Source organism: Leucoraja erinacea, chromosome 27 (genome assembly GCF_028641065.1).
Source record: "Leucoraja erinacea ecotype New England chromosome 27, Leri_hhj_1, whole genome shotgun sequence".
NCBI classification, from domain to species: domain Eukaryota; kingdom Metazoa; phylum Chordata; class Chondrichthyes; order Rajiformes; family Rajidae; genus Leucoraja; species Leucoraja erinaceus.
The window spans coordinates 15449240-15521328 of NC_073403.1; the positions used below are offsets into that span (position 1 = coordinate 15449240).

Consider the following 72089-nt stretch of genomic DNA (forward strand, 5'->3'; position numbering starts at 1 on the left):
GGACAATATTACGTAGATGCCAAGCCAATTAACCTACAAACCTGTACATCTTTGGAGTGTGGAAGGAAACTGAAGATCTCGGAGAAAACCCACGCAAGTCACAGGAAGAATGTACAAACTCCGTACAGACAAGCACCCATAGTCAGGATCAAACCTGGGTCTCCGGCGCTGTAAGGCAATAGCTCTACCGCTATGCCACCGTGCCGCCCTTGTGCAGATATGCATTGAAGACAAATCTGCTCAGCCTAGTTTCAAATAAGTTATTCTCCTGTGGACTGCACCTCTCATTTGAGATGGAGTTCATTTTATTTGCCGACAAATCTTTCAAATACAAACAGGTCATCGTTTAATCTTCTAAATTGCTGGCAATCAATACTTTTAGTTCTTGAGATGTATCAGAATCTGTCTTCCTATCATTCATAATAGTTTTGCAAATTGATATCTGTAAAGTTGACAAGGTAATGAACTTGCATAATATTTTATTGTAAAAAAAGTCAACACATTACATGATAAACATCAAACAGTACCTTTGTCATCAGTTTTGGCTATCGAGATTATTGCATGAAGAAACTGTACATTATATTATTCGTGGATAATTGATACATTGACAGCATTTTAAATGAAATAACAATACAATTATTACAGTTCAAAGATTTGGTCCAACAAATGTTTTACACCAAGGAATCACCAACCCTCCAGTGGAATTTCAGTAGTTAATTGTGAACTTTGTGAATACTTAACAACCTGATTGTTCTAAATAAATGTCACTTTTTTCCTTTGCAAAAGAAACAAGCTATAATTGTATCATGAGCAGAAGGGATATTTCCTTCTAATCAATCTGCTCTAGACAAGGATCTAATAATCTTTCCATTGCCGGCCTTTTTAATCTCCAAACTAGTCCTTTTTGCTGCATTGAGGTGGTGTATATATTGTAAGACTTGATCAATTTGAGGTGTCGCCTCTTGACTGCTCTGGGCCACTTACGGCTGCAATCAGCAGCCTGGAGACCAGGAACTGGCCCCGACTGTTCTTATCTTCTTGAGACACACACACACACAAAATCTATTCTCCTTGCTATTGGAACCCGAACAGTTAAGTATCATATTTTTGTTTCTTTAAATGTCTAACTGGCTTAACAAAATGGAGGGGGGCATTTGCTTTGACTGTGGTAAAATGCCTGTGCGACAACAGAATTGAAATAAGAGTCTGAAGCTACACTAACTGACAGAAAACTCCTGTTTGCAATTTCATCCTTAATACATTTAAAATAAATAGGACAGTGACTTTGAGAAAAACATCAGGCTGATGTCTTCACCAAATTAAACGTGGCATTAATAAACAACAGTTTTTTTGGCGTTTTTTTTTTAACTTAAGCAATATCCCTCAACTTGTTTTACAGATATCACACGTGCTTTGCTTAAAACATATGGATCTTAAGACACTCCTTCGTCTCTGTCAATAACACTACAATTTTGTCATAGGACATGAAAGTATACCGGCAATGAAACTCTGGGGTTGACTGGTCAATGAAGCAACTGCATGCCAGGGTTGCCTCAGGGCGCCATGGATGCTGTGCCTGCTCCCTTCATGCCCCTCCCTCATGGTCACAGTACACAAGTTCTCCAGAGAGCCTGCTTGTTGTGTCTGCTCGGTGGCAAGCAAGTGAATGCGATCTGTTGGAAAACACCTTCCTGCACTGGCACTGACCAACCAGCAGATTACATTCAAGCACTTGCCCAAAACCTCAAACAAAAGGCATCCTTATCAGTTCAGTGCAGTTACCACAATTGGACAATGGTTTCTGCCGAAGAACATGTTTAAATAATTCCCCGATAATTCTATTCAACCATTGAAAATATAATACAATACAAAATTCCTTCTCATTTTCAAATATTTGAGCTCTGCTGTACAACAGGAATGTTGGTGAGACACCTCTCACTTGTGTTTGGGGAGATCTCCTGTCACCCATGTGGCAAAAGACCTCCGTGCAATACATTCAAACATGCAATCGAGGTCTCCATACTTTTGCAGTTTGCCTTTTAAGGGAGATTCAATCATGCAGATAACATTGCCTGTTTATTTGTTCAAAGTAAAATACGTTTCTTCTCCAAAAAAATGTATCCCTCACGGAATGCTCACTTTGAATGTGCAAATTAGGTCAGAATTAAATAATAATACCTAAAAGCATTGTTGCCAATACCACACAATCCTTGAATATTTGTGCCTCAGATAAAGTGAACGACAGCAGCCCAGTCTTGCAGTTCATTGGTGAAACGCTAAAGCAGCCCACCCTACAAAGTGAATCCCTTACCGTCCAACAATGACAAACTTGTGAGTACCTCTGATAGACACAAAGTGCTGGAGTAACTCAGTGGGTCAGGCAGCATCTCTGGAGAAATGGAATAGGTGGCATTTCGGGCCAGAACGGTTCTTCAGACCCGAAATGTCACCTATTCCTTTTCTCCAGAGATGCTGCTTGACCCGCTGAGTTACTCCAGCACTTTGTGTCTATCTTCAGTATGAACCAGCATCTTTGTGCAGTACTTTCCTACACATTGTAAATACCTCGCCTTGTTTCAGTCACCAAAATAAAGTGTCAGGTGACAAGTCTGTTACATGGGCCCCTCACAGACGCTCCTTCATACCCTGCTCCCCCAGCCAGGTGTTGAACAGTCTCAAAATCCACACACATTTTCTAACACCTGAACATACCTGGTACCTGGCTCACCAGTCAAAGGGCTCTACGATGTGCGTGTGCTTAATTTATAATAGGAAGATATGAGCCGCATGTCAATAACCACTAGAGGTGTCAAACCACGAGAATTTCAATGAAGATATGTTTCTGGAGACTTCTGTTAAGGGAGAAAAACAATCGTGCTTTAATCCCCTGATAAAAATCTTTCAATAATGGTTATTTTAACCATCAGGATACAATAAATAAGAGGGGGGAAAAAAGGCACACCTATTCCCATGGCCCGTGAAAGACAATTAAATGTGCAATCATGCTTCATGTGCCATTATTTCATTGAAGCACAGCACATTCCAATGTATTGCCTTACAAGGAAATTTGCATTGAATATCTTGTAGCCACAGAACTGCAATTAATGTTTATCCCTAGACTTGGAGTTTAGACTTCCTCAATCTTATTTTGGATCTCCTTCCTAATTTGATTAAAAAAAGAGCCATGGCTGAGTATTTTATGATTGCAGGGAAATGGTAATCAGACGTTATAATGGGACAGAGCAGAAGGCGAATTGAAGTGGAACCGAGTATTGCACAAAGCATGCAGAGCTATCATTGTAAACTACAGTGCAACAATAAGGGTTTTTTTGCATCAAAACCGACCTTTGCTGGCCTTACATATTGGTAAAAGGCATCTTAAATACAACGCATTATTTTCCTTTGTAATTAGGAAGAAATATCAAACTAGTTTGGAGAGTGGGGTGCAAGAGGGATAGTCGTCAGCGTAAAGAACTATTTCCTGTTACGCCAAACAGACGCCTTCCATCAGAAAATCCAATTATATTCAAATGTAATGCAAGATTTTATTTTGCTTAACTGAGAAGTGCCTTAAAAAAAAAAAAAAAAAATCATTGACTGTGACTGGTAGAACCAAGCTGCTGAGAAACAGTGAGAAAGCCCAACACCACCAGACTGGCATTTCAAACACCATCTGTGGCACAGACCTCACCTGTCTCAACCACTGCAATTGTCTCAACCACTGCGATTCACTGGTCTGATTATCTGTGACTTTTAACTAGGATTTCCCTGTACCACTCTCTCAGCTCCATCACTAGGCTTAAGAGGGAACCACCTCCCCCCCCCCCCCCCCCCCCCCCCCGTGTGCCCAATTCAGGCTGCGTGCTCTATATCACACCAGGCTGAAGCTCGATAAAAAGTTTAATTGTCCAAGGTAATGAAAGCCTGCAGAGCATTCAGCCACAGAGCACTCTGAGCAACAGGTAAACACTGTGCTCTGCGTGGAGGGCTTGAAACCAGCATGTTAGCAGTCCGGTACGCGTTAAGCGCTCAGGAAATCCCGCAACGTCGTGAAGGGTTCCTTGAACTGGAACTGTTTGTGCACAGCCGTCCGCTCTATTTCAACGTCCTTGTCCAACTGCCTGCACAGTGTGTAGGAGGCCATTAGCACCAGCTCCTCAGCATCAGGAGTGCTGGGCTCAGACTCGGATTGTTCCTCCTCTGACTCGGTCAGGGGCTTGGTCACTTCTGTCTCGGGACGGAGCCACGGGTGGTTGAGACATTGTTCAGCCTTTGCTCTTTTCCTAGTGAAGAAGAGAGGATCATTATAGCAATGTGGAGATCCAAACATTTCCATTTCCACACAGTATCTCTCTAAACTAAACATCATGCTCCTTAACCATCATTGTCATGCGTACCAACACTTTGCAGAATTTATTTGGCACTGTGATTGCCAAAGACAAGTTGAACCTATTATATGGGACACAAGAGATGGCAGATATTGGAATCTGGGGCAATGAGTAATCTGTTGGAGGGACTCAGCTGCTCATGCAGCAGATCGATGGGACACCATACTAGGAATGTACCAAGTATAATCCATTAGACCAGGCACACTATACAGAAGCTTTCATGGATTTAACATGACACTAACATTCGAGATACAGAGGCTGAGGTTGTAGTGTTTGAAGACTGTGTAATGGCTGCACTCTCCATTGCTGTTTTAATGGACGCGTTCTTGTGAATCAACAGTATTTGACAGGACCTCACTAAAACATATCAAGCAGTCAAAACATAACGTCAAGTTAATCTCTATTTTAAAGTGCTTTTCTTTCTGTAACATGAAGCTGATTTGTACAAAACATTGGTGAGGCAGAGTTTATGGTATTGTGTTCAGTTTTGGTCACCATACGATAGGAAGGATGTTGTTAAGCTGGAAAGAATGCAGAGAAGATTTGAGGATGTTGCCAGGACTTGAGGGTCTGAGCGATAGGGAGCTGTTGGGCAGGCTGGGATTCCCATATGCTCGGTAAAAGACCCGAGGACATAGACTTAAGGTGAAAGAGAGGGGAAAGATTTAACAGTAACGTGAGGAGCATTTTTGTCACTCAGAGGGTGGTGGATAGATGGAACAAGGTGCCAAAGGAGGCAGTAGGGGCAGGTACTATAACACCATTTAAAAGACATTTGGACGGGTACATGGATAGGAAAGGTTTAGAGGGACATTGGGCAAACACAGGCAGGTGAGACTAGAGTAGATAGGGCATGTTTGTCAGCATGGACAATTTGGGCCGAAAGGCCTGTTTCTGTGCTGTATGATTATGATTTACATTGAAGGAATGGCATTATATCTACAAGTCTGGATCATGTGTGACTTGGAGGGAAGCTGGAGTGTGGTAGCGTTCTTCTGGAGCAGTTGACCTGTCCAAGGAGGGAAAGGTCTCAGGTGTGAAAAGTACAATGAAGGAGTTGCTTTCAGTAACAATGACTCCAACCTCTCCTTTCTGAAATATTACTCAGTGATGGGGAAGTGAATTGTCATTAAGGCGAGACATTTTACTGAGAATTTCCTGTTCCAATCCTTCACTACGATCACTACTTTCTCTCATCTCCTGTCCAAGCATCTGATCAAGGATGATTTATGATTGATGCTTGATTTCAAGGGAGAGCTTAAACCCATAGATATAAGTGTCAGAATGTCAGATATAATGACCCCAACTGGCGAAGTATTTGATGCAAACACCACAAGCAAATCTTCCAAATAAATGTCATTGCATTAGAATGTAGAAACAAAGGTGGCTATGTGCCGATAATAGAATACCTTACCTGGGATCTTTAATGAGGAGAGCCTGAATGAAGTCTAAAGCCAGTTCAGAGATACCTTCGAAGATATCCTCTGAATAGTCAACGTCTACTTTGGAAATATTGAGGTATGTGGATTGCTTGTCATCTCCAAGGAAAGGCGAACTGCCTGTCAGCATAACATAAACCAACACACCGATACTCCTGTAGAGCAATAGAAAATCGAATTCTGTTAGTCTGCACTTGAATAAGTACAAAACCTCAGCAATTGTGCCACATAATGGTCACTTGTTAAATCCAGTGGCGATGAGGAATAAATAAAATCTTTCGATAGTTATGGAACAAGTTTCACTTTGTTCTCTGGCAGATTGCAAGGCCCAATGTTAGCTCCAAGTTTATATACCCTGAGCAAATAGCAGAAGCTGCTCCTTTCAGCTGCTTCCCCTGCAGTTCCGCCCATCTTTTACCTTATGGCTGGAAACTGGATTTAAAAACCGCATTCTAGAGAGAGCTGTGTTCTCAGATTGAGGCATTGGTCAGGAAGCAATGACCTGCAGTTTCTGAAGCTCTTTGTTTGTGCAATGTTTTCACAGATTTATTCCATCAATTCTCTTTTTGAAGTTCTGTTTATTTATGTATTTACATTTTATATATTTATGTAAAGAAATATATATATATTCATGGATGTGCGTTTTGACAGGTAGTCTTGTAAACTTACAATTTATATCAGGGAACTAAGCACAACTTATTCAAGTACGTTTGGAGCCTATTGTCAAAATTTACAATTGTCAACCCAGCAAAATGTTGTCCTTACCACATATCCGTAGCTGTGCTGATTGCTTCATAATTTAGTATTTCAGGAGCTGGAGGAATTAAGAAGAAAAAGTAATATCAGACACTTGAATGCTTGTCAATAATCTGCAGATATTGTTAAACTTTCTCACTCTAGGTGCAATGGTTTCACCCATGCACAAAATGGTTCTGCATTATAGCCAATTTCATTTTGAGCTTGATGTTTTAAATACTGCAGGATTATCTGCATTTCTCACGTTGACTGCTTAAATTTCATTTCAGCCGGTAGAAGCTATGGCACTTTCGACTTGGCCTCCAAAATTCAAATCCTGAGCGTAATGTACTTTTGCAGCTACATACTGATGGGATGCATGGAGTGATTTCTGATGGGATGTGCGTCAGTCTGGCACGCTGCCCATAACTGCCTGAACCTGCGGAGAGTGGTGAACACAGCCCAGTCCATCACAGGCTTCTCACTTCCTTCCATCTAGTCACAGGTACTATCACAGTTTATAAAACATTTTTGCAGGTACATGGATAGGACAGGTTTAGAGGGACTATATAGGAAGAAATGCTGGCTTGTACCGAGGATAGATACAAAATGGTGGAGCAACTCAGCGGGTCAGGAAGCATCTCTGGAGAAAAGGAATAGGCAATGTTTCGGGTCAGAACCCTTCCCCTACACTGAAAGTAGAGGGGAGGGGTGGGGTAATTGGAGGTAGGAAAAGGCCAGTTTGTAGGAAGGAACTGCAGATGCTGGCTTACACTGAAGATCGACTCAACATGTTGGAGTAACTGAATGGGTTATGTTTCAGAACCAAAACGTCACCCATTCCTTCTATCCAGAGATGCTGCCTGTCCCGCTGAGTTACTCTTACGCCCCAGCGCAGAGGGAGAAGAGGAGGGAAGAGACTGCGACCTAAGACTTTTGCCTCCATCACAGTGAGGAGATGCTGGGTGGACTCACTGTGGTAGATGTTAATATGTGTTTATTGTTGTTTTATTGTATGGTATTATATGTATGACTGCTGCAATTTCGTTCAGACTTCGGTCTGAATGACAATAAAAGGCTATCTATCTATCTATCATTTTGTATCTATCTTAGGAGAAGACTAGAACAAATCAGTCACCTAGAACACACCGAGATCAATCTTTGGGAATGAGGGACAGTGGCCTGACACTTACCTACGTATTCAGGAGTCCCAGTAATTTCCTTGATCTCTTCAATGGTGTCCACCCGTCGGGATAGTCCAAAGTCCACAATCCGAATGTTGCCCAGAGGATTGCAACTTGTAAGCAGTATATTCTGTGGCTGAAATAAAGATCAGGAATGGAGTTTCAATGCTCTGTTCACTGAAAGATCCCCAGGCACTGTGAAGGACATTAAATGCATGGTTTTTAAAGCATTATTGATCTGCCACGATCATAGTTTATAGTGTAAGTGTCCACAATCATAGTTTACATTGTCCATTTGAATTGAAGAGGATTGACTGCAAGTAATAAAACCCTGTATGAATTCCACACTGAATTGTTGTCGAGTCACACAGCATCAAAACAGGCCCTTTGGCCCAACTTGTCCATGCCGACCGAGATACTCCACCTTTGTCCATGTTTGGCTCATATCCCTTCAAACCTTTCAAAAATTGTCTTTCATTTACTGGGAATATGGGGGAATTAAGGAGACCGATGCTGAACAAATTTATAAATTATCTGGTCAGATCATCAGAGGCACTCAGCAAAACTCCTCATCAACCTTATAATTAGGGGGCATTAGCTACAGGGGGAATTTGGACAGACTTGGCTGGTTTTTCCAGGAACACCTGATGTCGAGGGGGAGACCTAATATAAGTATATAAAACTATGAGAGGCATTGATATTGAGAGGACTGGACATTGTGCCTTCCCCCACAGTGCTATCCACTGTGGGGGGATGATTTTTTTTGTCTAATTGTAATCCTGTAAGTCTGTGTCCAAGATGGCTGCCGTGAAGAGAGAGTGGACGCTAGCGCGCTTTGGCTGCCGCTGCTCTCTCTTCACACTGTGTTTTTGATTTTCTGTTTTTTGGATTGAATTCTGTTTTTAATTTGTGTCTCTACGATGTCTTTATTACTTATTTTATTCCGATTATATGTTTTTATTCCGATTACTATGTAAGGTGTCCTTGAGATGTCTGAAAGGCGCCCATTAAATAAAATTTATTATTATTATTATTATTATTATTACTGATAGGGTAGACAAGATCGAAATATCAAATCATTGAGGGTAGACATTTAAGATAAAAAGGGCAATATTTTGAAGGAGATTACAAGGCAAGTTTTCTTTTTAAAAACATAAAGGGTGGTGGGTCCCTGGAGAACATTGCCGGGGAGGTGATGGAGGCAGATACAATTATGGCATTTATGTGACTTTCCCAAAGGCATGTGGCAGGAAATGGAAGGATATGGATTATACACAGACAGATAAGAGTTGGTCTTAGCATCACATTCAGCATAGACATTGCGAGCCAAAGAGCCTGTATGTGTGCTGTACTGTTCTATGCTCTATGGCCTAAAGTCATTGCTAAATCCATGGATTGCTATCTCTCGCGTCCTTCCATGAAGTTACTTTGTGCTAAACAGCACCTCCAAAGAGTTCTGCTTTCCGAAAGTTACTGTCCAATCTGTGCTGACTGGATTCTCTGCACTCTTGGCTGGGACAATGACATTGCTGATGCAACATGTGACAATGATGCTTGCCGTGGATACGTTAAACCACTCACGTCTGTTAGTTCCTGGTACCTGCCTGCTCACTTTTGTAAATGTTTCACCAGTTATCTGAGCACGTTGATTTTATTTTTACAGTCATTGCAGTCAACTTTGCTGCATTTGCCAATCTTAGTCATTCTCTAGCACGACATCTCAACTTGTCCTATCTACGCCTCTCATCATTTTACGTACTTCTACCAGGTCACCGCTCAACCTCTGGCATTGCAGAGAAAACAATTCAAGTTTGACATTCCATTCCCAATGGAAATCAATAAAACAGATCAATTCTCTTGTGATGTTAAAAACTGAAAGTGGAGGAGAGATTCATTCAGCAGGTCAGGCAGCACCCTTGGAAAGGAAAACAGTGAGTGTGAGTGTGTGAGTGTGTGAGATGAAACATTAACCATTTCTCTTTCCACAGATGCTCCCCGATCTGCTTAGAAAATGGAAAGTGTTGAAAAATCTGCTTTTAAATCATGCTGGCTCAGTTTTTCTCAACTCTAATGAAGTGTTGCAGCCAGAAAACGCTGACTGCTTCTCTCTCCATATTTCCTTTCCTGCTGGGATTCCCAAGGTGAAGTGTTTAACGTTTATTTTTCTATTGCTGACAGTTGCAATGAAGAGGCTGGGATATATTATTTGTTTATCAGAGACGCCAACAGGTTTCACTCTAAAACATTAGGAAAGGAGAACCCCAGTGACCATCGGTATGTTTAGAAGAGCAGAGAGACACACTCTTCCCCAGCACGGGATTGGCCAAGACAGCAGGGTTTAGATCTGCTGAAAATGTGCGTGGATCAGTACAATTTAATTTGGGCAAGTTTGAAGTAGTGCCTTTTGAGAGGTCACATTTTAATGGGCCAAATAGCCGCTTTCTATGTCATAAAGAAAGATGAAATATGCCTATTTTTCCCTGTGACCGCGTGGGTTTTCTCTGGGTGCTCCGGTTTCCTCCCACACTCCAAGGACATGTGGGTTTGTAGGTTAATTGGCTTCTGTAAAATTGGAAATTATCCCTAGTATGTAGAATAGTGCTAGTGTAACGGGATGATCGCTGGCCGGCAAGGACTCGGTGGGCCGAAGGGCCTGTTTCCACGCTGTATCACTAAATTAAACTAAACTGTGTTAAAATAAAATGGATTTTTCCATCTTCATCAAATTGTCAGTCTGCTGATGTGTAACGAGACAACTTACAGTGTACCTTGCAATTTAAATTAAATTGAACTGAACGAATGTTGTCATACTGATTTTTTTCAACGAAAAGTGGATTGTTAATGGCATCATTATAAATGGAGTGGAATTACTGAAGATGCCAAGACAAAGACGACTCTAGTCTGCTACCTTGCCTGACTGTTGCTTCTGTACCATTTGCCAGTTAAAACTTGCACTAGCTTCGTTGGTTGCTAAGCACTTACCTGCTGATTCCTTAGCTTTTTTTGTGGTAATTTCAATCTGGCAAGTGTCCCATGCAAACTTGGAGAAATCCACAATCCACTCACCACAGATATAATGATAGGAGCAGGCAACAATCCTGTTAAGTCAGAGAGCCTTTGTGGCGCCTGTTCCACACGCCTTTCATACAGTATTACTGGCGAGTTTAAATCTATCCAGTAATAGCATGTAGAAACAGGCACACCATGCGAATATCTATTGAGACACATAAGCAACCTGCTCCATGGAAACATTTGCATTTGACTCTCAAATGGTGAATCCAGGTCAATGGAACAAAAATCCTGCCAATGTTTTGGATGTACAGCAGGAATTAAACCTGCAAGGGCCTCTCTCAACATCGCCACATCCCAACCCATCTTGAAATTACTTTTGATGGATCAGCAGTTTCATTTAAAAAACGCAGGGGGAAACTTTGCACAATCACATTTATCATCTGTTTAATTATACTCCACGGTGCAAAGGTACCAATTGTATTGGAGGTATAATATTGCCACATCTGTTTATACCTTCTGATTTCCAATGTGCTGACAAGGAACCTTACCTTGATGTCTAGATGAACAATATTCTTCCCATGTAAATAGGCTACTCCATCCAGGATCTGACACACCAGCCGAATAACGTCATTCTCTTTGAAGGCCTCGTCTCGGTCGGCGACACACTGGTTGAAGATCTCCCCGCCAGCAGCACTACAAGAGGGCAAATTATTCACGTCAAACTCACTGGGTAATCAGGAATAGATCTGAAGCTCCAATTCATGGAACTATTTACAGAAAACTTACAGGCATCTTGCAGAATGTATTCTCTATTTGTGTTGAGAATTGCCACAGCTTGAAACGAGCCCAACATGAAGTGATGAATATTTATCTCATCTTTTGCCAAGCAACTCTTTTAGTGAACAGACTTTACAGTGCTTGTTAACTTGCCAAAGGGGGCTCATTTTCCCCCCACGTTTGAGGAGAACTATTACTCATAGATTCTCAGGCACCCTAGTGTGAGAGTTGAATGAGCATCGTGGTGAGGGGCAAACCAGACAGGACTCACTACCTTCAGAGACCGTAGCTGGGCGTGGGAGGGATTGGAACTGGTGAAACTCAGAAACCAACAGATCAAATAATCCGGTGGCGGTGAAGCCTCGGCGGTGGCGGTGGAGCCTAGCGGGTTATCCCGCGGTTGGCGGTTGATGAGAGCATGGGGGAGGGGACCTCTGAGGAAGCAGAAAGAACTATGGACAATGAATGGATGTCCCGGCATGGGGAAACCGCTGCAGGGGAGGGGTGAACAAAGGAGGAGCCGGCTTACATTGTTACTTTGTCAGGATAAGCAAGCAAATAACTTCACTGTGCCTTGTCACATGTGACAATAAAGTATTCCATTCCATTCCAAATAAAGGGTGGGTGGGGTTTAAGCGCAGTATTCCCCTTCTTGTACAGGTATCCATGTGTGGTGCTGGACTGGAATGAGGTGTTGCCTTGGAAAAGCCGAGCCATGGAGTGCGTGTTACATGAGAAACAGCAACCCATACATCCCTGCTGCATACGAGGTGACCCACGCCTTGAATGAGCCCATTCCCATATCGCCAATGTCATACAATCTGGGAATGGTCCTCAATACGTATCATAGCAGGAATACAAATCCAATATATAGTTGCTTAACGCTGAGAAAAGCATTGTACAAATGAAATTTTAGGCACTTGGTTCTGGATTAATTCATGTGGCCAGAGACAGTTTAAACAGGAAACTTCTGTTTATGATATCAGCTTCAATGATATAACACCTTTGTAGGTTTCTCCTCTGTTCATTGTTTAAACCTGTTGAAGCGAGTGAGGGTGGAGCTGTACAACATGTCAAGTGTCAGGGCTAGTGCCAGGCGCGGATGCTTCAGTGCACACCAAATTTAGCCAGATGATAAAAGTCTGCTATGTATCAGTGATGGGAAAACGAGTCACACCCTGCAGTTTAACTACCTGTTGATGTGGAACAATTACTGTCACACCTCGTGGTTGCTCTGATGTTAGCGATTCCATTTCAGGAACCGATGTGTCACTGTGACTAGTTATGAATCACCTGACTCGACCCTACTTCCATCTCTGTTATCACAGGGGATCAGTGAAAAGACCCCAAGTATGTTGGGGAAAAGGACCATGGTTCAATAGTGCCTTATTGTCATGAGTGTACTGTACACTGGAGATCTCCATAGCATGCACATTCATTTTTTATTGTGTGGTGACCAGAACTGCACACAATACTCCAAAGGTGGCCTAAAGTTTGATGTGGCTGAAATGTGACTTCCCAACTTTTATACTCGATGCCCTGACCAATGAAGACAAGTATCTCATACTCCTTTATCATCTTATCACTTCTGTTGTCTCTTCCAGGGAGCTGTGGACTTGTACTGCAAGGGACCTTCCAAGGAAAAGTGATTAGGTCACAGGGAGAACATACCATCTCCGTATGGACAGCACCTGTAGTCAGGATCGAACCCGGGTCTCAAGGCAGCAACTCATCTGCCGCACCACTGTTCTACCACTCATCTGATTATCCTTTCCATTGACATACAGGTCAGTCAACCAACCAACCATACAAAGGTAGGCACTGAAGTTTCTTCTAACATCTGGTTATTTACTTCAATACGATCATAATATCAAATACTTTCCATACAAACATTTCCACCTTTGCAGGAAACACTTTTGAATGACGATTGATATCCAAAATGTAAAGTCTTCAGTTACTTGATAGGAATTACCCAAACTATTCTGAATTACCCAGCAGAACGAATGTTCAAAGGCTTGGCTGGGCAGGAGAATTGCTCCACCTGTTAATTTTCCATTAGTTCCACTACTAATAACCGTTTTAAGTTGATACATTGGTGCTGCCTCTCATCAAGGGAGAAGGCAGGAAGATGGGAGGATTGAATGGCAGAGTAGACTTGATGGGCTGAATGGCCTAATTCTACTCCCCTAACTTGAGAAATGCTTCTTAATTTCTGCTCAATATTCCACTTCAATAGCGATGAGATATGAAAGGGGACAGATTTGCTGCACGATCTCAGTCACTGGAGCAGGCAAAAGTAACCAATTGGCATAATACTGATTAACATTTGGCAAAACTAGTCAATATCAAATCAAAAAATTTGCTGATTTGCATTTGGTGGGAATCTGAAATAAAAACAGGGAATGCTGGAAACATTCAGCAAGTCCGGCTGCATCTGCAGAAGGATCAATGCCGCAGGTCTGTAGCTCTGTCCAGTCTGACAAAGTCCAGAGCACGATCTTTCAGGTCTGTTCCTCTTTCAGCAGATGCAGTCCAAGCTACTAAGTGTTTCCAGTATTTTTTGTTTTTATTTCAACTTATATTTAGTTCTGTGCGGCTGAAGACATATTACATTTCGGACATAAATAACCAAAGATATTTCCTGCAAAAAAAAAAATAAAAAAATCTTTGAGCAGGGAAATATAAAGCAGGGTTTGTTTTCACTGCGGGAGTGAATTGCTGCCGAAAGGAATTTCTTGGCAGCTGGTAGAGGAATTAAAAATGTTCTCCAGGATTTGTGTAATAACAGACAATTGTATGCTTGCCTCATTGTCAAAATCAAGTGTTCATTTTGCAAGATTTGGTCAAAGAAGGCAAGGTCCCACTCCTTTAGGAAACTGCATTGCCCCAGGTAACAGAAAGCATTCACACAAAGTATGACCTGCAATTATGTAGCGCCTGCCACATCCATTCGCAGTGGACCAAGTGTACTTTGCATTTCTGAAATGCTGTAAGATAGGACATGCAGAATCCAAATGTCCAGTGAAATCAGTTCATTGGTATGGATATTGATGAAGGGTTAAATGGTAGTCACTAGTCTGTAGCCCTTCACTTTGGGATGTGTCATAGACACCTGGAAGAGTGGGCGAGGCCTCATTTAACACCCCAAAGATGACGCTGCACTGAAAGGGGCAACATATATTTTTTGTGCTCAATTCTCTGGATTGCAACTGGAATTCCGAGCTTTCAGTACCAGCAACACAACAAGATATCGAAGACCCAGGCACTGAATCGTGCAGCACGGAAACAGGCCCATCGGCCCAACTCTTCCATGCCAACCAAGATGCCCCATCTAGGGACTAAAGACGGAAATTAGCTATTGGCTATAATTTTGCATATTTACATGTAAATGTTTATCAATATGCATTGTCCCCATTAAAAAAAAAAAAAATCTAATTCAAGCTAGTCCCACTTGCCCACATTTGGCTCGCATTCCTCTAAACCTTTCCTATCCATGTACCCGTCCCAAGTATCTCTTAAATGTTGTTTTATTAACCTGCCTCAAAAACCTCCTCTGGTAGCTCCTTCCATTTACTCACCAACCATTGAGTGAAATGTTGCCCTCAGGTTCCTATTAAACAGCGTGGGACCTTAAAACAATCAAACTCCCCAGCTTGAACCCAGAGGTGGGACCCATGGACAACTCGGACGTGTCCAATGCAAGGAATGATGACAGATCCCTGAACTAAATGCCCGCCATTGACAGTGGCGATTTTGGTCACGTTCCTAGAAGCAGATTGACCCTTTACTCTTCTGTATACGTACATCCTGTGGAACACAACACGATGACTCCATAATCTTTCATCTTCTCTCTCTAATCACATCTATTATTTTTGAAGAATTTCCAGAGAATATTCTCGGAACCGGTCGGACTTTACTGGAATTGTATCCAGAAACATGGACCTTTAGTCTGGAGATGGACCACCACAGCCAAATATTCGTAAGAAAGTAAATAAATACATCTGGAAGGTGAAACATCTGGCTCGCTAACATTAGGGAGGAATATCTGCTGTCCTACATCAGAGTACAAAACCACAGCATGACACCGACCCAAATGCCCTCTGAAATAGGTCTGAAGAAGGGTCTCAACCTGAAACTTCACCCATTCCTTCTCTCCAGAGATGCCACACACACACACACGCACACACGCACACGCTTCCTTCACCAGCCCGTTAAGCAGGCGGGGCACAGGGCAAGCAGGGGGAGCTCTGTCCGAGTGAAATTCACATGGTGCAAAGCCAAGGTGATACAGGAAGGTTGGCGTTGTAATTAAGATGGCTAATGCACAGTGTACAACAAATCCTTTAAAAAGAGGGGGGGGGGGGGGGGGGGGGGGGGGGGGGGGGGGGGGGGGGGGGGGGGGGGGGAGGGGGGGAGACAACTTTTAAGAAGCCAGAGATACACGGCTGTGAAGCTCGGCGGACATTATTCTTGGTACTGAAAACTACTGCTTGTTTTGTTTTCCCCAATGAGCCAATGAAATTCACCGGTCAGCACCGGCTACAACCTACGTGAACCTTCGACCTCCTGGCAACCCACTCGAACCTCCTGGCGATCCACCTACGGCACGAGTATTATCGCTACTCTCCATGGCGGCTTCATTCTAGTTGCTGCTAATTTTTCAACATGTTGAAAAATTCACAGCGACCTTAATGAGGCCGCGATTAGTTCCCAGAATGCGGGAATTTCCCACGACCATGATGGCGATTCCCCGGCAACCACCCGCGAACATGTAGCAACCATGTGACGACTGCATAGTCTCCTGCAGTCGCCTAAAAAGTCGCCCAAGTGGGACAGGCCCAAAAGGCCTCATCTGCTGTCTCGGGGAAGATCCTTGGCAGTATTCGGGCGAGCTGGGAACTTTCTGCTCGAGTCCTGGCCATTATTCACCCCCTGCACCAAACACTGCTCATTACCATTTCGCCGGGCACTAATTAGCTGCAACAGTTGCTGCTTTACAAACAGATACCACACATGAAACACCATGGAAGATGGCACTAAAAGGCAAAGATCTCTTTCTTTCCTTTAAGAAGCTCTGGCATATGTACCTGTAACGCAGCAAGCAGGGAATCTATATTCATTACAACTGTCCTACAATCAGTCTGAAGAAGGATCCTAACCGAAACATCACCTATCCATGTTTCTCCAGTAATTCTGGCTGACCTGTTGATATATTCCAGCACTTTGCACCTTATTTATGTAAACCAGCATCTGCAGTTTCTCGTTTCTAGTTCTCTACAAACATCTTAATTTTTGTGTAAACAGAAGGCTCCGATGCAGTCAACAAAGCAACTGGATCCCGTCAGTACAGGGTGCAACAGAGTAAAGAGGAAAGCATCACAGACAAGGAAGGATGAACAAGCCAGGTATTGATCACAATATCTGCCAAATGATAATTCACCTCCTCAGACATCACTGGAAGAGATGCATCAACATTAACTGATCAGATTAACTTCTGTTCTCAGGTTGACTTGTGCCAACTGGTTCTCCCACAATATAATTTGCTGCTGAACCAAGTTAAAAAAATTGGAGTAATGTTCAAGCCAATGACAACAAACGTTAATGTTTTCAAACGTTCTTTGTAATAACAGATTTTGTTTTTGAAAAGCAGACGGGGGTTCATTTTTTACGAGCTGCTTTTTTGTTTACGAGTGCAGAGAAGATTTGCCATGGCTCGAGGGGCTGAGCTTTGGGCGAGGTGGGGCAGGTCAGGAATTTATTCCTTGGAGCGCAGGAGGCTGAGGGTTGATTGTATTGAGTACAGGATCATAAGATGGAATAGATAGGGCAAATGCACCAGAGTCTGTTACCCAAGGTTGGAAAATCAAGAACCAGAGAACATAGATTTAAAGTAAGATGGGCAAGATTTAATAGGAACTCAAGGGGCAACAGAGAGTGGTGGGTACATGGAGTGAGCTGCCAATGGAGGTAATCCTCGAACAACATTTAAAAAAGTACTTGAACAGGTGCATGGATATGAAAGGTTGAGGGATTTGGGTCAAATGTGGGCAAATGGGACTAGCTTAGATGGAGCATCTTGGTTGGTATGCACGATTTGAGCTGAAGGGCCTGTTTCCGTGCTGTGTAAATATATAACTGATAAGGGGCAAGGGGATCAAAACTGTGTGCAGAACACCAGGTGCAACCTCACCCCAACACTTATGGCAAACCTTCCCCGTTTCTAAAATCCACCCTTCGTGAAGCAAAGGACAATGTGCCAGTTACCTTTTTAACTCCTTGACACACCTGCCTGCAAACTTTGTGATGTTTGCGATTTATAATGTTTCTTTTTGGTGAAGGAATTTTAAGAACTTCCTTAAGACAGACCACACAGTGAACTTAAACTCATGCAGGAAGTGACCCCGGCAGGTCCTGATTTAAAGATAAACTAACAAGATGCAGGCATCTTCTACACATTGAGGTCTGTTGCTGCACCTTGTACGCAGGTGTGCATGATTCAAACTATCACCAACTCACAGCATCCCAGGAATGCAGTACTGTTTCCAGCAGTTCACACTGGCCACTTAGCATTCCCAGGCCAGTTTCCCTCCAGATTTGGGTTTATTATGACACGAGTGTGGTGAATCTGTGGATTTTATTGCCACTGAAGGCGGTGGAGGTCGTCAATTAAAATTAAGGCAGAGGTAGATTCTTGATTAGTGCGGGTGTGAGGGGTTATGGGGTGAAGGCAGGAGAATTGGGCAAAGAGAGAAAGAAAGATCAGCCATGATTGAATGGCGGAGTAGACTTGATGGGCCGAATGGGCTAATTCTGCTCCTATCACTTATGAAGCTCACAGAATAAACAGTATCGTACAGTAACATTGACTACAAGAAAGTGCAAAACCGCAGTATGGCACAAGATTGTTATGCAACCCAAAGTAGTGACAGTTACACCGTGAAAGTTTTTGGAAAAGGATATCATAAGAATGGAATTTTCCAGCTATCTTGATATTTGTGAGATCTTTCTCAAAAACACAGTGCCACACTGTAGTGTCACTTTGAGCCCACAATGCCCTGAGCATCTCTTGCAGTGGCTGTCTTTTGCTTGCCTGCTGGGGTCCTACAGGCCTGTGATTGCATGCAAATCAAGAATCAACAAGACCCATTCCTGCTGAAATGAATGATTGCGGAGCTGGGAGAGCAGCTATTGTGAACCTGTTAGTGGCTTGGAAAAGCAAACAAGCCCTGCCGATAAGTTAAAAAGGTCATTGACCATTTCCCAGCGCCCTCCTATCTGACCATAAACTGTTAACGAGACCAGGAACAATAGCAAACCACTTTCGAAGACTGGACTGTTTGGCAAAATAAATACAGGTGACCGAGGGCATTTGCTCAAAGTTATCCAACCCATCCGCAAACACAAAGTGTATCTTTCCTCTCATTATCTTATCTTACCTTGTGCACTTTCGAATGAGGTCATCTCTTTTCATTGATTAAACTACTGTCCAAAGCAAAGCTGATTGTTCAGAGAGTTACACAATTCAACTTGAGCATCACCACCCAAGCACAAAGTTACACTGACATTGAGACTAAAAATGAATCAAATTTTGCAGGAAGCCAAAACTCATATCTAGACCAGAAAGGCAGACATTTCATTATTACGGTCAAAAGTGATAGGAGTAAATTAGGCCATTCGGCCCATCAAGTCTACTCTGCAATTCAATCATGGCTGATCTATTTCTCCCTCCCAGACCCATTCTCTTGCCTTCTCCCCATAACCTCTAACACCTGTACTAATCAAGAATATATCTATCTCTGCCTTAAAGATATCGACTGACTGCCTCCACAGCCTTCTGTGGCAAAGAATTCTACAGATTCATCACCCTCTGACTAAAAAGATTTATCCTCATCTCCTTCCTAAAAGAACGTCCTTCATTAGTATTAGAGCAATGGGAGTGCTAATGTTTTGTATGCTATTTTATCAGTTTATATGTTCTTGTCTCCTTTCATTATAACTTTCAGACAAATTTCATATTTGGAGTATTATGTTCAGTTTGGCCACTCTGCTGTAGGAAGGATGTTGTTAAGTTGGAAAGAGTGCAGAGAAAAATATGAGGGCATTGCCAGGACTTGAGTGCCTGAGCTTTAGGGAAAGTTTGCACAGATAGCTGAGCAAGGTACAATAGCACCATTTAAAATACATTGGGCAGATTCATGGATTAGAGAGATATGGGCCAAACACAGGCAGGTGGGACACTAGCGTGCGTGGGTGGCACCTTGGTTAGCATGGGCAGGTTTGGCCGAAGGGCCTGTTTCTCTGCTGCATGACTCTAAATCTAACTAATTAAGATGTCTCCAAGTATAGAATGCCTATTTCTAAATACTGACCACCATTCTCGAATCCTCAGAAACAAATGTCACAGTCGTCAACTGAAAGCTACCAAGTTAACAGAGATTGTGTGATGCAGACTGCCTTAATATGGTCTACCTCATTTCCTCATAGATGCCAATATATCTCGAACCGCAGTTACTTCGTCCTTCCTCGCCAAGCAATATTCTATCAAAGAGGAACCAAGCCCTTTCAGTGAAGGGCCTTTCTCACACTGCCATCTGCTGAGAACTCTCTATTTGTGTTAAACCCTCCCACTCGTAAGAAGATCAGATTGTGAGCTCAATGAGATAAGCTATTAAAACTGAGGATAATTGTTGCCCCTATTTCAATGGCCACAATCACATCTAGCAGAGAAACAAGTTCAGTATTATCCATGTACTGCACTACCCTGGGAGATATTTTGAAGATCAGACATTGGACCAACATCTCACACGTTTGGTGGATGTGAAACATTGCCGTGCCGCTTTACTGAAGATCCAGGTGCTTCCCCTGAACTTCCTGACCATGTATTTTGAAGTTTCTCCAGCATTTCTGTCTACCTTCGATTTTTCCAGCATCTGCAGTTTTTTCTTAAACCTTTAGTCTACCTTCGATTTTTCCAGCATCTGCAGTTCTTTCTTAAACATGTATTTTTCAGCCATCAGTATTCAAAAGAGATTAATTTTATCAACCAGCTCATTGCTGTTTGAGAGACACTGCCCCATGCAAAGTGGCTGCCATATTTCCTGGATTGGAACAATTCAAAATTCAACAGCAGCTGCAAAATGACGTGCAACATCCCAAGGTTCATGTACATTACACAAATACACAAGAGCATTCGGAAACAACAGGAGGAGACCCATTGGCCCATGCACCCAGTTGTAAATATCACATACAACCAGCTTTAAAAAAAAAGAAATACAGCCCAAAAACAGGCCTTTTTGCCCATCTAGTCCGCAGCGATCACCCGTACACTAATACTGTCCTACACCCACTAGGGATCATTTACAATTTTACCAAAGCCAATTATCTTACAAACCTGTACGTCTTAAGAGTGTGGATGGAAGGTGGAACACCTGCAGAAAACCCACGCTGTCGCAAGAAAACCACACAAACTCTGTACAGACAGAACACGTAGTCAGAATCGAACCCTGGTGTCTGGTTGCAGCAACTCTACCACTGTGCTACCATGGTCCAATCACAATGACACCATGGCCAGGGAAACATTCCAACATCCTCTAATCTTGTAACTTTCTCTCCTTGTTTGAGCTTCTTCCACACGTGGAAATATCTCAACATCAACTTGGTCAGGCCCCGCAAGAATCTTACACATTTCAGCAAGGTCACCCTTCACACTTCTAAACTGCAAAGAACATAATCTAATTTTGTTAGTTGCTCATGGGAGAATAACCCTCTCGACTCCCGAATCAGCCGAGTGAATCTCCCTTGGACCGCCTCCAATGCATTTCATAAAGAAGGGGAACCAAAATGTGCACAGTACTTCAGGTGCGACCTCACCAGTAACTTGCTCAGTTGTAACAATACTTCCCCATTTCTAAATTCCAACCTTCCTGCAGTAAAGTGCAATATGTTACTCGACTTCCTACCGCTGCTGCACCTGCCAACTTACCTTTTGCAATACACACACACACTTACGCAAGCACGTTCTTTCTTGTTTGTAACAAACAGAAAGAGCTCTCCCAAATGAAGTGAACTCAAGCCCAGTATTGGCCACATGCAAGAATATTTTTTAAAGTTTTTAAATCAAGGGTCCAGCCAAAGAATATTCTGAATTAAAATGAAATTTCAGCAGCAAATGATGTTTAACTGGTCGGGGTTCCTCCATCTCTCCGTGAGAAAAGAATGAAAGGAATTCAGTGCAGCCATCACTTTCTCATGGTTGGTCCTGACACCTGTGTCAGTGGTGGAGTCGTAGTGAGGTCACATATCGCCAAGGAATCCAAAATGAAAACAGAAAATGCTGGAAACACTCAGCAGGTCGAGCAGCATCCATGGATGGAGAAACACAAACAATGTTTGAGGCCAATGACCCTTCGTTAGTATGCAACTCTATTTCTTCCCACGGATGATGTCTCACCTGCTGAGAGTCTCCAGCACTTTTTTTTTTAATTTCAAAGTTGTCCTTCATTTTTGGATTTGTGGCAACTCAATCTTCTTCTTTGCGTGTCCATCTTGTTACGAATGTTGACGTAGCTGTCATCGGCCGTCCTGAAAAGGACGCAGGCTTCCGGCGACAATCAGTGGGAGCCAATCACTTGTCGCAATAGATGATGGTGGTTGCAGAATGAGCTCAGGATACTTCCAGTTTCCAGCCCCGTGACATGGACGCTTCTGCTATGGGGCCGGCAACTCAATGAACTAAGCTTTGCTTTGTAGCACTGGCTCTGTACAATTGCAAAGATCTTCTGTAAATTAATGTATAACAAGCTGAATACTTTATCTTCAGGCTCATTTACTAATCTGGCAGAGGAAAAGAAAAAACCCACACAAAACAAATGATTACAGGCTGTGCTTTCTGTACTTTATAGGCAACAGTAGCAGCAGCCACAGTAAGCTACCTTGTTGATAGAGACATCGGCCCAAAGTACTCCACAGCACAATACCTCGGAGGCATATTCAGCCCTGCACTGCAGCAAACACTGCTGCCAATTTACACATTATGTCCCAGTGGTGTGCAATAGGAGCAGATCGGTGGAAGAGTCTAGGACCAGAGGCCACAGCCGCAGAATAAAATTATGTTTTGTTAGGAAGGAGATGAGAAGGAATGTCTCTAGTCAGAGGGGAGTGAATCTGGGAATTCATTGCCACAGAAGGCTGTGGAGGCCAAGTCATTGGGTATTTTTAAGGCAGAGATGGACAGATTCTTGATTAGTAAGGGTGTCTGGAGTTATGGAGGAGAAGGCAGGAGAATGGGGTTGAGAGGGAAAGATAGATCAGGCATGATCTAGCTTTGAATGGTGGAATAGACGATAGGCCAATTGGCCTAATTCTGCTCCTATGACATGAATTTATCTGTTGTGGAGATGAACACTGGCCGGGACATCCCCTGCATTCTTTGGGATCAGTGGCAATCTTTTGAACAGATATTGTGCCAGGGACTTCCTCAGGTACCAGATACACCTCTATACAGAGGTTTGTAATCAGGCGAATGATCAATTAGAGTACCGCAAGGAACTTCCATTGCAGCGAAAAGGAATGAAAGGTATTTTAAGTACCAACTCAGGTAAAGTGCAATCCAGAAGGCTGCAGTTAACTGCTGGAAAGTAATACGGAGACTTTGGAGAATGTTGCAGTCTTTATTAAGTGGCTAGGGCAGCAACATCTTCCCCTGGAGACAACTTGCATAAAAAGCTCGACATTTGATCTGAAGACGTGAGGCTGGAGAGACGCTGGTCAGTCACTGGAGTGAAATGTGTTTCCTGACTTGTGCAGGTGTTAGCTTTCACCCAGCAAACAAAACAGGCAATGTTCCCTCGGCAGCAGGCAATCATTTCCTCCACACTCCGCAGCCTTCAGCATGTATTGGGTATCACTGTGAATGCAGCGGCTTGTACTCCGGCACGTTGCTCACAGGCAATTACTGTGCTGAATAGCCACTCAAAGAAACAGCAGCTACTCAGTGCCAAGGGTTTTCTGTATTCAGTGTAGGGTGATGTGTAGACTTGGGCTTGTTACACAAGGACATGCTCCAATCACCCTTCACACTGCAAGATGGAAGCTGACTGACATTCTTTGAACTCTTTTTACGGTCTGTAATATTCCTAAAGGACAGCACATTACCTGTCTTATCCATTATAAATGTGAGATCATTTTTATTCTATTTTGGGTTTTTCCAAAGTCTGGTGATGAAGCAAGTGTTGTACTGCAGGTGGATTACAAACCCTGTCCAAACTTCAAGTACAGCCATCAGTACAACCCCAATAGTTGAGCAGGATTAGAAAAAAACCCCCAACACAAAGTGCTGGAGAAACTCAGCAGCTCAAGTAGAATCTCTGGAAAACATGAATAAGTGACATTTTGGGTCGGGTCCCTACTATCCTTGTTCTCTAGAGGCACTGCCTGGCATGTTGAGATACTCCAGCACTTTGTGTTGGTTTTTGTAAACCAGCATCTGCAGCTTCTTGTTTCTACAGTACGCAAGATTACTCTAAGAAATAAATTAAAACAGCCTGCGTAAATAAAGTGTGTGAATGGTCTAAGTTTCATTTCACCCTGAGCCGAGCTTCATATCTTCAGTCATCAAGAACACCTTCTTCCACCTCTAACATCAACCCACTTCTCCCAGCCGGTAGGTTTATCCATTGCCAGTCATTCCACTTGCAATTGACCATCCCCCATGTCATTTCGCTTTTGGTCCTTGTTCCAACCAGTGACAAGTCCTAGTTCACACATCAAGCTTTACTCACAAACAAGCTTGGTTAACAATTAGGCCTTGCACATTACCAAGAATTGAGATTTTTTAAGTCTTCCACAACTTTAACCCTCTGATCTCCGTAGAGTCTTCCAGCCATGTGACATCGTCGCATCCCTACAATGTTGGACTCTTGCAGAGTCCAAATGGTAATTGTTTGACTATTTACTAGCCCATAATACGTTTGTCATTCTATCCCAGATGTTAGGAAGCTGAGGGAGATCTTATAGAGGGGTGTAAAATGATGAGTGAAAATAGGGTGAATGCACAGAATGTTTATTCCAAGGTAGGGGTATCAAGAACAAGAGGGTGTTGGTTTAAGGTGAGAGTGGAAAGATTTAATAGGAACCCGAGGGGCAACTTTTTCCGCATGAAGGGCGGTGGAATTTGGAATGAGCCGCCAAACAAAGTGCTCGAGGCAAATACTACAACAACATTTAAAAGACATTTGGACAAGTACATGGATAGGAAAGGTTTAGAGAGGTATGGACCAAATGGGATCAATTTAAATGGGACACTGCGGTTGGCATGCATGAGCTGGGTCAAAGGGCGTGTTTCCGTGCTGTATGACTTTACATTCCCTGAATGGTTAAAGGTGATCTTGCGTGATTGAAGGAAGTTTGTGAAAGGTTAGGGATGGGAGTGGTTCAGAAATGAATTTATGAAATGGGAGGGGATGGGGATAGTCATGGCCAATAAATCTTACAACAAATAAAACGTAGGTGTGGATTAGGTGCACATTTATCTTGAATTAACTTGAAACGCGTCCGCCTAGAATGAGATAATATTACTCCTTTTGCTCAAGATGTACTTTTGAGATAACTAGCAGTTGTTTTTGAAAGATGATCATTCAGGTCACTTCACCGTGTGACATTGACGTTATAATTTACAAATTGGGAGTCATAATGAAGAGCGAGGAAGTGAAGCACAGGATGTGGGCAAGTTCTCACCATTCGAGCGCCGGCTGGTTTCTGGAACAGATGCTCGCAAAAGAGCTGCACAAACCACCGGATGCAGGTTGCGTGCGAGGCTGGAGCCCGTGCTTCAGGCTGGGTCTGAGAATGAACGTCTACTCGAATCACATCACCCCACACCTCCCCATGCCGTCTTGGTAGCTCTTCCCTGAAAGGCAAGCCATCTCCAGAAATGTCGGACGTGACGGGTTTTGAAATGTCAAGTTTGTTCGAATATTAAAAAGCAACCCAAGTACTCTGTTCAAAGGGCGGATTGAATTCTTGGACAAATTAAATCTAAACTTTTGGAAGCGGATCAGGAAATGTAAAATTCCAACTTAATTACAAGAATAAAAAGGGGAAATGCCTTTAAGTCAACTCGCATTAAGGGAGGCACTTCATGCTTTCTAGTCAATGCATGTCACCTCCACTTTGATCAAGCCTGCTTACGGTCTCATGTTTTCATTCAGCTTTACACTAGGGCACGATGTTTAAACTATAAGCTTTTAATAGCCATGCACTTAACGCAACATTGAGATATCATACCTTATTCAGGGGAGTGCAGTCTGGATAGTGTGCCAGAAATTGTGGTTTAAAAGCTATCGAGTAAAGACCTCATTAATTTGGGGAATACTAAATTTAACATTTATAAATCATCTTAACCAGTGATCCTGAAAAGTCTCCTTAACTACCCGTATATATCCGTCCATAAGTACACTCTCTTATGTGGACTTAGCAATATAAACCAGGAAGGCTTTTGGCTCGGTTCTTAGTCTTTTTCTGGTAACTCTAATGCAGTCGAAGATCAAGGTGGTGGGTTTTAACATCAGAGGAGTACTGAGTGTTTCCTGTCCAACGCTGTGCCTGTGCAGGTATCAGGCAAGGGGATGGATTGGACTTGGCTGCATTTCAAACCAGTGCGGTTCTCTGCCAATACCAAGTCTCTACGCGCTCACACTAATAGAGGAATACTTAACAGAGGAAATGCATGGAAACCAAGAACTCTGTCACAGCAAGAGCAGTGGGGGAAAAAAAATTAAAACAGGAATTCAAAAAACATAAAAAAACAAAAACATTGATGTACAAAGGCTGGCATCAATAATAAAAACCTTAACTTTTTAAAACTAGCATTTATGAAAAAGACCAATTTAATTCCTCACTGTAAATTATACTAATGCTTTTATAACAATGACTGCCCTTCCGAAACTATGGATTTATTTCCAACGTTATATCTGTGCACTAGACGTTGTACCGTTTATCTGGGTACTGTGGACAGCTTGATTCTATTCATGTGTAGTGTTTTCTTTGACTGGGCAGCACACAAACAAAAGCTTTTCACTGTACGTCGGTACATGTGACAATAATAAATTAAACTGTGGCTAAAATACTCAGTTCATCAGATCTCGATCTCATATTTCAGAATTAAATTAAATCTTTCCTTGATCAACTGCACTGCAACAAAATCAGTGAACAAGGAATAAATAAGATAATTTCTGCAAACATCTCACTTACTGACATTCCACTGACAATCAATATCCCAGAGGACAACTCTATTCCTTCCTCTGCATCACACAAGCCCATTACCGCAGTACACGTCTTACATTCATTTCAGGATCACCGCCTGTCTCCTGTTCCTCATTTCCCCGGCAAGTACCAATATTACTGTCATTATGCCTTGAGAATTATGAAAATTCCACCTCTCCAAATTTGGTCCTCATTTAAAAAAAAAGATTTGAAAATAATCTTGCCCATTCAGCCTAGCTGTATCTTGCTTTTGGTGTGTACTGTTTGGTGGCTGTTCTGGGTATTTGTACAGGGTTTGTTATTCACCTGCAGCTCATCGCCAAATGATGAATGGCTTGTAATGCTTTAAAGGAAGTCCACAGCACAACCGTGGAGAAATGGTGTCCGAGGACGGCAATTGTTTTTCTATTTAGACTTATGGTTTCAAAACCACCCAGCCGAACACAGCACACAGATTTTGCATAATGGGGTTCAGGGTCAAACCGGTGCAAGTTGGAAAGGATATCTTTAATAGCCGCCAAGAAGCCGCAGTCAATTCACATAACCATGTATGGAAACTATCTCTATCATCTGGAGTCATCTGCTGACAGTTACAGAAGGCAGTCTGATTTAGGTCAGTCTGATCAAGTGCTGAAGGATGTGGCTTCATGAACGTCTACTGTTATAACAGGAAGTGCGTGCAAGCTAAGTCGTTTCATGATCAGACTTCGCCTCGCTTCAATGGTTCGGTGACATTTAAAAGCCTCAGCAATTTTTGTAGAAATACGTTCCAATTGCCAAAATGATTTCAATCTTTTAGAATAATTCCCAAGAATAACAAACTTGAGGTTTGCACTTAATGTCAACATCATAACTGAGGAGGATACAGAAGATGAAGATTCTGTGAGGATTCTCTTCACACCTACTACTGCACACCATCTCCCCACCCTCACATACAAGAACAGACTCACTGCCAAGCCAGCGATCTCCTGAGTTGAATCAATGAAATTCATTTCAAAGTAACAAATAATCATCTGGTGGAACCGAGTGGGTCAAGCAGCATCTGTGGAGAGTAATGAACTGTCGATGTTTCATATCAGGGCCCTTCAACAGGACGGGCCCAAAACATCTACACACCATTTCCCTCCACAGATTCTGTTCGACCCATTGAGTTCCTTCAGCAGATTGTTTGATTCTCCACATTCCAGCATCTGTTGTCTCTTGCACCTTAGTTTCTTTCAAAGATGGTTTGTATAAAAGGTGCACAATTGAGTTTGTTAGATTGCTAGATTACAAGGCAAAATCCTCGATGAATTAACAGAATTCTCCAAAGTGTTTGCCTTTGAGAAGACCACTCTCACAATATGTGTCATCACTTGACGTCTATGGTAAGCTAATTGATGTAGTGTGCTGGATCCATCTGCTTGGAGTTCATTCCAGCATGTCTATTCAATAACCAATAACCGCCATGCTCATTGCCCTGCTCCACAGGAATTAGTAGTGCCGTAGGCTTTGTGTGTTATAGTGTGCAAGGCCTCTCTTATACACACCATGGCACTACAAGGTATGCAAAGGGAAAGATGTAGGGTGCGGAAAAATGAGCAATGTTCTCCAAGGCTCTCCAAGGATGCTGTCTGACCCTTTGAGTCACTCCAGCATTTTGTGTCTTTCCTCAATCAAAACAAAGTATTGCTGTTTGTTTGGTGTAGTCTGGCTCATCCTTTGTAAGCACAGACAGTGCCCAGTCTAACTACCCCAGTGATACGAGTGAAATTGTAAACAGGTTTCACCGTGGGAGGCACGGCATTCCCAGGTGTAGTACTCAGCAAGGAACCATTTGTGATCAAAATCCCAGTCAAATCTCAGGAGGAAAAACCTCTGGAAATGGAAACACTGGATAATGGAAAAGAAAATCAAGCACATAGTTGGAAAAAGTGAACTATGATAGTGTTGTAGCATTTTTTTGAGATATTTACAAGCTGCGGTACTGTGGTCACTATTGTTAAGTAATTGGCATGGCAGCTCACAAGATAATTGGGCCACTAATCTATTTTGGCTGCAGGGTCAATGCTAGGCATGGCTTAATGGTGAACTCCTTTGTGTTTGTTCAATGGTTCAATGAAGTCTTAAACAATTAACTAGACAACTGCATAGGCCTTGGTTTTCTATCTCTTCAAATTGCCAGCTGTTCTTACAATGCAACACCAATGAAGCAAAATTAGATTATGTGGCTTTGTTGTGGAAAATAAATTTAAACCCACACTCGTACTTTGTCCGAGTGGTAAAACGGACGAGTCAGAGGTAGTCTTTCTCAGAATCATGCGTGAGATGACTGACAAATGATCGCTGGGATTCTAACCATTTTGCTACTTCAGGCTTTCCATCAGGTTCTGCTGCTATAAGCACTTACAAGTCTATGGAAATATCATAACATAACAGGTTGTTCAGAGCAGAGGACAAATGGCATTTCCCTCCTGTGCTTTGCGAGTGTGTCAGCTTTCTTCGAACAGCACGTCATCGATTTTAAGAATAAGGGTTAGGCGATTTAGAACTGAGATGAGGAAAAACTTTTTTACTCAGAGAGTGAGTTTTTGGGATTCTCCGTCTCAGAAGGCATTGGAGGCCAATTCACTGGATGTATTCGAAAGAAAGTTAGATAGAGCTCTTAGGGCTAGAGGAATCAAGGGACATGGGGAGAAGGCAGGGACGGTGTACTGATTGTGGATGATCAGCCATGATCACATCAAATGGCTCGAAAGGCCGAAAGTCCTACTCCTGCACATATTTTCTGTGTATCTCTGTATTTGGTGACTTTAGTGAAGTCCACAGGTTACCAGAAGTACCAGTGGAGGATCAGATATCCACTGCTCATGATGATAAAAGGTTTTGTTCAAGGAACTCCCATCACATTTATGTACTTAGAGACCATGGTTTGTGAAGTGAGGTTCAAGATCACTAATCTGTATTATCCTAGGATCAGCACTTCTATAGAACGCAGCAGATACTCACATCCCAGACCTCAGGTAGTGTAGATGCTGTAGATCACCTAGAAAGGAAATGCCCTTCTTTCATATTGACAAAGAACAACTTCCAAACTTCTAAGATCCTACTTACTATTCCAGCACGAGGATGATTTCCGAAGTCGTCTCGTACACTTCGTGCAAGTCCACCACATGCGAGTTGCTCTTCGCTATCTCAAGGATTGCGATCTCATTGATAATGTCCATGCGGCAATCTTGGCCCTTCCTTCGTTTCCGTAAGAACTTGGCTGCGTATTCCTTTCCCGTGGCGTTCTCCATGCATTTCTTGACGACTGCAAACTTTCCCCTGCGAGCAGAAAGAAACATACACAATATTGGCTACTGCCTTTAGATAAAGAATTGGTTCTAGCACAGACTCTACCTATCCCCATCCACCAAGTCTCCACCTCAGTTTTGAAGGCAGAGTAAAGGAGACAACAGGAGCCATGAAGATCAGATAAAATTGACTTCAGATCTAGAAATGAAATAACCCCTGGGAATGATGCAATACAACAAGATACAGCTCACATGTTGCATATTCAACCTAAGTTTGTAAATGTGACTGCGCCAAACTTTAGGGATTGAAAATAAAGAAAAAGGTGCGTTATTATTTTCATAGAACATCAAAAAGATCTGAACATCTCCAGGTAGTGGGGTAACAACTCAATCCAGATCACATGCTTTGCAAGCAGTGCATCGGTTTGGCTGGAATCAGTTTCAGTCGGTCAGTACAACCTATAACTGCTACAAGTTGCCTGTGCTGTAGCAGATTAAGCTCAGCTTTCTGCCCAAATATCTTTTTCTATTTATTATAAAGGCCATTTAAACGAGCTGCAAACTCATAGCAACCTCAACTGGATCCTCGACTTTCTGATCCACAGACCACAATCAGTGTGGAAAGGTGACAACACAATAATTCTCAATGCCAGTGCCCTGCAAGGATGTATTCCCAGCCTTGGTGTGCTCTATACACACTCGTGACTGTGTGGCTAAAATCGGCTCCAACTCCATCGACAAGATTGCAGATGACACCACTGTGGTGGGCTGGATCATGCTCAATAAAAAGATGGAGAACAGGAAGTAGATAGAGAAGTTAGAAACATGGTGTCAGGCCAATAATCCCTCCCTCTTTTACAGCGAGACAAAGGAGGTAGTGTCGACTTCAGGTAGCATGGTGGAGTACCTGCCCCAAACAGCATCAATGGTGCCAAAGTGGAAAGGGTTGAGGTTCTGGCCCCTTGCCATTAATATTACCAACAATCTGTTGTGGATAAACCACATTGATGCGACAGCCAAGAAGGCACACCTACACCTCCAGTTCCTGAGGAGTCTGAATGACCACGTCTCCAATGACTCTTACAAACTTCTACAGATGCACCGTAGAAAGCATACGTTCGGGTTGCATCACCAAATGGTTAGTGAACAGCTCTGCTCAAAACTGCAAGAAATTGCAGAGTTGTGGATGTAGCCTAGTCCATCACACAGAGCAGACTTCCCACCATCGATTCCATCTACACTTCACACTGCCTGAGAGAAGCAGCCAAAATAATCAAAGACTTGTTCCACCCCAGTTATTCCTTCATCTCCTTGCCCCTGTTTGGCAGAAGGCACAGAAGCATTAAAGTGTGCACCACCAGATTCAAGATCAGCAGCTTCTTCTGTTATCAGGCTGCTGAATGGTCCTTCCATAAGCCAGTGTACTGTAGGATTTGCCTCTATCCCATTGTGGATGTTGGACTGTCTCAGGTACTGGCGCGCTGCAATGCTGAGAACTATATTCTGCACTCTGTATCTTCCCTTTGCTCGATCTATTGTACTCGAGTTTGACTTGATTGTATTTATGTATAGTATTACCTGATCAGTTTGGAGAGCATGCAAATCAAAGCTTTTCACCGGACCTGGTTACTTGTGACAATAAAAAACCTAAACCTACTGAACACTAGCTCAGATGGGAACTGGCGAGTTATGAGCCCGTGTCACTTACACGACTTTTTCGGTGACTGCCGGCACCGATCATAGGTCGCCAAAAATTTTCAACATGTTGAAAATTCAGCGATGACCAAAAAGACGCTATGATTCTTTGGGTGATTAAGGAGACCACTTACGACCATACAGGCGACACCCTGGAGACATGTAGCGGGGTGAAGCCTGTATGGTCATGAGCCGTCGCCCAAAGAGTCATACCTTGTTTTGGTCGCCGCTGGATTTTCAACATGTTGAAAATTTTCGGAGACCTGCTGCGACCATGACGGGTACCAGCAGTCGCCGAAAAAAAAATCGCGTAAGTGGGACAGGCCCATTGTGGTAGTTAACTTCCAACTCTATAAAGTTGCACTAGTTAGAAATAATAGCAATGGGAAGTGAATGGAACACTGGTTGTGCAATTAACAAGACTGCTCATGTAGTAATTATTGCAGCAATTGTAGGAATTTAATACATCTTGAGTCATAATTATTTTTGCCTTTCTGCTGTTTATTCACATCTCAAGATATAGTCTGTGAGCTTCACTGGAATGCAATAAATTCCACACAGTCCCACAATTTTTTTCCTTGAATTGTTTTGGTATATTTGTCCTAACTTCACTAGAATGTGGTGGCTTGGCTTCCGTCCAAGTATTCTTAAACTTGTGGTGCAGGAGGCAGAGAGTCACTAAACATTTATGTTCTTTATGATGTTGTGAAGACATTTCAAATTGCAGACGGCTCAAGTACTGCCTCCACTTATTCAATGGACCCGGCCCCATTCCAAATTTTATCACTCTATTTATCTTGACCAACTATCCTTGGAGACTGGTAAATAGATCTTTCGCCAAGGTTTGCAACTGCTTAAATGTTTTAATATCCAAATAATTACACACGGCATGCAGAAAAACCATTACTTTTTTTTTTTTTTTTTTTACTAGGTTTGGTGCTTTAACATTTTCTTGCTCATTTTATATTTTTAGTTGAGTGGAAAGACTGGTGTTAATTGGGTCAGATGTGGTAACATCAACCACAGGTCTATTCTTTCACTGAGCCGAGCTTTAACCATGCAATGCACATCAATTGTGCAGGCTCACTTGATCAAACACCACACAACAGGCAGGGCAAGTACAGCAGAATAATCGCTTCCTCCATTTACTGTTCCATATTAAATGTCAACAAAGAAGCTATCCAACAGTCAATACTGGTTTCAGCACAAACATTGGCAGTCTTGGCCAGAGGGTCTAGCTTCAGTAAGTTTACTGAGAATAAGACTGGCCACTGGCATATGTCGCGATCAAATATTGTTACATCTTCAAAGCATTATAGTAGTTAATTGCTGCTCAATATGTAACAAACTACTCACTGTTAAACTGTTGTGGTTAAAATAACATTTAATAATTCACTATGATCTTACAATTTTCCAGCTTTAAACAGTAAAACAATTAAAATCGTCAGTTAAGATCCAGCTACAGCAATTAAGATCCAGCTACAGCAAATTAATAGACAATAGGTGCAGGAGTAAGCCATACGGCCCTTCAAGCCAGCATCACCATTCAATGTGATCATGGCTGATCATTCACAATCAGTACCCCGTTCCTGCCTTCTTCCCATATCCCCTGACTCCGCTATCTTCAAGAGTCCTATCTAGCTCTCTCTTGAAAGTTTCCAGGGAACCGGCCTCCACCGCCCTCTGATGCAGAGAACTCCACACTCACAACTCTATGTGAAAAAGTGTTTCCTCATCTCTGTTCTAAATGGCTTACCCCTTATTCTTAAACTGTGGCCCCTGGTTCTGGACTCCCCCAACATCGAGAACATGTTTCCTGCCTCTTTACCTGTCCAAACCAAATAATAATCTTAAATGTTTCAATAAGATCCCCTCTCATACTTCTAAATTCCAGAGAAAAAAAGCCCAGCCGCTCCATTCTCTCAGACAGTGGTTTGCATTGGAGTACATTTCAGTGGCAGTTGCACTATTTAAGTAAATGTTAGCAGCACAATAGTTTAATCAGATGTACTAACAGGATGTGGGATATACTTGTATTGGGTTTTGGTGCTAATGTGGAGATCATCCACTGTTCAGTTTCAGTGTGCATTAACTTGCAGTCTGTTTGCAGATGCCAACTCCATTGAAACTAATTAACCAGCAGTTTTATAATAGCTAATGGTGGCAACGGGGTTAAGGGTTGGTGTTGTACAGAACTGAAAGGAGAACAAGTCTATAATGGTAAAACAACAAACTGTTCGATTACAATTCTTGTATTCACCCAGCTTATATATTGGAAGTTTTAGTTTGGGCACTTCTAACCACACCAGAATGATCTCCACACTTGAACCTGGTTCACTGCCCCGAGCTATCCCACCCTTGACCAAGGCCCATGATGGATCAGGCCCAAACATGGATCAGGATACATCTGATTTTACAGCTCTTCTAGCAGAAACACATTAATAAAAACAAAACAATGGTCTTTAAAGATACATTTCCACATGGACAGATGTAACACTTTAGCAGAAAGACTCATGTGAAGAATGCTACAGGTGCTGATCATTGTAATGACAGTAAATGAACCCATGAGAGAGAGAGAGAGCAACCTGTTGCCTAGCTTTAAATGAAGCCTGCAATCTTTTTATCCTGGACGATCTTATCCAACCCTTAGGGGCACTAGTCATCAGATGAGTGTGGTTGGTTTTAACACACACACACACTTTATCGGTTGGCTGAGTGGGCATGTGGTTACATGTGGGGAAAGAAAGTTGTCAAAGTAAAAGTTTGTGGGAAATGTCTTAAAAGTGAAAAGACATTTTTCGAGATACTGAGCAAAAATTACATTGAAGTTAAAACAGGATCACTTTAAATGAGAAGGGGATGCTAATGAGGTTGGTTTAATTGATATTTAATTCCTGATTTTGGAATTAGTATTTAAAAATTGGAAGGTTTTATTAAAAAAGGAATTAGTAGACAAGTTATCACTGAAGATATTGTCTGCATCCAGAGTATTTGAGTACCCCAATGCCAACTGTGCACTGGGCAACCTTAAACAGAATTCATTTCACGTACATGAATGATATCTCTAACATCATTCATTTAAACTGAATGTAATCTGTTTATTAAGTAGGGCATGTTGGTCTCTGAACAAGACAAACATTTATTTGGCATTGTAGTGTAGGCCAAGCAAGTGAATAATCACCAGGCAATGCAAATAACAATTTCATTCACATCTCTCTTTGCTTCAACTTAATCAGGTTATCATAAAATAAAAGTCTGTGTCAATCTGGACCTCGATTCAAATCGTATTTAACCATCAAATGCACAGCAGGAACAAGCGGTTTACTAATGGACTTTGTGTCCATTTACTTTTTTCCCCAATTATATTTACAACTCATCATTTTGATGCATGGCTTGAGGTATTAGTTAGATTTCACTTCTGAGGAAACTTGCCCACTCTCTTTTACCTCGAAGAAACCATCCTTTCCCACGCAGAGCCACACACAAAGTCAGGGTGAGCATTGTAACCAGCGACACGTATCTCACACCTCTAGCATTTGCACAAGATCCACTCGGATCAAAATTCTAAACTTCATTAAGGGGCAGCACAGTGGCTCAATGGGAAAGCACAGTGGCGCAGTGGTAGAGCTGCTGCCTTAAAGTGCCAGAGACCCAGGTTAGATCCCAACATCAGGTGCTGTCTGTGTGGAGTTTGCACATTCTTCCCGTGACTGCATGGGTTTCCTCCGGGTACTCCAGTTTCCTTCCACATCCCAAAGACGTGAAGTTTATTGGTCTCTTTAAATTGCTCCTACTAGGAAAGTGGGATAACATAGAACTAGTGAACGGGTGATCAATGGTCGGTATGGACTCGGTGGGCCAAAGGGCCTGTTTCCATGCTGTACCTCGAAACTAAACTACTATTTTCTTCTGCTGGATTCATTTATAACAAGAACATTGGTCAGCTTCCTATCCACTTTGTTGAATTAGATATTAACTGGCTGCTTACTCAATTACATCTCAAAAAGTCATTTTTTCCACAATACTTAGAGCATGCCCGATAGAGGGGTGATGAACATGAGTTTTATCAGACGTCTTTGTATTACAACAGAAAGCTCCCAACTCCAGTTCAGGTGCTGGATGTTTTACAAAGACAGGACAAAGACTATGATAAAGCCTGGTATTTAGCACCAGAACCATTCATCCAGTTGCCTGAACTGGAGTAGATGATATTCAGAGGAATTCAAACTGCACTACCTGAGCACCAATTGTTGAAAGTAAGTCTATAACAACCCAAGCTTTTTGTCTTACTATATTTGTGCAAAATCAATTGGAATATCCATTCGTTTTCCCGTCAATATCTAATTCCCCATGTAACTGTTGAAAATCTGAAGTCTCCAAGACAAACAAACCAGAAACAGGATAATTGCCATTATCCATTCATCCCAGGGAAGGTAGTGTCACTGAGAACTAGAATGTTTTACCTTCTGGCACATAGGTTATGAACCAGACGGTGCCAGAGGTTATGGGGGGGAAAGCAGGAGAATGGGGTTAGGAGGGAGAGATAGATCAGCCATGATTGAATGGTGGAAATGGGCCAAATGGCCTAATTCTGCTCCTATCACGTAAGACCCTATGCTACATATCTGTGTGTTATTGTGTTTCAGGCCTGTTATGCTGCAGGAAGTAAGAATGTCATTGTTCCCTTGCTGGCTCATATGACAATTAAACACTCTCTTCAGCCACGATCAAAAATATGTCACACCACACACATGATCAGATGACCTTATGGCAAGAGCCCACCTCACCAGAATGATTTGGGGGTTTGTCTAAAGGTGTTATTATCAGCAATATTTTTTTCTAATATCTGGCAGTTTACTCTTGCATACAATGTACCAGTATTATTGGGCAAGGATATTTTGCCCCCTAAGACTATGGAGGAGAGCCGCAAGCAGCACGTGTACTGCAACGTGAAACATGTAGCTTAATTACATTTTTTTTAAATTATAACTAGACCAAGTGCAGACCCGTTTGGTCTGCTCCCCCAATGGTGTGATCCCCCAACCCAATATTCCACCATGCACCCGTCTCCTCCAATGGAACTGAAGCCGTTCTCAAAAGTAAGATTCCAGCACTGCCCTGCCTCTTTAAAAAAAAATCCCTGCCTGCTGCAGCAGTGAAAAGTTCAGTGTTCCTGTCTTGCAACATTGTTTCGAAGTGTGTTGGAAGCTGAGGAAGGAACAGCCGTCAACGAATCAAAAGGCAGGAAGGGATCCGTACTGCAGGCGGACGGACGGCGGACGGATTTGAGTTTTATAGATAGATAGATAGATAGATAGATAGATAGATAGATAAAAAGCGAGCCTCCGGTCCCAACTACATGAGAAACAAGAGGTGGTAGGCAAATGGTGGCCCAAGGAGACTGCATGGGCTTTAGCCCATTGAGAGAGAGTTTGGTTACTGCAGTTGTGCCCAGGGTGTGGAGGGTGGACTTGGTGCAGGCGGGATCACCATTGCTCCTTTGGCTCAGCAGAAATTACATTGCAATGGCCATTTCTTTACATTTTATTGCAGCCATCAGCAGTTCCTTTAAGACTACCGAGCACCCAAGATAACTGGCCAGAACGTGCATTCACTCAAGACATCCAGACAGGGAGCAAATAATTTAGATTGCATCCCACTTTGGAATTTACAATGCCAATTTGCACCTTTTGGGCCTCCAACACTTGTTTTGATCTCAGGGAGAGAAGACATTAGGACCCTAAAGACATCTACGTCTGAAGAAGGGTCCCAACCCAAAACATTATCCTTTCACAGGTGCTGGAGTTCCTCCAGCATTTTTGCTCAAGATTCCAACATCTGCATTTCTTTGTGCCCTCAAACACCTCCCTCTAGCCTCAAGCCTCAAACCTCTGGAACTGTACCTTCTGTTTATTCCACCAGGAGCCGTGTACAGAGTCACCCCCGCCTGACATTCATTCCCTTTGCACCTCAGTGAGTATTCCTAGTTGCCCGTCATGTGTGTTAACTCAGACCCACTGTCGTAAGCCATCTGGGTTAACACGGCAGTGATATTTGTTCTGAAGGGCAGACAAATTAAGGAATCTTTAACACAGCAGGATGCGTGTGGAATTTCTGGCTCCTTGCCAAAATACTTATTCTTCACCTTTAGCAGTGGAATTCCACTGGTGACAAATGATGACACATGACAGTTGTTTGTTGCCGTTTGCCCCCTGTAACTCACATTCCAGCTCCAGCCATAAATACAGGCAGGGCAGGGCCTTTAGCTCGCCCTGTTTGCAGCACACACAATCCACTGTTTTATGAGAAATACAAAATAGAAAAACAAACGTCAAGGGAAAGGGCAATCTTTGCGTGACTGGTATACACGGAATTCAAACAACAATCGCAAAGTAAGATAAGCCTTCTGAGGAAAGTTTGGAAAGTTTTGAAAGGACATTTTCAAACAATAAATGAGAGTGTCAATGCGCAGGGGATGACCAGGAACAGTTGCTTTAGAGTTGCCATTGCATTAACACATGAACAACTTTCCATTTTAAACCCATAGATATATACAGAAATAGGTCTTTAGTCTACAGAGTCCATCAAGCACCAATGTTACAATAATCCTACATTATACTATTTATATTTTATTGTTCTCACATTCACCTTTTAAATATACATTTGACCTTACTAGTTCTGATATGTAGACAATTTTGGCAGCTGTTGCAGTCCCCTGTAACACAGAGAGACCCAGCCAGGAGCAGGGCAGATTTGAGTAAATAGTTTCTCTTTCCCCACTTCAAAGGCAGGTATGTACGTGGGTGGAGAGGCAGGAAATGTGTGTGGGTTGCAGGAGGTGGGGGCGGTAGAATAAGGGGAATTAAACCTCAGGTATGCTTAGAGCAAAATTGCAAAGACTGCAAAAGCAGAGGAAGATATTTCTAGATCTCAAACACTTTCACAAACTGATCAGTCATTCCGAATTAAATGGTAGCACAGCAACGAGAAGGTGAAGGGCCTTCTCCTAGATTGGAGATATTGGGGTCTTAGGAAATCAGAAATGTTTTATGGCAGACTAGAATTGCTTGATAATTTGACACAAGACACATTTTGAACCCTCTCTCCCAAAGGATATAGTAATCTGTTTTAAGAATCTCAGTGAGATACAACAGACATGAGAGAAGGCTCAACATATCACTGGCTTCACATTATAAATGCATTCCTCACATAACACATGACTTTATAAAACGGTATATGATGGCGACTCTGCAGATTAATGTCTGTCCAACATGTGCTACAACTACCCACATCAGGGTTTGAAAATACTATACTCTCAGCAGATATTGTCAGTTAGCTCCTTTTAGAGAACCCAGGGCTTTCTCCTTTGGTTGATGCACAGAGAACAGTGGCAGGGATCAGGTCAATGTCAATGGTAGACAAAAATGTTGGAGAAACTCAGCAGTTGTGGCAGCATCTATGGAGCGAAGGAAATGGGCAGCGTTTCGGGTTGAAACCCTTCTTCAGACTCAATGTCAATGTCAATGATGTGCCAGATGAAGTCTATTCTTCTTATGCAGTCTATGTGAGGAAATGTCACCGCCTCTTAAAAATTTGAGACAAACTCATCATCGCTCAGTACTCACACATTTCACTGCCTGTGGTAACGCGCGTCATATCACGTTAAGAGCAGCATGGTGGCACAGCAGTAGAGTTGCTGCCAGACAGTGCCAGAGACCTAGGTTTGATCACGACTCCAGGTGCTGTCTATATGGAGTTTGTACGTTCTCCAAGTGACCTGCGTGGGTTTTCTTCGGGTGCTCCGGATTCTTCCCACACTCCAAAGAAGTACAAGCTTGTAGGTTAATTGGCTTTGCTAAAATGGCACATTGTCCCTAGTGTGTAGGATAGCATTAGTGTGCAGGGATCGCTGGTCAGTGCAGACTCGGTGGGCTGAAAGGCCCGTTTCTGCACTGTATCTCTAAACTAAACTACTGATAAGACACAAAATGTGCATTTTGTGTTCATCTTCTGTTTAAACCAGCATCTGCAGTTATTTCCTAAACAAAACTGTTCACCAGCAATGTCAGAGCTTATGGACAGATAAGATGGGGCACAAGGGAAACATAACAAGACTACAATGAAACATGCAATAGATTGCTTGGAACATAGCCAACAGGTTTTGTGCAGATAATGCTAACACTGAATGTTTTTATGCTCTCTACATCTAAGCCCGAGGAACTGTGCTATGCCCAAGATCTGGTTCCACCCTCTATCCCACTCAGCTTTCTGGTTACAATATGATTTTTCCCTTCTATGGATACGACCATTTTCTCTGGCATTGCAAATTTTCAATGCAAATTTGTATTAGACGAGCGCTAAATCACCTCAAGTAAAATGTCAACCTTGCAACGTCCTTCAAGGACGGGCACACAATTTTTCTTTCGTTTTTGGATCAGCTCAGCGGCAATTAGCAAATCTTGTGCTGCAACAATGACAAAGCCAAAAAGAACAAAATAAAACTTACACAGATGCCAGTGATAGGTCAGGAAACTGCACTTCATATTTTGCTTGGGCAGCTTACAAACCAGTGGTGGGGTTTCTGATTTCTCCAACTTCAAGTAACCCTTGCATCCCCTCTCTTTCCGTTCCTCCCCCACCCTAGTCTGCATACTAGTTTCACTGTCATCCTGTTGAGCTTCACTGTCTGTATAGCCCTTTATCACCTACTCCACAGCCAACAATGGATCATTGTGGGCTCTGCCTTTCCTTCATCATCATTGCTTTTTGTATATCTTTCATTTATCTGTTCTATGTACCTTCTATTTTTCTTGTCTTCCCATTCCCCCGACTCTCAGTCTGAAGAATGGGCTCGAAGCAAAACGTCACCCATTCCCTTTTCTCCAGAGATGCTGCCTGACCCGCTGAGTTACTCCAGCTTTTTGTATTTATCTTCAGTGTGAGCCAGCATCTGCAGTTTTTTTCAGCACCTGCTGTTTACCTGGTCACACTGTTCTGGAGAAAGGCACTATTTTCAAAAGCGACTTGCTGAGTTATAGTGTCACACAGCATGGAAACGGGCCTTTTGACCCAACTCATCCACACCAACCAAGATGCCCCATCTAAACAAGTCCCATTTGCCCGCACCGGACCCATATCCCTCTGTGTACCGGTCCAAATGTGGTTATTGTACCAGCATCAACTACTTCCCCAGTCAACCCATTCCATATACCCACCACCCTTTGTGTAAAACAGTTGGCTGATCATCCGAATCAGCGTGAAGAAGCCACACATATGTTAAACTAGTCCAGAGCGTCATTGAAATGGAAGCAAAATAAAACATTGCACCTCGAGTTTTAGATCCATATTGTAACAAAGAAACATTGGAAGCGCATAAATTGTGAAGAAATCCGGGTTTGCTGAACCACCGCGAGCTCAAGAGAAAGATTCCAATCACAAACGGTGCCTCTATGCATCCACGAGAGATATCCTGTCCACATGTGGGCTTGAAAATCTGTGCGTTCAATTTAAATAGATTACAGTCCAACCGCTGTGAAAACATTCTTGTAATTTCACACTATTGTGAAAATTAAAAATAAATTATATGTTATTGAAATGTAAAATGATAGGAGTGATGAAAAGATAAGTCAGGGATTCAAACATAGAAGTGACCACTCTTTGAATTCAATATTAATTACATCAACCAGACCCTGTTATTGTCTACAATTCTCCATTTGGCCAGCCAGATCGTTCTATTAGAATATGTTTAATCTGTACCTCAACTCCAATATGACACTTTTATCAGAAATATAAATCATGTGTAATGTAATAGCTCCAGTCCAACTATTCGTATAGTTTCCTCCAGATGCCGTGAACAATGGTGTCAGGATAACAGCAGGCTTTACAGCTTACAAACCTTCCATCTGATTCACAGCAGGCTGCTTTAATTACCAGTCATCTGATCACATTTATCTAAACCGGAGTCTTTATTCGAGTCAAACCTCCAAATTTAAAGAAAAGTACGAAAAAAAAAGCACACAGTTTTTGCCACATTCTTCCTGTGCCTGTAAGCATCAGGATGATTAGACTGAAGATAGGAGACACAAAAACTAACTCAGCGGGTCAGGCTGCATTTAGAAGGATGAGGGGGTGGTTCGTATAGAAACATATACAATTACAAAAGGACTGGACAGGCTAGATGCAGGAAAAATGGTCCCATTGTTGGGCGAGTCCAGAACCAGAGGCCACAGTCTTAGAATTAAGGGGAGGCCATTTGGGACTGCGGTGAGGAAAAAAAAAAAACTTTTTCACCCAGAGAGTTGTGAATTTGTGGAATCCCCTGTCACAGAGGGCAGTGGAGGCCAAATCACTGGATGGATTTAAGAGAAAGTTAGATAGAGCTCTAGGGGCTGGTGGAATCAAGGGATATGGTGAGAAGGCAAGCACGGGTTATTGATTGGGGACGATCAGCCATGATCACAATGAACGGCGGTGCTGGTTCGAAGGGCCCGATGGCCTCCTCCTGCACCTATTTTCTAAATGATGTTTTGGGTCGAGACCTAGTTAGCCAGAAAAGAGTTACCCCAGCATTTTGTGCCTATCTTCCGTTTAAACCAGCGTCTGCAGTTCCTTCTTACACATGATGATTAGACTTCCTGGGTGAAGAGCACCCGCTGAATTGCCAGAGAGCAGGATGGAGAAATATCAGCAGAGAGGAGCTGGCACCTTTAACAGGAATCCCGGATTTGCATCCCAAGGGCAGCGTTGCTGACAGTCACCGTACACCTATTGCTCCCGCATATTGCTCTCGATTGTAACTATAACTTTTGCCCTTGATTGTGATCATGTATTGTCTTTCCGCCGACTGGTTAGCACGCAACAAAACCTCGGTACACGTGACAATAACCTAAACTTCAAACGTTCTTCCTTAACATCATCCTTGCAAGGGCATTGGTTGCATGGACAAAACAATGAACATGAATGGAAATTGCTTGAAGTTGGAATTGGTCTAATCACAAAGTGCTTTATTGAAGAGACATATGATTCTCTTACTGCACAGTACATCTGTTTCATAAGGTAAGCATAACAGTTTTCATTACAGTGGTCGTGCTTTATGTCAGTAAATCATGTTACGGCTTTAAAATTAGTGCCACAAAGATGGATTGTCGGGGCTCTTTGTGGTGGAGATGCTGACAAGCTACGTGGAGAGACCCCAGCACAACTGCCAAGCAATGTGTCTATAAACATAACTCTCAACACTGCAGGCCCGGTACAAATACTTTCAACAAAACACTGATCTGGTTTATCAAGAGCATTTTTAATCGCAATATATTGACTTAGCCGATTCCACTGGGCCTGCAGCTGAAAGACTCTCTTTACTCTTCTTGGGAGCTGCAAGGAGGCCAAAGGGAAACAAAAACACAGAATTCTGATGCTGTCTGTAATTCAACGATCCCTGGTGGAAAGAGCAGGGTTAGACAGTAGACTAAGACAGGAAAGAGATTACTTTTAATTGTCCTTGACCAACGACTGGTCCTCACCCCTCAGCTTGTACCCACTGGATGGCACTTAAACATAGAAAATGGGTGCAGGAGGAGGCCATTCGGCCCTTCAAGCCAGCACCGCCATTCATTGTGATCATGGCTGATCGTCCCCCATCAATAACCCATGCCTGCCTTCTCCCCATATCCCGTGACTCCACTAGCCCATAGAGCTCTATCTAACTCTCTCGTAAATCCATCCAGTGATTTGGCCTCCACTGCCCTCTGTGGCATGGGAATTCCATAAATTCACAACTCTCTGGGTGAAAAGGTTTTTTCTCACCTCAGTCTGAAATGACCTCCCCTTTATTCTAAGACTGCGGCCCCCGGTTCTGGACTCACCCAACATTGGGCGAGTCCATTTTTCCTGCATCTAGCTTGTCCAGTCCTTTTATAATTTTATATGTTTCTATAAGATTCCCCCTCATCCTTCTAAACTCCAGTGAACACTTGGATGAGATGCTACAAGTTTACAGGAATCAAACTGCAAGACTATGGCTTCCAGTAGAATAAATCTATCACTAACATGCAACTGCTAGAAATAAAACCAAATATTTCTATGAGGTAGAGTTTTTAAAACCCTTTTTCAGTACTGTGACCAGGGACATTGCTTAACCTTTCCAGTAAATGCATCGGGCAACAGCAGATAATCTTCACAAACAGGTGATTAGTGCACAGGGATAGTTATAAGATCTTTCAATGTTTTTTATTTGTGGAATTTGAACATTAACCTTTGGACTTTCTGCACATAGAAACTGTGGCTTCCTATTTCTTTAAGTCGTGATGAGTGCATATATTAGGGAAGTAGTTCTTTGTGTGGAAGAATAGTTAATTTTAATTATTTTCATTACATGCACCTCCCAAATACAACATGTCCAGGTGAATTAATGGGGAGAAGATCATGAGATTGAATTACCAAGGCACTGTAGGCTACCGGGGATATTGGTACAGATGAGTACTTGATGGTTAGCATGGTGGGTGAAAGGTCCCATTTCTGTGCTATAAGACTCTGAGATTGAGAGAGTGGGTTGTAGGGAGCATTACTCTGCATAACCGGGGAGGCTGAGGGGTTGGGAAACTCATATTGGTGTAGGAATACCTCAGATAGGTGAAGGAATGAGTCTGGCTGGAAAGTAGATGAAAATTCTGGAGGAAAGATTGGACTTGGGGGGGGGGGGGGGGGGGGCGCTTGGGAAGAAGGGAGACATCAAGGCCATGAAGGAATTTGCCTGAGAGGGGCACAGAATTGTGAGTGTTGTTGAAGGGGTACAATGCAAGAGTCATCATTACAGATGAAAACAAATAGAGGAGAAATTTACCTTAACCAAGAGTTGCACACTACTAACTGAGGTAGGGACTTCAACAGATGAATACGACAACCATTCTGGTAAGATGGGCTCCAACATACAAGGCCAAGCTGTTCATAAACCCAGTTAGTATCAATGGTCATGTCACAATGATATTCAGTGCGGCACGGTAGAGCAGCGATAGAGTTGCTGCCTTACAGCGCCAGAGACCTGGGTTCGACCTCGACTATGGGTGCGTGTCTGTACGGAGTTTGTACGTTCTCCCTGCGTGGGTTTTCTCTCGGATCTCCGATTGCCTCCCACACTCCAAAGACGTACAGGTTTGTAGGTTAATTGGCTTGGTATAAATGTAAAAATTGTCTATAGTGTGTGTGGGATAGTGTAAGCGCGGACTCGGTGGGCCGAAGGGCTCGTTTCCACACTGTATCTCTAAACTAAACTGTCATTTACTTGTTGAACATGCAAATGAAGATCAGGTGTGGTACACAGATGCAAGTTACTGTGCATGTCCAGAGGCCTCAAAACATGCATGCTGCTCACAGGAAGAATCAGAATATTTCCCAACCTACACTAGGCTTTGGAAAAAGCAAGAATATTTCCAGCACCTGGTAGCTTTCTGCCAAGCAGGAAAGAATGGCATGACACTCATGGTACTAGATATGTCAGCAATTATAATTCATAGATGGAGCAATCGCATGCAAGATATGACTATGCAAATTTACCGACTGATAGGTTCATGTTAAAATGTTACTTAATGTTATCAAATATCTAGACTTTGACTCAATAATTAAGCTCCAATCTTCCCTTGTTTACTCGTTAATGTTATTAATCACGTTACAATACAGTAATTTACTTGTAATTCATCTAGATATTCCCCATTTGTAACCAAATTATGGTTAATGTCTTTTACATTTGATCCTGCTTCAACAATTAAATCAATACAAAAGCATAACTAAGTACACAATACAATTTACACCAGTGACAGAGCTGGATTGCAGCATTGCCATTTCATGTTCCCATTTTACCCATTGGAAGTGTGGAGGCAGACGTGGTTCAAATCAGGCCATTGCACAGGGTCAAGTAACTCAAGTGGAGTAGGGGTCAGATCAAGTGATCCCATGCAACAGACTCCCCTTTCTTTCAGATTGGGGTTTGATGCAAGATGTGATTCACTGGAAAAAGGATTTTTTAAGAATATCAGCTCTCTAGATTTCCAAAGTTGTATCCATCAAATCATGGTTCCACAACACCACCAAACCAGCAGAGTGTGCCTCATACTGTAATAAGTACCTTCAGAAGTGGGAGTGGCAGCCCATCAACTTCCCATGTCTTTCATTCATCTGTTCTTTGTACCTTTTCATATCACAAGTTTCCCTCTCTCCTGACTCTTAGTCTGAAGAAGGGTCTCGGCCCAAAACGGCTCAATTCCTTTTATCCTGAGATGCTGCCTGTTCCGCTGAGTTACTCCAGCATTTTGTGTCTATCTTAGCCATTGAAAAGTGCCCACAGTGAGTTTATTCACACCAAGGAGGAAAGGGGGTAGATCATTTGCAACATCATCGTATTCTGCAAAGCAAATGTAACTAGACTTTGCGAGTCTGGTGAGCGGGATTCATGCAGAACATGTACACAGTTGCTGGAACAATTCACAGTTCATAGCTCTATTTGTTTGGACAAGAGGCTGGTTAAACCTGGTGTTAAGTTACCCGAGCACAAAACAATAATTAATGCCTTGTGAACAGCAAGAACAGTGAAATCTGTGGAAAAACAACCTGGCTTCTCATATTTTCAACCATTAAAATTGTTTTTAAAATGACCAAATATAAATAATTGGAACTTTTATGAATTTTTAAAAATGCAACAAAGTATTGATCCCATACTCAAAGATACTTGTTGAAGAATCTCTTTGAACCCTTAAGACCCTTTAGTTGTTGACGAGAGAGAGAGAGATCCCCACGATTCCTTGTACGCCATGCTCAAAATAGCTTCCTTTCATCAGTGCAGCAAAACAATAATACTGCTACATGTGAAAACATATTTCGAGTTGCAACCTTTGACTATGAACTGGAGACTCCATCTTCTCCATTAACTTTTTAGCAGGAATCATTCAAACCAGCATCTGCAGTTCCTTCCTACACAGGAGAAGCCATTCTGTCCATTTTACCTATGCAGGTTCTTTAAAAAAAAAAACAATCTAATTAGTCATAACCTATGGCATTTGCTCTCTGACCCTGAATAGATCAAATAATGAATTCTTATATTGGAACCAAGGCAGGACTCATTTTGTTGGCATGGATTGTTAAGAGAGTTAGTACTGCTGTTGCAGAAATGTATGCAGTCCTTGCACTGCGGTTATAAAGCTGGCTGATCAAGGTTGCCTCAAGAACTTACACAATAGAGAGTACCTACAGAGTACAGATTATGTATCAGTCCCGAAGCAATTACTTAATAAATTCAGTTAAATGAAATCTTATTCCCATTTTTTTCATGCATGTTACACGAAGGTTGTTCTTGACTGAAGGTATATTTCCGGAGGCAACCTGATGTGGTGTTAACAGGGCTGGATAATTACAAGACAAAACCTTGGAGAGGGAACAAACAACTCCAGCTGAAGGAAGGTCACGAGGTTAATGAGAGAAACTGGTCATCGGTACTTAACATAACTTTAGCTGCTTTTATGTCGGTTTATATTGGGACTCCCACAGCAGGTGGTCTCGAACACCCACTTTGGCATCTGTTGGGTGTTAGTGTGTGCCATCACCCTAATATGCCTTGTAAAAACCACTGAATGGGTCACAGCACCGTACTGGTGAGCTCCTCTGTGACATTATTTGCCCCTCATACAAATCTTTTCTTTTGCATCATTACCAGTTAAGGTCACAAATGTGAAGAGAAGGCAGTGTGATAATTTAACTACAGTCATATCTAAATCTTCATGGAAAACTAGAGAGCAAACGACCACTGATGAGAATCTACAGTACAAGCGGCAATACTTTAAAAGACTCTCATGTGCACCTCTGCTGAAAACAAGTTATCTTCCTTCATCATCGTTACTTTTTTGCATATCTTTCATTTATTTGTTCTATAATGATGTCCCAATGCAGGCAAGGTATCGAAACTGCAGTCTTGCACTAATTCCACTCACAGGCACTCTCGCAGAAAACTGCAGCGTTGCCACAGCAACCAGAAAGGTGTCACCCTCTCACCAGCATGCGTCATTGAACGATGCCATCTCACTGCATTTAACCCAAAAGAGTAAGACTGAGAAACAGTTTGCTGCCAGAAAAAACACCAAGTGCAAAGCTTTGTACAAAGCCTGCATAGGTTTGATGAAACCACAATATTCCAAGAGCTAATAACATGCAATATCTGCCAAACTCTAAAGACAGGAATAAAAATAGGTGTGCAGATCATGTTTGCTAATTCCCCCTATGATTCTGTGTGGAGTCATCATTGCCTGGTGCAATTTAATCGTTTGGTAAAATTTAAACACAATTTTCCTCACCTGCATCAAATTAATGAGTTTTAGTTTAGATGAATGTCACGTTTTATCGAGGTACAGTGAAAATCTTTTGTTGCATACTAACCAGTCAGCGGAAAAACAATACACGATTACAATCGAACCATACAGTGTAGTTACATGATAACATAAATAACATTTAGTGCAAAATAGAGTCCAGTAAAGCCCAATTAAAAAGTCAGAGGGTTTCCAAAGAGGTAGATAGTAGCTCAGGACTAGTTGTTGTTAGGATGGTTCAGTTTGCCCGATGACAGCTGGGAAGAAACTGTCACCAAATATGGAGGTGTGTGTTTTCATATTTCTATACCTTTTACCTGATGGGTGAGGGGAGAAGAGGGAGAGGCCACAGTGCAACTCATCGTTGATTATGCTGGTGGTCTTGCCAAGGCAGCGCGAGGTGTAAATAGTTTATTGCGGTCTTGGATGGGGTTGTTCCCAAACCATGCTGTGATGCATCCCAATAAAATGCTTTCCAATGGACCTTACTGTCTCTTCTCCACTAACTTCACGAAGCCAGCAGTGGAGTTCTGCAGTTGGTCTCAGCATTTGCTGCGGCAAGTGGCTGGTGTTCCAGCTCCTGACCGCTGCTCGAGGATGGAGCGTGTAGATGTGAGAATGTTAAAGGGGCTGTCCCACTTGGGAGACCTAATTGGCGAGTGTAGAAGAGTTTTAAAAAATGACATGTTGAAGACCTCCTTCGACTACGTTGAAGACTAGCTATGACTAACTTCGGGAACATTGGACTACGAATAGTGGAGAGTGAATACGACCTCCTTTGACCTCCCTTTGACTATGATGAAGACTATCTATGACTACCGAGATGAGGAAAACATTTTTCACACAGATAGTGGTGAATCTCTGGAATTCTCTGCCACAGAAGGTAGTTGAGGCCAGTTCATTGGCTATATTTAAGAGGGAGTTAGATGTGGCCCCTGTGGCTAATGGGATCAGGGGGTATGGAGAGAAGGCAGGTACAGGATACTGAGTTGGATGATCAGCCATGATCATATTGAATGGCGGTGCAGGCTCGAAGGGCCTACTCCTGCACCTATTTTCTATGTTTCTACCTTCGACTGCCCTCGATTACCTACGACTAACATGCCGATCTACTACGACTAAACCTACAAGTAAAAAAAGTATAGATTTTTTCCATGGAGACCTTTTTTAAACTCGCGGGCATTTTTTAACATATTGAAAAAAACGCCGCAACCTAGCTGAGGCCTCGAGTATGCGGAGACCACTCTCGAGCATGAAGGAGAGTTATGATGACATCCTACGACCTCGTGTCAACCGTGCTGCGAGTATGAGTCGAGGGCAAACTCGCGGATTAGGTTGCCCAAGTGGAACATGCCCCGAACAGACCTGTGATGGTCGCTGTGGGTGAATGGCCAGCTGGCATTCATTACGTACAACGTCATGTGAACAGTGATGGCTTTGGGAGCAACATGGAGAATCCACAGTCACTAGGAACTGCACCCCGTGCAAACCACCCCCGGACTGAAAGGATGTGTTTAGTTGAAAGGGCTTTCAGAAACTGGCAGACCACAGGGGTTGGAGGACAAGCTGCTTTCTATCAATAGGCACATCAGTTCAATGGCACTGACTGATGCAGCAACCAGCCCATCTGCCAACATCCCTGGCACCAAGCATTCTTTCAGTCCAATACTGGTTCTGTGCAGTTTTGTTAAAACCCCTTTAATTTACATAGCACAGAGCCACAGAATAGCTTTGACAGGAGATTTCAATTCTCCTGCCCAATGTAAATATTCAGCTCACCCGACAAAATGCCTAAATCAGCTGGAGCCCCGAAGAATGCTGCACTCCGTCTGAAATAAGAGCATGCTGCAAAGAATGAGATTTCCCAGGGTACGGACACACATCACCCCGAATGTTGTTTGCGCAACAAGAGAGCATTGAGCACTGTGCTGGCAACGCTGGGCAGAGTTTTCTTTTCCCACAGAATGTAACGCAGCATTTGCATCCGGTCCGAGTGTCAATGTGGTGTCAGCTTATCAATCTTTGCCGTGTAGCCCCAGACGGCGGTTAACAAATCCTGGCATGAACTAGTGCGATAAGCAGACCACGAATCAGAGGAGATACTATAAAGCAACAACTTGGGCCAAAGACGAGGCTACACGCTTGTAATACCGTACACTTGCATCAAACCTTCCCCGATTTCAACACAACTGAGATTTTGTACCAAGCCCTGCATTAACATGATTTTCATTAAAGTCTCCTTCACCGAGGCAGAACATGACCAACAGCCATTGGCATCGTTGTCGACTCCTGCATGTGTGCTCAATGCCCATCTATTACCCTTATGTTTTATACACCACTGTGAGTAATCCCTCAGCCTCCTGTGCCTCAAAGAATAAAGTCCTAGCCTTCCCACCTTTCACTACAGCTCAGGCCCTCGAGTCCTGGCAACATCGTAAATCTTCTCCGCACTTTCTAGCTTAATAACATCCTTCCTATAGCAGGATGATCAAAAGTGAATATAATGCTCCAAATTCGATTTCACCAATGTCTTTTTCAACTGCAACATAACTTTTAATAACCACTTAGACAGGTACATGGATAATTTAGTTTAGTTTATTGTCATGTATACCAAGGTACAATGAAAGGCTTTTTGTTCCAAGCTAAGCAGTCAGCAGAACGACTATTGCAGAGAGTTCACATCATTACAATGTTTAAGAAAGAACTGAAGTTGCTGGAAAAATCAAAGGTAGACAAAATTTCTGGAGAAACTCAGAGAGTGAGGCAGCAACTATGGAGCGAAGGAATACGTGACGTTTCGAGTCGAGACCCTTCTTCGGTCGGAAGTAGGGTCTAGATCCGAACCGTCACCTATTCCTTCGCTCCATAGATGCTGCCTCACCCGCTGAGTTTCTCCAGCATTTTTGTCTAACATTATTACAATGGATCTGTCCAGTGTACAGATACTTGATAAAGGGAATAATGTTTAGTGCAAGATAAAATCCAGGAAAGGATAAGAAAGGTTTAGAAGGATATGGGCTTAAGACAGACTAGGTCAGGTTGGTAACTTGGATGGCATGGACAGGTTGGGCCGAAGGGCCTGTTTCCTTGCTATATAAAACTAAATATCATCTGTCGTTCTCCGCTTAAGGTGCATCGGTACCAAGCTCAAACAGATGCTAAAATGTACAGCAATGGCATTAATATAATATTTTTCCCCAGCTCCCCACTTCCCATCCCAAGGGAGGTTTAATTCCCACTGCCCCGTTTTTGGCCCAATGCCCAACAATCCAGATCTGGTCAATGTGTAGGATTAAGCCTACACTGATTGAATACATTACAACAGACCATGCACATGTTGTACAATCAATCCAGTACACATAGGCATGAAAACAGTTGGCTCTTTACAGAGTCCGAATTAAAAAATGACATGGCTGTCAAGCTTTGGGAAGTTAATCACGAAAAATCACCAGAAAATTTAATTTCCTGTGATTGAGAACTAATAAAGGCCATGTTAGTGCATTCAATCATCAGCTACCATCAGCATGATGGTATTACACATTATTAACTTTCTAAGCTACTTAGGTTTAGTCTCTATGCAGGCTGAATAAATACTACAATTCTACTTTAATTAGATTAATTAGATTACATCCTCAGTTGCACAGACCTGCATTGAACTCAGCGCAATGCCTAACTGGATCATGATATCTGCAGCTGAGTTTCAGGTGACAGTCACACTTTCTAGGACTGAGCATGACCTCTGACACAGGCAATCTGACTACAGGATAACACAGACCACGGAGAAGAGATTCCTGGAGCTAAGTAATGCAAGAGATCCCCAGCCCTGACACCGGGAAGAGGCAGTGCTCCAAAAACAACTGGCCTTCCTTCTCAACAGCAGCTATTTTTCCGCAGATTACTAGTCTTGCACACGACACATTGTCTGCAATTTGTAAAGCAGTATTATTCTTCAGTGGCGAGATCCCCGATTTAGTTCAGAAGCACAAAGATTACACACTTTTGTCAAAAGATTGGAACACCAAGAAACTTAGATACCCTAGAAGATGTTTAATGTCAGATGGATTCAGAGAGCACATCTCCCCATCACTGAGCCCTGGTTTGTGCTTTGCTAATAGGAGTGCCAGGCCCCCAATCAAATGTGTCGCTAAATCAATCTGATCACATACTGAATCACACAAATTTCAAAGTAGCATTTCTAAATGATACTTGTATTTTGTTTTAATTCACAGATGGATTACATTAAACACTGCATCATTCTGCAAAACAAACTGTTGGCATCTTTGAAAATTTCCAAAAATGTTGTTAGAGTAGAAGGTACAAAACATTGAAAACCACCACACTGGGCAGTCCCGGCTGTGCTTTTACAGGAATCTTTTATTAATATTATTATATAATATAAACCAATCCTTAGGAAATAACTTGCATGGTTGTGTGTGGGGTGGGGGGGGGTGTAATATTCTTTCTGTCATTTTCTTTCAAAAAGGTGTAATATTCTTTCCACCTTTTTCTGTTATGACGAGTTCCATAAGCAATTACTTTAATGACATTTCTATGAGAGACAATGTGAATTGGGTCAACTCTCTCATTGCAGAGTTATTTACGTGGAAGTAATTGCCCCCAGATTAATCACACAGTGGCCAAAGTTCTTGCAATAACCATACTGAATCGCAATAAAAGGCATAAAATACAGAACCGGTATCCAGTAACCTGAAACCTGGTCTTTAGACACCAGTTCAAATCTCAGCACAGTGCAGCTGCAATAAAATTTCATAAGACCATAAGTGATAGGAGCAGAATTAGGCTATTTGGCCCATCAAGTCTAATCTGCCATTCAATCATGGCTGATCTATCTCTCCCTCCTAACCCCATTCTTCTACACTTCTCCTCATAACCTCTGACACCTGTACTAATCAAGAATCTATCTATTGCTGCCTTAACTATATCCACTGACTTGTCCCCCACAGCCTTCTGCGGTAATTTATGTTATAGATACACAGAACTGCAGGGGCCGGTTTACAAAAAAAAAGGCACAAAGTGCTGGAGTAACTCAGCAGATCAGGCAGCATCTCTGGGGAACATGGATAGGCGGCGTTTCAGATCTGAAGAAAGTTCAAGGGCATTCAATGTGTACAAATGGAATATGGTGATCAAACTAATCTAGTATTTATTTGATCCAGTTTATACGTCAGAATCAAATTCCAGTGTGAATTACCACGTAGAACTACATGGTTGCTGTTTTCACAACCAGCTGGTGTGTTGATATAATAGGACACTTCCTCCAAACTCTGCAGATGTAACATTGCAACCAGACGTGTTACTGCTTTCTGAATTACTATTAACTTGTGGTGCCTGACATATGACAAAAGGGGCGTAAAAAATCCTCTGAGCTATCAGCTCAGACACTTTGGTTCCACAGATGTAATCCCCACACTCTGCTCTCAATGAATACAGAGAAGGCGTCTGACAAAGAACCAAGGGGACGGTATCTGGATGGACTGGTCTAACACAGTGCACTATCTTTGTTAGGTTACAGGATCACTAGCTCTCCAGGTGAGAGAGAGGAATTCTAAACATTAGCAGAACTGACAAGAGAGGATATTGGGAACAATGAGATCTTGTGACATTGCTAGCTTCGCCTACAATAAAAGCCATATATCCTGTATTTGTTTGTATTGTTTCGATCCACAAATACTAATTCCCTATCAGGGCTATCCCCAGCTTTCAGAAGCCCTTCCCTGGTCCACCACTCTTCTAACTACAAATCAGCAATCAAAGCTCAAACTAACCTGGATTCTGTCTGTGGATATATCCAGAGAACTTGGGTCAATTCTGACTCAGAAGTGACTTTAGCATGCACCTTTCTGGAGTGAGAGCAGGAACTGAATCACAGTGAAAGTTGGTGCAATGTTGAAATGCACCTGAGCAACCAGCTACAGCAGCTTGAATTGTATCTAAAGTCATGAGATTTAACTTAACTGACTAAGATAAGGATGCAATTACTCAGAGAAATAACCACAAGGTTCCCTGCAAAAAGCATTAAAATATAAATTTTTAAATACATAATATGCACAAAGTTTTGAATGGCACTTGGTCTGTGTCCTTAAACATTAAGTAAAGGAGCCAATTAAGCTGTTTACTGGGCAGAGAGGTGACATTAAACTACTCAGTGTCTCCACTCTAGGTCAACACATTCAGTTGCCATCCTTTGACCACTCTTGACTGAACGTGTTAAACTATGATCTGCAATGCCATCCACATAACCTTCAAGCTACGATTAAAATAACAACAACTGTTTGCAGTGCTTATTAACACCGGCTGCACAATGCGCTCAATAGCAATTAAGACATTGATCTGGTAATTAAAATGTACTTTGGCAGCACAAACATTAACAAAGCAAAAACAAACTAATTTAGCTTCTCCAGACTTATGGTGCATACTTATAGTAAATAAAAACAACTCTCGTTTGATTTATCCACACATCTGCAGGTTAAGGTTTGACCTCTTCCCACCTAGACGTTAAAACGCGACCTGTCATTTTAAACGGGGCACCGGCTCCTTTCAGAAAAACTTTCCCCGTTAATTGCTCCTTTCCACAGATCGTTTTACTGTTTTGCCGGGTCACTGTGGTGAATAGATCTGGGTTTGGGGGGTAGTGGGGGTCAGTGCAGGGAGGGAAGGGGGGGGGGGGGGGGGGGGGGGGAAACAGTGGAGGGGAGGTCGGGGTACCAGCAGTGGCGAAGGGGACGGGGGGGGGGTGGGAGGGAGGTGTCAGTGGGGAAGGGGAGCGGGGATATTAGTGCTGGCGAGGCGAAACGGGAGAGAAAAAAAACGGGGTGTCAGTGTAGGGAGGGAAACGGGGAGGGGGGGGGGGGTGAGGGGGGTCAGTATACGATGGCGGAGGTATCAGTGTGGGGGGGGGGGGGGGGTTGAAACGTGGGGGAGGGGATAAGGGTGTCAGTGCAGCGGTGGGGCGCAGGGTACAGTTCAGGGGAGTGTCAGTGTCCAATACAGGGGGTCGGGGTACCACCAGTACTTGTGCCTGGCGGCGCTCCGGGACGAGACCCGGGGGGGGGGGAGGGCAGGTAGGGGTCAGTGGGGTGGGGAGGGGAGGGCAGGTAGGGGTCAGTGGGGTGGGGAGGGGAGGGTCAGTCGGCGGTCCTACGGCCAGCACTCACCTCCCCAGCTCCTTGCCCAGCAGCGTGTAGTTGCTGCTGAAAGGGTCGGTCCGTATTCGGCAAAGGATCTTGGCCACCATTCCCTTGCGATTCATCATTGCTGCAGCAACTGCTCGGGCAGTCTGTGGCGGAGCCGGGCGTCCGGCGAAGGGCTCGGTTGCAAGTCAGGGCGACCTGGGCAAAGGGTCGGCAGTCAGTGCCTTCGCTCCCCGGGACGGAGCGGTGCGGGACGGCTCTGACACACTGCACTGCAGCGGGACACGGTGAGGGATAGCTCTGATACACTACAGCGGGGCGGGTGTGCTGTGCTGTGCTGCTCTGACACACTGCACTGCAGCGGGACACGGTGAGGGATAGCTCTGATACACTACAGCGGGGCGGGTGTGCTGTGCTCTGGTGCAGGGCTCTGACACACTGCACTGCAGCGGGACATGAGACAGTGCGAGCAGCTGAACTCTGAGCCACATCACTGCGCCCGCAGCCAATCGCTGCACAATATTAGCGACAGCGCTGCCCCTAAACCGCGGCAGCTACCTATAGATGCAGCTGCGGAATTACAGCTAACATGCATCAGGTTTACACCGCACTCTCCCCGTCCAGTTTCACCAAAAAGGCGTCAATTCAATGCATACCCAGGGATAATTTACCCGTTGTTTAAGAGGGAACTGCAGATGCTGGAGAATCGAAGGTTACACAAAAAAGCTGGAGAAACTCAACGGGTGCAGCAGCATCTATGGAGCGAAGGAAATAGGCAACGTTTCGACCCGAAACGTTGCCTATTTCCTTCGCTCCATAGATGCTGCTGCACCCGCTGAGTTTCTCCAGCTTTTTTGTGTAACCCATAGTTTACCCATTGCTTTCCCATGGATAGAATATTTTTTGCATCGTCTTTAGCCACAGGTGTGAGCCCAGAGGACGAGAGAGAGCAGCCAAAGTTGGCCCGTTGTTTAAGAAAGGAAGTCGAGATAATGCAGCAAATTATAGAGATTTACATCAGTGGCAGCGCAATAATCAGATACGATTCTTAGGGACAGGGTTTACTTACATTGGATAAGCATAGACTTAATTATTGCTGTTAGTCGCAGCGTCATACAACGCCGAAACAGAATAAGAAGGAACTGCAGATGCTGGTTTACACCGAAGATAGACACAAAATGCTGGAGTAACTCAATGAGGTTTCGGGTCGAGACTGGTGAAGGGTCTAGACCCGAAACGTCACCTATTCCTTTTCTCCAAATATGCTACCTGGCCCGCTGAGTTACACCAGCACTGTGTGTCTATCTTCAGCATGGAAACAGATAAAACTGGTCCATGCTGACCAGGATGCCCCCATCAAAACTAGTCCCATTTGTTTGCATTTGGTCCATATCCCACGAAATGCTTTATTTTCCATGTACCTATCCAAGTGTATTTTACATCCTGTTCCATATATCCTCCACCTCTGAGTGGAACAGTTGCTGGGTTATCCATATTGCCCCTGTTTAACATAGCAACATATTTGGCTACATTCCAGTCGTCTGGGACCTCTCCTGTGGCTAAAGACACATAAAATATTCAATCCTATTCAATCCATGAGAAAATATGGTTTTGTACAGGGGAGGTCATGTCTTATGTATCTGATTGAGGTTTTGAGAGGGTGATGATTGTTAAGGGTTATACAGTGGACGTTGTCTCCACGGACTTTACTAAAGCATTTAGCCATGACCTTCATGATGGGCTGATTCAGAAGATAATGATGCATGGGATCCATCATGACATCCATCATAGATTAGTCCAAAAAGAAGGGTCCCAACATAAAACGCCACCCGTTCTTTTTATCCAGAGGTGCTGCCTGATCCAGTGAGTTTCTCCCGCACTTTGTGCCAATCTTAGATTCAAAATTAGCTTGGTCATGGTAGAAAGGAATCAATGGTAGAGAGATGTTATTCTGACGAGAGATGTGTGGCAAGTGAAATTGCATAAGGAATGTGAAGTAAGGAACTGCAGATGCTGGTTTACACAGAGGATAGACACAAAGTGCAGGCAACACCTCTGGATAGAAAGAATAAGTGAATTTTTGGCTCGAGACAGTCTGAAGAATGGTCTCGATCCAAAACCACACCTATTCCATAGGGATCTGTGCTGAGACCTCTGTTGTTGATGATTATGTATTAATGATTTGGATGAAAATGTAGGGGGGTTGATTAGTAAATTTGCAGATAAATCAACAATTGGCAAAGATTTGGACAGTAAGTGGTCAAATAAAACAGCAGGATATACAGTAATTATAGGAAATATGGGTGCAGAAGTGGAGTTTAAGCTGAAAAGTGAGAGTCGTTGCACTTTGGGAGGGCAAATGTAAGAGGAAAGTATACAGTAAATGGCAGGACCCTCAAGGGCATTGATGTACAAAGGCATCTTGGGGTTCAAGTCCATAGCTCCTTGAAAGTGGGATCAAGTGGATGGGTTGGTTTAAAAAAAAGCATATGGCATGCTTACTTGCATTGGTCAGGGCATTTAAATATAAAAGTTGGCAAGTCGTGAATCTGAAGGGTAACTTTATTACACATAGCATACTGGGGACATGGAACAAGCTGCCAGCAGAGGTGGTTGAGTCAGGTGCTATCACAACATTTAAGAAACACTTGGACAGGTACATGGATAGGATAGGTTTAGAGGGTTATGGGGCAAGAGCGGGCAGATGGGACAAGTATAGATGGGGGCATGGTGGTTGGCAAGGGTAAATTGGGCTGAAGGGCCTGTTCCGCAGACTATGACCCTATAAATTGCTGGGGTTTGACATTTTCGAAAATGGTCTATTTAAAGAGATTTTTCAAGTGCAAAAATTTCAACCATAATACACACTGGCCAATATAAAGATAATAATATAGCTAGTTACAGGACACAAGCACAGACGCATTAGGCTTCAGTCACGGAGAAGTGCTCAGCTCTTGTGTGTCAGCTTTCTGCACGGCTCGGTGTATCTCTAGTGCTCGTGCTATCTGACCACAGCTGTGGCTGCAACTGAAGATAATGGGAATTCACCCGCCATGGGTGATGGTGACACTGGCGGAAAGGTTTACAGTATATCACGTCTGCAGCTGTAATTTCTGAGTAAAGGTAGCATTTACGTTAAATCCATAAGGTCAAATATTTTACAACATGCACCAGCTTATTTGATTTCTATTCTGGTTAACCAAACACCTTCTTCAGGGTGTAGGAAGGAACTGCAGATGCTGGTTTACACCAAAGGTAGACACAAAATGCTGGAGTGACTCAGCAGGTCAGGCAGCATCTCTGGAGAAAAGGAAGAGGTGACATTTCGGGTCGAGACCCTTCTTCACACAGGTCTAAAGAAGGATTTTAGATCCAAAATGTCACCTATTCCTTTATTACAGATTACAGACCAGTACCAATACAGATTACAGACCAGTTAGTCTAACATCGGTAGTGGGGAAACTGCTAGAGTCAGTTATTAAAGATGGGATAGCAGCACATTTGGAAAGTGGTGAAATCATTGGACAAAGTCAGCATGGATTTACGAAAGGTAAATCATGTCTGACGAATCTTATAGAATTTTTCGAGGATGTAACTAGTAGCGTGGATGGGGGGGAGAACCAGTGGATGTGGTGTATCTGGACTTCCAGAAGGCTTTCGACAAGGTCCCACATAAGAGATTAGTATACAAACTTAAAGCATAAGGCATTGGGGGTTCAGTATTGATGTGGATAGAGAACTGGCTGGCAAACAGGAAGCAAAGAGTAGGAGTAAACGGGTTCTTTTCACAATGGCAGGCAGTGACTAGTGGGGTACCGCAAGGCTCAGTGCTGGGACCCCAGCTATTTACAATATATATTAATGATCTGGATGAGGGAATTGAAGGCAATATCTCCAAGTTTGCGGATGACACTAAGCTGGGGGGCAGTGTTAGCTGTGAGGAGGATGCTAGGAGACTGCAAGGTGACTTGGATAGGCTGGGTGAGTGGGCAAATGTTTGGCAGATGCAGTATAATGTGGATAAATGTGAGGTTATCCATTTTGGTGGCAAAAACGGGAAAGCAGACTATTATCTAAATGGTGGCCGATTGGGAAAGGGGGAGATGCAGCGAGACCTGAGTGTCATGGTACACCAGTCATTGAAGGTAGGCATGCAGGTGCAGCAGGCAGTAAAGAAAGCGAATGGTATGTTAGCTTTCATTGCAAAAGGATTCGAGTATAGGAGCAGGGAGGTTCTACTGCAGTTGTACAGGGTCTTGGTGAGACCACACCTGGAGTATTGCGTACAGTTTTGGTCTCCAAATCTGAGGAAGGACATTATTGCCATAGAGGGAGTGCAGAGACGGTTCACCAGACTGATTCCTGGGATGTCAGGACTGTCTTATGAAGAAAGACTGGATAGACTTGGTTTATACTCTCTAGAATTTAGGAGATTGAGAGGGGATCTTATAGAAACTTACAAAATTCTTAAGGGGTTGGACAGGCTAGATGCAGGAAGATTGTTCCCGATGTTAGGGAAGTCCAGGACAAGGGGTCACAGCTTAAGGATAAGGGGGAAATCCTTTAAAAGCGAGATGAGAAGAACTTTTTTCACACAGAGAGTGGTGAATCTCTGGAACTCTCTGCCACAGAGGGTAGTCGAGGCCAGTTCATTGGCTATATTTAAGAGGGGGTTAGATGTGGCCCTTGTGGCTAAGGGGATCAGGGGGTATGGAGAGAAGGCAGGTACGGGATACTGAGTTGGATGTTCAGCCATGATCATATTGAATGGCGGTGCAGGCTCGAAGGGCCGAATGGCCTACTCCTGCACCTAATTTCTATGTTTCTATGTTTCTATGCTGCCTCACCCGTTGAGTTTCTCCAGCATTTTTGTCTACCTAAGGAACTATGGACCTGTTTTCATCTATGGAATGGCAGTGGAGAGTTTAGTTTAATTTAGTTTAGTTTAGTTTGTTGTCACGTGGTACAGTGAAAAACATTTTTTGTTGTGTGCTCTCCAGTCAGCAGAAAGACTATACATGATTAGAATCAAGGCATCCACAGTGTTCAGATACATGATAAAGGGAATAACATTAGTGCAAAATAAAGTCTGATTAAAGTTGGTCCAAAGGTCTCCAATGAGGTAGATGGTAGGTCAATACTTCTCTTTAGTTGATGACAGGATGGTTCAGTTGCCTGGTAACAACTAGGAAGAAACTGTCTCTTAATCTTGAGGTATGCGTTTTCACACTTCCGTACCTCTTGCCTGATGGGAGAGGGGAGACGAGGGAGTGTCCAGGGTGAAACTCGCCCTTGGTTATGCTGGTGGCCTTGCCGAGGCAGCTTAAAGAGTGTAGATGTAGTCAATGGAAGAAAGGTTGGTTTGCATGATGGTCTGAGCTGTGCCCAATATTCTCTGCAATTTCTTGCACTCTTGGATGGAGCAGTTCCCAAACTATGCTGTGATGCATCCCAGTAAAATGTTTCCCATGTGCATTTGTACAAGTTGGTGAGTGTTGTTGGTGATGTGCCGAATTTCCTAAGCCTTCCAAGGAAATAGGGGCATTGATGTGCTTTCTTTTCTATAGCTTTGATGTGGCTGGTCCAGGACAAGTTGCTGTTGAAATTTACTCCCATGAACTTGAAGCATTCAACCACCTCTACTATGGGGTGGGAGATTGCAACCTTCACGTGGTCTGCCCTGTTTCGACTAACGCAATCAACCCGTCGTGCACAATCAAATAAGATCAAATAGAACAAGTTGTCCTACGACTTTAGGTTGTGCACGCCATCAGCAAGAAGAAGAAGAAGAAGAAGACCTCCACTATTGTGTCGTCAATGTGTACCGCTTTGATTCCTGAGAATCAACAACTTTAATTTCCTGGGCATTCATATCTCTGAAGACCTGTCCTGGGCCAAGCAGATTGATGCAATCAGAAGTTTGAGAAGAATTGGCATGTCAAAAGATTCTATTGAGCTTCCACAAGTGTACAATAGAGAGCAAACTAACTGGTTGCATCACAGCTAAGTTTGGTAACTCGAATGATCAGGGGCAAAGGAGGCTGCAGAAAGTGGTGGACATTGGCAAATCCATCACGTATTGACCTTTCCGTGATTGAAGGGATCGTCAGGAAGCATTGCCAATATCTCATCAAAGACCCACGGCGTTCTGGCCATGATCTCATCTTATTACGGCCATTGAGAGGAAGTTACAGGAGCCTAAGAATTGTTGCCTCCAGGTTCAAGAGCAGCTTCTTCCCATTAACTATTAGGCTCTTAAACTGCTCTACACAGCCCGAATGAAAACTATAACCCTACCACAGCACGGAATTACGATGGACATTGTTTCAGTTGTACTACATACGTTGGCTCTCACTATTGTGGCCTGAGTTACCTCGTATAACAAATAATTTTTTGTATTATTGGTTATTGCATATTTACTTGTGTTGATGCCTTATTGTGCCTGTTAAACAGCAATAAGTAAGAATTTGATTGTTCGATTATTAACTTCAACTTGAATACTCATGTTGCTTTGTGCCACTCATCTTCCACCAAGGTTAACGATCAAATTCAATGCACAAAGGCTAGTTAAATGAGGATTTTAAAATGTTGCAACAAATATACACTTCATTATTAAAAAATTTCCTTGGAGCTCTAACATACGACTTCATTTCCTGGTGCCATAGCTTTATATTCCTGCTTTTCCGTCATTATTTATCTTTGCAAACTATCACTTCTTTGTCGTTGACTTATTCTATTACAACTGCCACAATTTAATTGGAGGGTCTAGACATGGAAGGAAAATCTGAAGCCCATTATCCAATATCAGTTCACTTTATACAAGTAAAGATATATAAGCTCAGTGATATTTTTGATGGTGTGTTCTGGTGCAGTGTATTGGCACCTCTAAAAATTTAAACATCATTATTTTGTAATCCGGACAGGTGACATGAATGTTTATTAATGGTGCATACAGCCACCTTTAAGGGGCTGTCCCACTGCGGCGACCTTAAACTGCAAGTTTAGACGTCTTTGCCCCGACTCAAACTCGCAGCATGGTCGACACAGTGGTCCGAGGAGGTCCTATGAGGTAACTGGAACACTCCTTCATGCTCGAGGGAAGTTCCCGAATACTCGAGGCCTCAGCTAGGTCGCGGAAAATATTTCAGCATGTTGAAAAATTTTCCGCGAGTAAAATTTGGTCAGCATGGGTCTTTTTGACTCGTAGTGCAGTGGAGTGGGGTCGTTATTTAATTACAGGCAGTCGAGGGCAGCCGTAGGCGATCTCCTTCTCTGACTGAGCATTTTGATTGGCTCATTGGAGTTTTCAGGACCCAGGAAATCCGACCGATAGGTAAAATGCCCGCTAAACTTTATTATACTTCTTAAAGGTGTGTCCACTCCTTCTCCCCCCCCCCCCCTTCTCCCCCCCTAATCTCCCCTCCCCCCCCCCCCCCCCCCCATGCTCTCTAAAGGACGTACCATGCACTGTGCAGCCGTCTTTCCTTCCTCTTCATCGCGGGTGTGAATTTCAGACAGCACTCTCCCGCTTTCCCTGGCCCTGCCTTTACGATGTGTGTGTGTGTGTGTGCACGGTCGGTCGATCCAGCTCGTGGTTTCAACGCTGGCGCCGCTGACGATCGATCCAGCTCGAGGTTTTCCACGCGAGTGCCCACAAGCTTGAAGGTCGAAGACACTCTTCTTAACTCGCGGATTAGGTCGCCGCAATGGGATAGCCCCTTTATATATATATATATATATATATATATATATATATATATATATAGAATACTGCATACATTTATTAATAGGTAATTTGCTGATAATATAAGGAATGATGAAAACTACCAGATGCTGTGCAGTGGCTTCAGAAATGTGATCCAGTGCAGGATTAAGATGGGGTATCAGTTGCGTAAACTTCATTCTTGCAGATGAGGATATAAGATATGGCAATTATATAAGGACCTAGAGCGGCCAGAGCCGGAATATTGTGTGAAAGTCTGGTCTCCCTAACATATACCCCCAAAAAAAAGGTTTACCAGATTGATTCCTGGCTTGGGTTTGGTCTCAGGAGGAATGATTGAGCAGACTGGACCTATAATGTCTGGAAGAATGAGAGACAATCTTATTGAAACATGCTGTCAAAAATCGGTAGGTGGCTTCACAGAGGGGATGGCAATTGTTCTGGCTGGGGTGTCTGGAATCACAGTCTGAAAATGAAGGGTTGGTTGTTTGGAACTGTGAGAGCACGTGTCTTCACCGTGAGACCTCAACGTGGTGTGGAGACTCGGACACTGGATATGTTCAATGCAGAGTTCAATAGTATTATTTCGAAATGATGTGGATCGGGGGATATAGGATTTATGCAGCAAAATGAAAGGAGTTAAAAGATCATCACATTGAATGGCACAATGGGCTAGATCAATGGCCTGCTCCTGCGTCCATTCCTTGCATCAGTCTGGCTTGTTATCAGTCCCAGCTACCTGCTCAGGCTGTTTTAATTTGTGTTCAAGTGAGTGCCAGATTGAGTGTTTATGAAACACTTTGCTTCATAATTATTTCCTGATACCAGATCTTGAACTATCCAAAGCTATTAATTTTCACCAATCACACACAGTTATGTCATGGAGATCATATAACAAACGTACAAATATTATTGTTGAAAAATACAGACAGTTTTTTCCATTGTTTTTCTCAGTGGGAAACAAGAATCTGTCGCTAAGTAATAATGTTCTGCTTTTCTATTGCCATTCCTGTGTCTGAAGCCGCCTGTGGTTGGATGTGGCCAGCAATTCTCCTCTGAGGTTTCCATCTACGTGACTTAGAAGTACAACAGTGATCCAGGCTGGTCATGTGGACCATCGCTTGGGTCTGGTGCTAGTATAGCGGTTCTCAATCCTGTGACACCCCCCCCAACCAGAAGGACATGGTAATCATGTGCTCGGACCATGACCTTCATGAGCTTCCGCTGATCTCCCACACTGTCCTCCCTTAATATAAGAATCAGGAGCAAGACCAGGCCATCGTCCCACTCCATTATTTATCGAGATATCATATGAGGAAAGATTGAAAAGACTAGGCTTGTACTCACTGGAGTTTAGAAGGATGAGGGGGTATCTTATAGAAACATATAACATTATAAAAGGACTGGACAAGCTAGATGCAGGAAAAACTTTCCCAATGTTGGGCGAGTCCAGAACCAGGGGCCACAGTCTCAGAATAAAGGAGAGGTCATTTAAGACTGAGGTGAGAAAAAACATTTTCTCCCAGAGAGTTGTGAATTTATGGAATTCCCATTCCACAGAGGGCAGTGGAGGCCAAATCACTGGATGGATTTAAGAGAGAGTTAGATAGAGCTCTAGGGGCTAGTGGAGTGAAGGGATATGGGGAGAAGGCAGGCACGGGTTATTGATAGGGGCCGATCAGCCATGATCACAATGAATGGCGGTGCTGGCTCGAAGGGCCGAATAGCCTCCTCCTGCACCTATTTTCTATGTTTCTATGAGATCTAGGCTAATCACCTCCCAGTACATCCAGCATGTAGACTTTGGACTTGCCTTTTTTTGTAAACTGTGCCAAATTATGGTGACCTGTGCAAGCATTTCACTGTGCTGTGTATACATGACAACAAAGAACCATTGTATTCTAATGGATATTGTTCTGTCACTGCAGTTTTATACATAGTGGTCTGGATACCAAGTTTGGAATTTTCCTCCCTAAGCCTTATGCCACAACACTCCTCTCTCATCCTCTAAAACCTACCTATGCTTTGAAGGTTTGGTATCAAAAGGAAGACATGATTGTAGTGGTTTGGTATTCAACTCCTTAAGCATTTAAAATGCCTTGACCATTTGTGTTGGCAAGGCCAATGTTGTCCAGATCTGACCCTGTTAACATTTAACTTTGAACAATCTCGACGCCTCACACCTTTACAGAAACCGTGCTAATCCTGTTAGTTGAAATTCCCAAACTCTACTTCAAAGCTTCAACCTTCCTTTCAAATATTAGTCTCCTTCAGACACTCACATGGTCTTTATAAACAAGTGTTCTAGTTCAAATTGGTACAAAGGCTCTGAAATCTGCAATAATTCTAAAGGTTACTGCTATTTCCTAAGACATTTTACATAACGATGTTCTTTGAAAGAGCTCCAAACACATTCAACAGAAGTTATATTATTTATGTTTTCTCAGAGACACTTTAAACATTTGGTTTATGAGCTCTTGGATTTTATAATTGAATCCAAATGATACAAGCCTAGGTTAAAACACACCACAGCATGTGAGCAGGAATAGAATAAATATGACCAATGAAATTCCCAGGGGTTTTACAGCTGAAATGGTTACTTTATTTTTAAAGATTTCAAATATTCATTGGAAAATGAAGTAAAGATATTTAAGAGCAATCAATGACAATTCAGAAAGATGGCAACTTAAACAAGGTGTTGTTAAAAGTAATGGCAAGCACTGAAAGTTAATTTCCATCTTCCCATTCCCATCAGTTTTCAGGGCATCACATCTTCTCCAGCAGGGCAGAGGATAAACAAACAGCCTTCTTGGGACTTCAAAACTAAAAGGTCACTCTGGAGTTTATAACAACCTGTTCTTGCTGAAATGGCAGATGATCAGATTTTGTCAGATTAGCGCATGTGGGTCATCCAATGTTTCCTGCTAATGTCCTGCATCGGCCCCATTTCCCCACGAATCCCTTAAGATCAAAGAAGTACGACATCTGACGAGCCTACCCAGATTCTCCACAACATTCTTGGGAAGCACATCCAAAGATTCACTCCAGTCTGGGTGAAGAGGTTTCATCCCATCTCAGTCAAGGATGGCCAAATACTCATTCTGATCTATATCCCACTGTATCTTCTGATAGCCATCCTCGCTGTCTGAAACTCCTGCATAAGCAAACTTACTCACCAATCCATCTACAGTATATTCTCTACATTCACGTCTACATCATTTAGGTCATAGACACAAAATGCTGGAGTAACTCAGCGGGACTCAAAATGCAGGAATAACTCAGTGGAACAGGCAGCATCTCTGGATAGGAATAGGTGATGCTTCGGGTAAAGACCCTTCTTCAGACTCGACCCGAAACGTCACCCACTTCTTCTATATATACTTTTCCCACATTTTAGTACATTACAGTCTTATTCTAAAATTGATTACAGTCATTTTTTTAATCATCAAACTACACACAATATCTCATAATATAAAAGTGAAAACAGGTGTTTAGAAATTTTTGCAAAGTAATTGAAAAGAAATAACTGAAATATCACATTTACATAAGAATTCAGACCCTTTGCTGTGACTCTCAAAATTGAGCTTCGGTGCATCCTGTTTCCATTGATTATCCTTGAGATGTTTCTACAACTTGATTGGAGTCCACAAGTAGTAAATTAAATTGATTGTACATGATTTGGAAAGGCACACACCTGTCTATATATGGTCCCACAGTTAACTGTGCATGTCAGAGCAAAAACCAAGCCATGAAGCCGAAGGGATTGTCTGTAGACCTCCGAGACAGGATTGTGTTGAGACACAGATCTGGGGAAGGGTAAAAAACAATTTTTGCAGCATTGCAGGTCCCGAAGAGCACAGTGGCCTCCGTCATTCTTAAATAGAAGAACTTTGGAACAACCAGGACTCTTCATAGAGCTGGCCACCTGGCCAAACTGAGCAATCGGGGAGAAGGGCCTTGGTCAGGGAGGTGACCAAGAACCCGATGGTCACTCTGACAGAGCTCCAGAGTTCCTCTGTGGAGATGGGAGAAACTTCCAGAAGGACAACTATATCTGCAGCACTCCACCAATCAGGCCTTTATTGTAGAGTGGCCAGACAGAAGCCACTCCTCAGTAAAAGGCACATGGCAGCCCGCTTGGAGTTTGCCAAAAGGCACCTAAACAAGATTCCCTGGCCTGATGAAACCAAGATTGAACTCTTTGGCCTGAATGCCAAGTGTCACGTCTGGAGGAAACCAGGCACCGCTCAACACCTGGCCAATACCATACCTACGGTGAAGCATGGTGGTGGCAGCATCATGCTGTGGGGATGTTTTTCAGCGGCAGGAACTGGGAGACTAGTCAGGGTCAAGGGAAAGATGAACTGAGCAAAGTACAGAAAGATCCTTGATGAAAACCTGCTCCAGAGCGTTCAGGACCTCAGACTGGGGCAGAGGTTCACCTTCCAACAGGACAACAACCCAAAGCTCACAGCCAAGACAACGCAGGAGTTGCTTTGTGACAAGTCTGTGAATGTCCTTAAGTGGCCCAGCCAGAGCCCGGACTTGAACCCGATCGAATATCTCTGGAGGGACCTGAAAATAGCTGTGCATCGACACTCCCCATCCAACCTGACAGAACTTGAGAGGATCTGCAGAGAAGAATGAGAGAAATTATCCAAACACAGGTGTGCCAAGCTTGTAGCGTCATACCCAAAAAGACTTGAGGCTGTAATCACTGCAAAAGGTGCCTCAATAAAGTCCTGAGTAAAGGGTCTGAATACTTATGTAAATGTGATATTACAGTTATTTATTTTTTATTATTTTGCAAAAATTTCTAAACACCTGTTTTCACTTTTTTATTGTGGGCTATTGTGTGTAGATTGCTGATAAAAAAAAATTAATTTAATCAATTTTAGAATAAGGCTGTAACGTAACTAAATGTGGAAAAAGTGAAGGGGTCTGAATACTTTCTCAATGCACTATATATATATATATATACACACACATATATATACACACACACATACATATACACACACAATATATATATATATATATATATATATATATATATATATATATATATATATATATATATATATATATACACGCACACACACAATACACACTATATATATATTAGACTAAGTGGGACCTGTTGGGTCCCATGTCCCCCGACGCAATATTCCACTTCTCCACCAATTCCAATATTGATTGTCAGTAGGGTGTTGCTTTCTGGAGTGCTAGCATGGGTGTTGTGGGCCAAAGGGACTGGTTTCCAGAGGGCTAGTATGGACATTGTGGGCTGGCAGCTCAGTCACTCAGGCCTGGAGAGCTGGCAGCTCAGTCATTCAAGCCTGGTTGGCTGGCAGCTCAGTCACTCATGCCTGGTGGGCTGACAGCTCAGAAACTGCCAGAAGTTCTGCCAAAAACAGGTGAAAGACTGTGGGAGAGAAGGGGGAGAATCAATTTTAGACATTTTTCATCTTTTTCTGCAGATCACAGCAATGAAGGAGGAAAGTCTATCCTGGCCTGGATCTCACAGGGAGCAAATGAAGTGAGGGAGAAAAATACTGGGGTGAGGTTTAATACTTGCAGGGGGAATACTTACTGCTAGTACAGACAGGCCCGATGGGCCGAAGAGGTACTTTTAAAAAAAAACCTGAACGAAATCTCAGTGAAAAGCACTTTTTCTAGACTTTTCCTGGCCTGGCATGGGCCTTTTGGGCCAAAATGCTCCTCCTGGGCAAATACGGGCATTTGGAGCAAAAGGGACTGGTTTCTCAGCTAATAGGGGCCTTATAAGTCCCTATTAGTTGTGAAATTAGTTGTTTCAGGCAGGCCAAAGAACTCATTTCATTTCATTTCCAATTGCATTGCCGTTTCAAGCACAGGGCAGGCCGAACAGCTCATTGTATTTTCATTTCACTTCCATTGCCATTGCAGTTTCAAGCACAGACCAGGCCAAGCCAAACAGCTGATTGCATTTGCACTTAATTTCCATGCCATTGCACTTTCAAGCACAGGGCAGGCTCAAGCCAAACAACTGATTGCATTTTCACTACATTTCCATTGCCATTGCACTTTCAAGCACATGACAGGCTCAAGCCAAACAGCTCATTGCATTTTCACTTCATTTCCATTGCCATTGCAGTTTCAAGCACAGGGCAAGGGCCAAGCCAAACAGCTCATTTCATTTTCATTAAGGGCTAACAAATCATTTATTTCAAGTACATTGCATACTCACAGTGTTCTGTAGTTTCCCAGCTCAGACAGAGAGTCGTGCCATCTTGCAGACAGACTGAGTCATGCCCACACTTCTGGGTTTTATAGTCCCTCCCCCCCTCCCACCGGAAGGGGCATGGCCTTCATGGCGGTGATTGACAGGAGAGAGAATCTCAAGATTTTTTAAACACTAATAAGTCAGCCATTCGAAGGGCCGAATGGCCTACTCCTGCACCTATTTTCTATGTTTCTATGTCTTTTATTCTTCATCGATGGGAAAAATCCTCGGGGCCTGCGCAGCGGAGGAAGACTCTGAGTAAGATGGCCAAAAAATCACAGCCATATGTGGTAACATTTTTTCTAAAATCAAAGCACAGTGCAAACAGGACGTGGTCAAGATGAGACTTTTAATTATACAGATATACACACACACACACACACACACACACACACACACACATGTATACATATATATACATATATACACATATATGTATACCATCAGTTCGTAGTTTCTGCTTTTGTGTGTATTGAGTCTATGTGCATGTGATGCTGTTTACAAGATTTTCATCATGCCTGAACCTCACCATACTTGAGCATAAGATCAATTTGCCTTGATTCTGAACTCAAGAGACCATCGGCCTAGTGAGCATAATCTCTCCTTACTGGACAAACAACCCATCCCAGGATTCAACCTGATGACCCTTTGTTGCACTCCCTCTATCACAAAAACATTCTTTTTTTAAGCGAAGAGATCAGACCTGTACATTACATGTCAATTCTAATCTCACCAGGGCTGTATGTAATTGCAGTGAGAGATAGCTCTCATCAGAATTCAGAATTAGCTCTGCAATTTAAGATCAGTGGAGCCTCTGTGATAGACACAAAATGCTGGAGTAACTCAACGGGACAGGCAGCATCTTGGAACACCTTTCTAATTAACAGGCTTCACTAGGGTTTCTGAAAACGTTTAAGGTCGGGGAAAATAAAAACTCTGGCAATTCTCCCAGTGACTGGGTTTGGAATGATTTGCAAGGAATGGATTTGGAAAGAGGGAGTGAATGAACTATTTTGATCTTCAGGACTACCTGTACAGAATTAGCGGGCACAAGTCATCCTTGCTGTTATGTTCTGTGATTCTGGAAGAACATCTTGGAAATAATGCTGAATTATTTGCTTTGTTAGCTTGCTACTGCAACTTTCTCCACTCCATTTTCTCCAACTGTCTCCAGTAGACGTTGACTAATGGATCTTGTGTTCTAATTTCTACAGGCAAAGAAGGTTATTAATGCCTGCATTGTTTATGCAACGTGAGAGACCTTGTGCAGAAAAAAACGACATCATTTACAAGCCATATTTCTAAGGCTAAATGTAGAGGAGTGGGGTTCACAACCTAGCAAACATTGCAAGTGGTCTTATCATAAGCTAACTGCTGTCAGCTCCAATATTGCAGGGCAGGTCACCTGCCAGAGTGTATTGGGAGACGGTGGGAGGGAGAGATTGCTAATTCCATAATAAAAGACCTTCATAAACTCCGACAATCTGCACATTTTTCTGATAAGTGTCCCCACACAAAAACAATATCACATTTTTAATGTTTAATTTTCTTTATAAATAAGTTACAGTACAACAATTTGTACATCAAAGTGATTCATTCAGTTGATAAGACCCGGGTATTGCTGGCATTTGCTTTGATGTACAACAGAAGCATAGTTTTGTGCTCAGGACAAAATTAATGATCAGCCATTCTCAACAGGCAAACAAACCAACAATCTTTCCAGTAATTTTATTCCTATTTAACCTTTTCTTGCATCTTGCTGTTGGGAAGATTAAATGGCTATGCATATGAACTTCAGCATCATCTTCTTGGTATTGTTCAGTGATCAGTTGACGTTAGATATATTTCCGTGCTACCTCAGCACTTCTTCCTTGAAGCGGCAAACCTAACAGGTCTGATGAGAATTAGTAAGTAAAAAGCATGATTTGACTCAGCTTTTCTCTGTGGTAGCTCTGTGTCTAATTACTTTGGTTGCATGCTCTTTAAATGGTTTCATGGGTACTTACTCCCCTCAGACATAGCACTGACATGATGGAATGTGTAAGTACAATAATCAGATCATTCAGGAAAATTAGAACTAAGCACAAAAAAGGCTGGGAATCACTTATCATGGAAATCATGGGCAAGGATGATTGTGTTATTACAAGCAGAAATATGACAATTGGCCTTGTGAATGGCTTCTGGGCATTTTGCATAGCTTCTCCTGACTGTTCCATTCTCCTGCTCTTTGCTCATAGCTCTGATAATGTTAGAGTCATAGAGTGGAAACAGGCCCTTCGGCCCAACTTGCCCACATCGACCAACATGCCCCATCTGCACTAGTCCCACCTGCCTGCATTTGGCCCATATCCCCGTCCTATCCATGTACCTGTCCAATTGCTTCCTAAACATCGCAATAGTCCCTGCCTCAACTACCTCCTCTGGCAGCTCGTTCCATCCCTCGGAATCCTACAAAAATCCTTCTCCCTTCACCTTAAACTGATGCCCTCTGGTTCTCGATTCCAATCCTCTTTGTAAAACCATGGTTGAATCTGCACCCATTCCACTTCCAGTAAGAGCATTAAAACTCACAAATTGGATCAGTGTGCACTTTCTGGTTCTGTGACCTCTTCACCGATTAGAACAACTTCTCTCAACTTAACCTGTCTGATCCTGACATGATCATGAACACCTATCAAACTTCCCCTTAAGTTTCCCAGCACCATCATTTTTCTTTTTCTTTTCACTGAAGTTCCTCATCCCTGAAACCATTGTTTCTGTGTCCCCCAGTCAGATCCTTGCTTTTGCCACTGCTCACAAAGCCCACATTGAGTTCATGAAAACATAGGCCATTAATTTCCT

At 42.9% G+C, this 72089-nt stretch overlaps 1 protein-coding gene across 1 annotated transcript; it reads right to left on the minus strand.

Moving 5' to 3' along the window:
* Positions 1–462: 462 nt before the first annotated feature.
* On the minus strand, positions 463–55729 carry stk17al (serine/threonine kinase 17a like). The gene is made up of 7 exons (XM_055657149.1): positions 55285–55729; positions 29890–30102; positions 11307–11451; positions 7756–7882; positions 6593–6641; positions 5803–5982; positions 463–4283 (listed from the first exon to the last, which is right to left on the minus strand). Exons 1-7 carry the CDS (start codon positions 55380–55382, stop codon positions 4022–4024), a joined length of 1074 nt encoding a protein of 357 aa, XP_055513124.1. The 5' UTR covers positions 55383–55729; the 3' UTR covers positions 463–4021.
* Between the last annotated feature and the right edge of the window lie 16360 nt (positions 55730–72089).

Excerpts from the sequence above, each read along its gene's own strand:
- stk17al (XM_055657149.1), bottom strand. The coding sequence starts at position 55,382 with ATGATGAATCGCAAGGGAATGGTGGCCAAGATCCTTTGCCGAATACGG. Across the intron at positions 5,983-6,592 it reads AGCACAGCTACGGATATGTG|GAGTATCGGTGTGTTGGTTT; the intron begins GTAAGGACAACA and ends ATTGCTCTACAG. Across the intron at positions 4,284-5,802 it reads CTCCTCATTAAAGATCCCAG|GAAAAGAGCAAAGGCTGAAC; the intron begins GTAAGGTATTCT and ends CTTCTTCACTAG.